Genomic DNA, 71,676 nt, shown 5'->3' on the forward strand with positions numbered 1-71,676 from the left:
AGCGACGTCACTGGCAAGGCCGTTCCAATATTAAGCTGCGAGGGAAAACCACAACGTAGGAATGGTAAAGGTGCGCCCACGTTGTCGAGCGACTTGAAGCGAATGACTCGTGCGAGGAGATATGCCTGTTGCAGGAATGATGTATTGTGTGGTATGCAAGGGGCTATAAAATTTTGTAGAATGAGAAGAAGCCGCGATAAAGTGCCGAAGTGCTAAATGCGATAAACAAGATTCTGCTTTCAAACACGACAACTGACATTGTATGAGTACGAAGATTTAATGAATCTAGCTGGCTGGTTTTGAAGGGATTCTATGGCATTTCTGAGGTAGGATACGCGAGGGTCTCAAATAGGTGATGTATATTCTACTTTTGGTTGAACTACTGGGGACTTAAAGTTTGGCCATTTTACGTGTGTTGGAGCGAGGAAGCAAAGAAACGTGAAACGAGAGCAATGGCGATTGAGCCACTCACGACAGATAATAAGCAGGCGTTCATGGGAATGACACTAGCTTGTGTTCAGTTGTGCCATTAGAAGGGGCTCGCGTGAGACGGAGCTTCATGTAGTTCCTGGTACCATTAAAATGACCCGCCTGTGAGTGGCGACACAGTCGTTTATACATCCATTATTATGCGAGTAGCATTCTCCTGCCACTTCCCCCGCTACGTTCCGGTCAAGTCTCTTGCGCCAAGACACCTGAGTGTGAAGCCTCCTCCCCCCCCCCCTCCCCCCTCCTCTTCATCTTTTGGGGAAGATGGAGTGGGAGGGTGGTAAGAAAGAGTGGGGTAAAAGCGGGAAGCAGGAGAAGGTGGACAGAGCGGTGACGAAGGTGGAGACAGTGCAGAGTTTTGTAAAGTTTCTCGAAACGAGAAAGACACGTCAAAGCGTACGCGTCTCGGTCATTCCTCCTCGTGTCGTCGTGCGCATGCGCTCTATACCGTAGAAGAGCCACGACTTCAATGTCTAAGCTGCTGTAATTGATCACTCACTCGATATGGCCCGGCTGCGGATAGTTCGCACGGGCGAGGAAGAGGCTGCGCTTCGATAGGGTCGGCGTGCAAAGCATCCGCTAGAGAGGAAAAGCCGCGCTTGCAGAGTGGCATACGAAAACGTCGACCAAAACGACAAGCTCACTCTGGCCTTACTCCACATAAGGTCATTGAAATGCCATGCCGCCGACGTCAACCCCGACACCACAACGATACTAAAACTCAACTTTGTGTCCATCAAGATCACCTACAGCAGCTTCGCCTTTCAAGTCTGTCGCGTGAGTGTAAGCTTCCCTGAATTTTTGTATGCTTTATTTCAATAAATGAACCGCTTATTTCACTTTGATTTAAAATAATTCACCTTCATTCCTCTTAGTTCACATACATACGTCTATATTTTCTTTGTCTTCTTTAGTACTTCACTCCGAACAATCTTAATTAACTTTGGTTCCTACTGACCTACGTTCATCCATCTTAATTCTCCTATTAGTGCACTTCGGTCAACCAATTAATTTAAATTCGCATTGATGATTCTTAATTTGCTTTGTCTTTTTACCCAGTTCACTTGGATTCGCTTGGTTCACTTTTATTCCTGTGAATTCACTTATACCTGACTTAGTTCACTCAGTGAAGCTATGCAATTTAATGTGATTTTTCTTAATTCAAACTTATTCCTCTTAATTTGCATTGCTCTCCTTCCCAATTAACTTGTAGTCTTATTAGTTCACTTTGTGTCCTGTTGAATGTTTGCTTCATTTTATTTGACTTTGATATACCCTAATTCAGTGAGTGATCCGCTTTAAATCAATTAATTCACTTTCAATTCGCTGAATTCGCGTTGATTTCTGACTATTTGCTTTTTCTTATTTCGCAATTTATTGTTTATTGTTTATTGACAAAACAATGTTCAATAGCGGTCTGTCTTGGTGCCAAGGCGAGAGGCGGCACTGAAAGCCACCTGACTGGGCCTTTGACACCAGACAGCACACGCAGCAGACAACATGAGCGCAACATACTTCAAACCACATTGCAAAATTTCGAACGCTCAGAACACACTATACCAAGCATTATATTCGCAAACATTTTATTCGCATTACCGCTAACGTTTGCTTCCCCTCTATAATACTGCTTCTGCTGTGGTGCACCCTTTACAGGCACGTCGGTTGCGGGGAGTCGGAAAGCTTTCCCAGCTAGCGAGACAACCAGGCGATTGAAACGAGGTCAATGCTTCACGTTAAAAAGGTTGACGCCTACACCGCGTCCCTGGTCTCGGCAAATGCATGACGCAGTATCTATCGTGTGAAATACTGAATTAATGTCTTAAGTGGGGCCAGTTGGTTCATTCTGAACATGCAAACAACGAAAAAACGAGGAGTAGGAGAGAAGGAAAGCACAGACAGGCGCTGTCTGTTCTTACAGGCACGGACCTTTTTTAAGTGCTAAGCACTTTATGACCACGAAATATCCGTGCCGTTGTCTGGGGTTGTACGTGCGCGCAGCATTGTAAGCCATCTATCGAGAGCGGCGCACACTGTAGTGCCATCCGCGCGCCATCTGGGGAGAGCGCCGCAAACTGCAGTGGCAAATAGCGCGAATTTTAATCTATCGAGAGTGGCGCACACTGTAGTACCATCCGCGACCATCTGGGGAGAGAGCCGCAAACTGCAGTAGCAAACAGCGCGAATTTCAAGGGCTACAAAAAGCAACTTGCGTCCCTGTGCTTTGCACCTTCGGCATCGTTCACGGCGTGGAGATGTGTGATTTTTTTAGAGCGTGCGTTTTAAAGACAGTAATCTACCTAAACGTAAAAACTTGGTCTGTCTGTCTGTCTGTCTGTCTGTCTGTCTGTCTGTCTGTCTGTCTGTCTGTCTGTCTGTCTGTCTGTCTGTCTGTCTGTCTGTCTGTCTGTCTGTCTGTCTGTCTGTCTGTCACTCGATTCAGCCGCCCAGACAAGGTAAAATAATACCTGACAAAGAATTATATATAGGCAAGACCATTCTAAACTGCTAAGACTGCTGGCATGGCTCGTAGATGTTTACACGATTCAGCACAAAGGAAAGCGCAGGCATGTTTGGTAGTTCTTTTAACTAGAAATATAGGTGAATTCGTTTTCATGATAGAAACTGAAAAGAAAAACCCGTTAAAAACGGCGTCGAAGAGAGGCGATATTAAAATAAACACTAAAACTAAAGATTGCCGGCTCGAAATGTTCCAAAACCAACAGAAACAACAAAATCTCCCTACAGATGGCGCGCGAGCAGCGTGAGCGCGGTAAGATTGAATTGAGCAAACCTCTATTGCATTCACCATACGAGAAGTGAGAGGGGAAAAGGAGAACACCGTGGGTGGGGCAGAGAGGAGGGGACGTTACGTGGCAGGGACGGCCGAAGGCAATCGTCTTTCGACGACATCTGCTGGGAAGCGAACAGATACGTGACCAATTTTTATAGAGGTTGCTTTAGGCAATGGAGTATCTAACACAAGCCATGGTTTGTTATCGATTATAACCCAAAATTTTTTGGGAATGCACTTTCCAGGCATTCCCAAAAATTTGGGCTTTTATCTGAATGCTATTTTCAGTATATACGCGGCAGTTTCTTGTAATGGGCTTTTACTGCGGAGCTGTGAGATATTTGTATTTTTCCCCGACAAATTCCTGAAAAAAATCGTATCTCAACAGCAGTGTCTAGAGGAGCATTCCAGGTGAATGACAACCTAAGTGTGACAAAAATGTCGGCTTTTTAAACGCCAGAGCTGCATCACGACGTGAGGACCATGAAGCACCTTATACTTCTGATGTAAAAAGGTGGTGAGAATCTGACTGAGAACCCTACGCTTTCATTTCCGGAATGCACCCCCTCCTCCCCCCCTCCCTCTCCCATTCCCAATTCTCGATGGCTTTCTGACAGCTCTGGGTGGCACCTCCGCTGGCCGGGAACATCGAGAGGCACATAAATGACAGTATGAACACATGCGCAGGAACCAGGCAGCCCTGCATGACCACTATGCAAACTGGGCGGAGTGAGGATCACCAGCAGAGTCTGCAGATAGTTCCTTTGTATACAGTAAATCTTACCTGAGGCCCTTACGCCATTTTGCGCGCTCCAGCGCTTCTGTGGTGCCGCGGAAAGAACCACGATGCAACAGCGCAGGAGTCGCTCGTTATCATTGGCGTCGGCTTTTTCAGCAGTTTCCTGCGGAACGGCTATTCGGTGTCTCCGCACAATGCGCACTGATTATGGGGTGAACAGGTCACCGCGCATTTTGTGGGCACGGCTACGCAGTACACGTCAATTTACATTTCCAGTGAACACTGGACGCAGCGTGGGGCAGATGGCCGCGTGTTACAGTTATGTTTAAGTCTCCGTACTTACCGGTTGCCTGGATTTTCCAACCTTGCAATTATAATGATTTAGCCCTTTCCTGCATGCATTTCTTTAACACTTGCAGTGAACCAATATTACGTCGGTGACTGCAGTCAGCACTTTCATGGGGAGCTGTCGGCGTGCGTACTTAAAAACAAACATTTATTTATTTGTTTATATTTTTTATTTCATTGCGATCTTAGGTACAAGATCTTAGCAGAGTGGGAAAGGAGCTTCCAGACGTTACTCTAGGAGGTGAACACGCACACATACACAGAGAAAAGCAGAGAAATTACGCGGGATTCCTAGAACTTTCTAAGAACGAAAGGCGGAAGCCTCTAGGTGGACCTTCTGTTAATCCACTATTGAATTGTCTGTTTAACGTTGCAGCCGCGTACGTCACCACTTGACTAGTACCATAAGCAGCAGCCTCCCAAGCTCACTCCGTTCGCTTGCCATCGACAGGAGCCCCCTGTTTGCACCGTTGGTACGTTCACTTCTCAGGGCGGCTCGTATTTAACCTGCGGAAAGGGCCTACCCTTCTGCGGCGCTGGTGTTTCCCCTTTTCAGAACCCTCTTCCGAACCTCCTCCGACGCTGGTGTTTCTCTCCCGGCGCGTGCTCCCCGGCACACGCTCGTGGCTTAAGGTGAAAGATTTAGATCTTTACGTCTTATAGAACGCTTTGTGAGGTACGGAAAGCGCACAGAAAATCCGTGCCACATAACATCGGAGCGTGAGCCGGGAAACTGCGCCGGGAAGGAGAAACAGCAGCGCCGGAGGAGCGCTCTGAGAAAGGGCGACGGATCGTAAAACATCCTAGACGTACCTTGTATAAGTCCCCGCGTGGGTTAAGAGCTTCCTTCTACATCCGTATGGGTGACGACGCACCAGGCCCTTGTCGAAAGCGGGAAAAACCGAGAAAATTTGCCTCGGCGGAAGAGGATACAGCAGCTCGAAGTGCCGCTCGTCGTAACCGCCGTCGGTAAAAAGCGGATATGGAGGAAGCTGCGGCAGCGACCCGGCGAGAGAAACATGAATGTTCAACAGAAAGGTCATCAGCAGATCAACAGAAGGCGTTACTGATAGCGCGTATCGGCGTCTTGTGTTGTAACCAGTCGAGGGATGATCATCATCCATGCCGTCGTCGTCTTGGTTGACTCTGGGTGAATTGATAATGCCCTCGTGCTGTAGCGCCATTTTTGAGTGGTACTTCATGCGAGCACTCGGTATTAGCGTTAGAGGATGCTCCGGTGGAAGGTGATGATCTCGCAGGGGATTCGTCAAGAAGCTAGATGAGCACGGCCAAAGAACCGCTGCCGAAACTCTTTAACTAAAGCAACTGAGTTTCTGAAACGTTCTGAAGCACGTCTTAATAAAAAAACAGCTCTGCAAAAAGCGCATCTTCCAGCGGAGTACCAGCAGCTGTAAATCACAGTATGATTTTATTGACGGTCCCAAAATGTCCAAGGCATCTTGGACTAAGGATGTCTCTCACTGGGTGGAGGCCCTAAGAACATCCTCCTGCTCACCAGCATATTAAATGTGTGTCTATCTCTTTCGGGGGGCAGGTGGTAGTTGGCGTCGTCAGACAGCTTGATATATAAAAATACGGAGTAGTACTAGCTAGTAGCTAGTATTACTAAAAAAGAGACGGTCTTTACAGAAAGATAGGCCATGCCAGTGTGTACTATACCAGGTGTGAGTGTTGATTATTCAACAAAGGCAGCACGGCTCGCACGAACACGGGGCACGAACCCAGCTTGCTTCTACGGCTCGAGAATTTGTTCTTACGACACCGCTGTGATCTGGCGACCGGTTCGCACCTCCCCCTTCCCTTTTTTTTCCCTTTACTTCCCAAACAAAATTGTGCTGTAATAACTCGGGAGGTTTTCACGACGCATACCTTAGTTATGTCTCCTTCGTCATCCAGCACTGTCAGAGCACCGGGTTCTTTAGCCCAAGGCTACGTGTGTGCTAAGCGATGCAAACATGTATGAACCAGGGTACCAGTGGTAGTAGTTTAAAACATTTCGTCCGAGATATATGTTGCGTAATCACGCGCATAAATGGCGATAGCGGTTTAGTACCACGAGAAGCACAGATGAAAATTTGGTCCTAACACCCCAAAACACAGGTACCTAGCTGAAGAGGGCTACGCATTAAAGCGGTACGCCCACATTTTCTTACGGAAGGCAGTTAAAGACCTGTAATTGGGTGGTGGTACCCATGCAAAAACGGCGTCGACCAGTCCTAGGCCTCTATGCCAAATACATACACAGAATGAGACAGGGTGTAGGCAGACCTGCTTCGGGTTGGCAAGCAAAGCCAGCTAACAGCAAACACTCGCCGGTAGAGTGCCGACAGTTGGGAAGACACCGCAATTTAAATGGTCATCTGCAACCGCATGAAACGCATTCTCACTTTTGTCTTCAAGTTGCCTTCATTTTGCAGTGCGTTATTTTTATTGCTCCACATGCGTCTCATTTCTATGTCCCTTTTTTTCGCATTAACTGCACTTGTTGCCGACGCAGCACCCCAGCATCATTCTGGCGTCCCGCTGTGAAGTTGCTCTACGGTAAACAAGCGAGCCTCCTGACGTTCCCCTCGCCTCCCATATTACAAGCTTGGGTTTTTAAACAAAAATCATTCCTACTGACCTTCGGGTTCATTATAAGTGATCTCGACGGTGTCCCGCAATGCTGCATTATTAGCCACTTACGTAACACCGCTCCTCTTCGTAAAACCACTCCTATTTGTAAGACCACTCCTATTTGTAAAAGGGTAAAGGCATAAATTCCACGTACTAACCACCGGGACAAAAAAACAATAATCAGACATCATTGATATTTGGCCTAGTATGTAATGCACCCACCTTAACAAACTCTCGCGTCCTTTTGATAAGACCCTGAGTAGTTCTTAACGCCACATGATTCCCGGGTGTCAAGGTGCAGCCACAGTTGGTAAGAGGGATGTCGATGCTGGCAAAAGGCTATGCTTAGCAGAGGCAGAGGAGGGGGACGGGCTTTGTCTCGTCCTGCTCCCTCGCCATCTACTAGCCGGCTGAGTGCTTTTTTGTTTTGAGGCGGCAAATCCTGCGTAAAAGGAACGGAAGAGGAAGGAGTTCCTTTGTTCCTTGACCCCGCATTCGACCTGCACGTCCGCAACTTTCGTTCGTTGATAAAATCTTCCTTGGGAAAAGGTGGTATAGGTAAAGAAAGAGGAGGCAGGTTGGCGGTCGTCCAAGGAGGCAAAGGAACTTTTGCTTCTACTGCTAGAACGTTTAAGCAATCCGTGCGGGACATTTTCTTTCCTTTTTCACTTCCAAAAGGCAGAAGCTCAGGCTTTTAGATTGCCAACACGAACGTCGCAATAACTTGGAGTCAGTGCCTCGTACTGCTGCAGCAAGCACCTTGTGGTGGTTGTCGCAGCCAACTAAAATTACTGTCATCTCAGTGGTTCCACTACAATATTTTTTGCTGGTCTACGCAGTTTCTTTCTTATCAAGGTTACTGAGACGTGCATTTTTTTTGTTATTTTAGTAAAGTGCCCAAATGAAGCTGTCCTTAATGTTTCATGTTTCAACACATCAATAATCTTAGAAGTTTAATTCATTTAGCAACGAATAAATAAATACACGTGAGTCTAATTTCACACAATGGTGAAAAACTGAAAAATTGTTCGCATTGATTTGCTTATGATAAACATTTTAGTTGTTCAGTGCAGATTTGTTATTTCAGTGAATTCATTCCCACCACCTTAATTAGTGCTTTTCGGCTTATAGCACGCAACTACACATTCTACAATGATGAAACGACATAATTATATCAATCAATTACATCAATTGAAAAAGTGAGATTTCCGGCATTTTAATTCCGGAACTACAGCATAGCTTATTCGCACGAACTGGAAATAGTCGAGAGTACATGCATTGCGCCTCAAAAGTACTTTAGTTTTCTGGAAACATATTTTGCGCTAATGGCTTGAACTTAAGATTCCATGTTCAATAGCGTTACGTGTGCTGAGCGCATCATTTGTTTTTCGAAGTCCAGATTGCAGTGGTCAGTGTATAACTTAACTTTCTTCGGGGAGGCATGCGGTCGAATTTTCGCCGTATACTTCTAGATATTGCGTTGGCCACCTGTGAGGGCGGGAAATGAGGATAACGAACCGGTATCAATAAAAACAAAATACTCTCAAGGAGTGCATGCTTGTGGGCTAGTTGGTACATCGCAACTGTGAAAACACGGCGCTGCTTAGGTTTACGAAGACATAGGAGACAGACGACACACACAGACAGAAGCGCAACTAACAATTGACTTTATTTTCCGAGTTTTTCGAAAAACGGCGAAAGAAGAACACAAAAACGTTGTGTAAAACTTCGTAAACCTAAGCAGCGCAGTGTCTTCACAGTTAAACATATTTTTACACAGGCTTCAACAGATGACGACAATAAGCAGGATAGATCTGCCTAATTTTGGCCGCTTCGTGTGGACATGAAAGCATTCGATACAGACGGTCCCATTATTTTTTTCAGCTTAAGGGAGTGCGTGACCGTTATGGAGCGCATGCCTCTATGCTAAAAAGACATGTAAACCCATTTAGTATGAGGCTAACAATCACGAGCACTAAATACCAAGGTCAACGTTATGCCGTTCACTGGTGAATATCCTTTTAGTGTTTTAGTGTGGATTTATTATTTAGCTTTGCTTTTTTATAACTATGGGATATACACTACGAGTATACAAAGACTGCAATAATCCCTTAGTTTGCCATATTAATATAAAAAACGTTTCCCCACTAAGAAACACCTTTAACTTAGAAAGACAAAACGAACACTGCAGGGGATTGGTACGGAATCAGAATTGAGCTACTCTAAGCGACTCTACGGAATAATTTCGGTGTCCCGCTTACGTCAGTCCTACCACACCACGCGTGGATCTCAGCTAGCTCTTACGTGACGTCTGCATAACGCTACCCGCAAGCCTGGCTTTGAGCTTCATTGTTTAACAAAACTAAATTTCGATACCCGGCGCTGAAACGAATATCTAGCTGGCAACAAGGGTAAAGAACACGGCCGGGGAAGGAGGCCATGGTACGTGTCCTAGAACACCTGTGTGCGACTTGCGCGTGTCAAGTTGCCACACCATCTAAGCCGATGTCACCACCGAAGATACCAGCGCCGCCGGTGGGCAGTACGGGAATGTACACTGGGTACGGTATGCCCACGATGAAGGGCAGAAAGGGCCTCTGGTAGCCGAGGAGCAGCTGGGGCACAAGGATAGACGAGGACGGACCCCGGAGGGGCAGGAAGCCGCCCAAAGTGCTCCCGAATCCTGTTCCGAAGCCAGCTCCGATGCCTGCTCCGATTCCGGCTCCGATGCCGGCTCCGATGCCTGAACCGAAAGGGCCGCCGAACAGGCCGCCGAAGGGGCCCCCTGCGAAGCCTGCTCCCGCCGTCAGGCCGCCGAAAGGGCCGCCCAATCGGACGCCGAAGGGGAGGAAGCCGACGCGTCGGTTGTACACCGGGATCTGCCTCGCCACTCTCGCCGCACCATCCGGGGCTTCTTCGCGAACCCACGTTGAAACGTTCAGCTCTAGGAAAAGGGTAGATGCGTTGTTTCCTGCCGCAGTGGGCAGCCAAAAGGCTTTCGTCACAATTACGACAAGAAAAGTTCGTGCGTCATTTCATCACAAAAGTCAAATAAAAAATTAACATACAGATCAAATTATTCAGGATCAGGATCAGGACCAGGATCAGGATAGATCAGGAGGTCCCCCTGACAGTGTTTACTTCGGGACCTCCTTCTGTACTAACATCAATTGCGCATGTGTACAGCAAACATTTATTGAATAAACCTTGAAACCTTGAAATAAAATTTCAGCTTTAACTATAAGTCCCTGTCCTGCTTTGAGAAGGTTCTTTGTTCAGCGCACTGGCTTCAGGCTTGCCTGCATGTATTCGCAACTCAGGCGTAGTTCAGAAAGGCACGCACTGTGATTTTTAACAGCTACCTTTATGCATTCATTCCTTGAGCATTCTAAAGCTGTCGCTACCAGGCTCTTTTTGTTAAAGAATTGAAAAAAGAACCAATAACAACAAACAAAACACAATAACAAGAAAATAAGATCACGGTTGTTTTTAGACTCAATTTAGCAAGTGCATGTGGCGCCTTCGTTAGAAACTGTTCACCGAATACGGCGCTTGCGCCGTTGGCCACTGCATTACACACACTGGTATGATGAGCAGTGTCCTTTTCGAAACACAGAATAATTAATTAAACAAAAAGATTTCGTGGACATTCTTACTTTCGTGAGGTCGGGTTTGTTCCACAGTAGAGTCGCCCAACTGAAATTTTAACTGAAATGCGGTGTTCTAGAAGGCCGGGCGTCCCGCCAGGTGGACAAGGGTCAGGAGCCCCTCGCACGGGTAAAGGCAGTTTTCCAGACGTGAATTCCCTTTTCAACGGTACGCACTCAACCAGGGACCACTATACCCAATAAAGAAACCGGTGGGTGCCCGGCGGTACACGGATTCCAACCCGGTACCTCCCGCATACGAGGCGAGTGCCGTACCTTTGAGCCATCGCTGCGGCTAAAATAAATCATTGTTGTATTTAAAAAAACTATATTTGATAACTCGCTCAACTCCATTCTCGCCTTCAACAACTTGTTTTTCCCCAAGAGTATCCTAACATAGATACACTTTCAAATTTTAGTCCATGCAACGGTGAGGAGTGAAGTAATTACGGGGGTACCAAAAATAGAGTAATCAATGTGGTAACCCTATGCAAGTATTAGTGCGGAGTGATGAAATGAAATCAGAGGCCTTGTGCAACGGCGTGATCTTGTTTAATGACTGTAGCTTTTGTCGGCGGCCTCCAGTAACCCAAACTGGTCCCTGTGACGTCAGTGAGAGAGTATACGAGAAGGCGGCTGGCCAGTAGCCACTCTTTCATAGCTTTTACTCGTTATCTAGCGAATGTTTTTGAAGCCTACGTTAAAACCAGTGTTGTACACGTTCCTCTAAAATAGGAACGAAAGCTCGTTCCTCGTTCCTTCCCAATTTTGAAACGAGTTCCCGTTACACGTTCCTTTATTGCGAAAGGAACGCGTTCCAGTTCCACTTCGAAAATTGGAACGTGTCGTTACATTAACGTTACAATTAGGTTTTTAAATTAAAATATAGTTGGGGATAATCCTGGCGCAACATTAAGTGAGAAATTTAAAACTCACATCGAACTACGTATATTATACGAATATTAACACCGCCGGCAGCAGATTATCTGGAGATAAAAATGATCAAAAGAAACGCTCCTAGGCGGATTTTTTCAAGGAGAAGCGGACAAACTCCAGGCGGGTCTAGGACATTTCGGTGCAGGATATATCGGTGCGGAAATGTCGGTATACGGACATTTCGGTGTACGGACACGTCGATGTACGGGCGTTTCGGTGCACGGACATTTCTGTGTACGTACATGTCGGTGCGCACACTTTTCGGCGACCAAATTATCCGGTGCTTGCCAGTTTGCGACAGCCGTTATATTTTTATTTCCGCTTAACGTGGGTCATGGACAACAATCTGGAGCAGTGAATTTATTTTTTTATTGATGCCATGTTTGATCTTTGCAAGGTATTTTTAGAAATTCTGCATTTATATATTTTTGTTTAATACCTCTTCCTGGGGACACCTGTTATGCAGCTGATTTAATTCTTCAGCACACGTATTTTTTTTTACGACAGGTTGTTAATTTATGTTCCCTCTTTTTTAGCTAAGACAATAAACCGGTGTTTACGATGGTCTAACGCCTTTTTTGTATTTTTTTAAAATTACACACCCTCAAATTACATGAATTACATGCACACTCTCAATATTCAAAAAGTAAGAAACATTAGCTAGCCCACCAGAATGCAGAAAATCTTGTGAAGAGTATTACGTAGGCTGGGCTGCCTTGCTAAAATTAATTTGCGAACACTGGTCTAGGATATTGTTGTGGAGGAAGAACGGGCCTTTTTGAAAACAGACGCAGCTTCTATATCTCCTAAATGTTGATGAAGCGCGTGCGGGTTGTACATACTAATACCACCCATTCTGTTCGGGAAAACTACCCTCCATTTTATGTTTACATGCTTACATTCACCGCATTTTAATTCTTTGTCCTAGCACCCTCCCCTCAACCCCCCCCCCAACGCACACACACACACACACACTCCCGCCTTTACGCTTGAATATGGACCATATTAATTTTTCAGTCATATTCTTTTCAGTTTCCCCTGAAAATCTTACAGGCCTGGCGGAGTTCACGGTCTCCGAAGCATCACCTCAGGGATACAGGAAACAGCTTTACATTCACCATGAGCTCACAAAACCTCTATAATGTGCAACAAAAAGCCACCCAAAAAGCCGCTGAGGACACAATGGCCACTTTCGTTGGGCCCTGTCTCCCCCCTCGAGGAACAAACTTGCTGGCGACACCCTTCCGCGCTTCCCGGTCATACCGACGGCGCCATCTCTCCAGGAATCGCTCTTTCTTCGCCTTCAGTCGCCCCATTGGAAATTAACTCTTCCAGTCGCGCATATCATGGACAACCCAGGCATACATCGCTTTCTTCCATTATTAGGAGAAAAAACATGAATAGGCTGGTGTGACGAGGGCAGTAACACTCGTCTTCAAGCTTTCGAAGTGACACCCCTCTCTCTCTACCAAGGGGGCTGGTAGCCGGCGGGGCTCAGCCTTCCCCTCCCCAAACTAACGCCACCGTAAGTGCGATCGTTGGTTGGTTAGTTTTAAGTAGAGCCGACACCGAATGCAACGGAGACGAGATTAATTGAGAAAATAATTAAAACGGAATGCACATGCGCCTAATCGACCTCGTTTTTCTGTTTTTTTTTTTTTTTGCGGAAGTTTTGCTTTGGGGGGGGGGGGGGAGGAATGGACTAAAAGCAGCAGCGTCTTGCATCGTTGGGGGAAGTGAAAGCAAAGCTCTTTGGTAACACTTAAAATATTAGAGCTGTTCACTTGAATGTTAAATTAAAGAAAAAGGTTGAACGGACGCAAATTAACCAGGTTGATTTTTACCATCTACTACAGAAATTGGGTTTTACGTGGCAATGCTCCGCCAGGGTTTAGCGTTCGTTTCCACGCACGGCGGCGCAAGCACAAGTCTCGAACGTAAAATTATATCAAGTCACGAAATTACATTATTAAAGCTAAAATGTTCCAAGAACGCCTGAGACATCCCGTGACTCAAAATGTCCGCACCGAAACGTCCTGCACCGAAATGTCGAACACCGAAATGTCCGGATCCCGTCTTAGACAATCTTTCCCCGCGAGGGAACAATTCTATCGGCCACACGCGCATCCTGGCCTCCCCATACAAACGATGGGTGAAAAGAATTCTCGTGGCTACGCTATTCACCCGTCGAACGCCACGTAAGCTCAACCAGCATGAAAGCAAGCACAAGCTGCGGTTTGCTGCGTGGTTATTCTTCTGCCTTTGACCTTCGAGGAAGCACGTACGGCTGAAGAGATACGCAGTAGCGACTTGTAGATTTTTGTACTCTAGCCTTGGCATCAAAAACAGCCAAATCCTAACGATGTAACGGCAGGAACGCCATTCCTGCCGTTCCTTCAAAAACCTAACGAGTTACCGTTACAGTTCCACCGACCATTAATGGAATGGTGGCGTTCCTCCGTTCCTCCAAAAAGGAACTAGCTCCAGGAACGCCGTTCCTTGTAACGCCGTTCCGTACAACACTGGTTAAAACTGACGTAATTTTATACTTGCATGACAATGTTTCAGATGAACCAAACTTTGTTTCGTCTTCACAGCCCCTTAAATGCCTCAAACTAGGTTTTATCACGAAAATACTCACGGAAGTCGTATTAAATCCTGTAATTTCCTTCTTTCGGCCTTCTGTGTCTGGGCTAAATCAATTTTAAAACTCCTGAATTAGCTCCAGCATAAGCTATGTCCGTGTGCCCATCCTCTACAAGTCGTTTTCAGTAACTGCGGTGGAGTTACAGCCCAGTGCCGAAAAAACCCGCTGCCTGTCATTGATTTTTATACTATATCATAATAATACACAAGACAGAAGCTGCAATTTTTTGGGGGCGTAGATGATGTAGTATGCCTGGCTCCATCTAATATATACAGGTACGTAACGAAATCCCTCCTTCACGTCTTGAACCTGCCCCTACAGATCGCCGCTTTGGCAAACGGCGTTGTACTGCTAGGCACAAGGTCGAGGGTTCGATTCCCGGTAGCGGGTGTTCTTTTTCTGGTCTAACGAACGTGTGAGTCATAGTTCGTGCACTGCAAAGTAACCTAAATAGTCTCAATCAATCCGCAGCTACCTTCTATGGCGTGCCTTGGAGGGCAGATGTATCCTCTACGCGTAACCCCCCAGATGCTGCAGGTATCACATCAGGATAAGGCCACTGTAGTAACCGTAGAGGAAGCGGATTCTTCCAACGTCCACACTGCATCACAAATTTCTCTCCTAGCTTGAGGCCAAATGACTAGGAGGGAGACTGCAGAGTAGTGAAGACGCCGGATGCCTCCTCAGTGAGATCAGAAAGAGCGGGAATGAGATGTTTTGGCACGATGGTAAAAAACCTGCCCCTTTGTAAACTCGAACATTGTATTATTAGATATTGGGTCATGGAGAAGCGCAGTTAGCATGCACCAAATGTAGTAGCAAAAGGAGTGCTCTGCCCTAATTAGACCAAGTGAATGTGGTTGTCAAGCCCCACGGGTGACGGGTTGTGTGTGTGCGTGTGTGTGTGTGCGTGTGTGCGTGTGTGTGTGTGTGTGTGGGTGTGTGGGTGTGTGCGTGTGTGTGTGTGTGTGTGTGCGCGCGTGTGTGTGCGTGCGTGTGTGTGTGTGTGTGTGTGTGTGTGTGTGTGTGTGTGTGTGTGTGTGTGTGTGTGTGTGTGTGTGTGTGTGTGTGTGTGTGTGTGTGTGTGTGTGTGTGTGTGTGTGTGTACCGGAATGCGTGCATGCGCGCGTGTGTTTCTTGGCAGCGGCTTTGGCAATCGGCCGCCAAATAGACAAACAAATCTCGCCAACGTCGTAAGGACCTGTCGAGTCACCACTGGGGAGTCACTACTGGTGAGTCACTACTGGTGAGTCACCACTGCTTCATCTGCTTTCCTTAAAATGTAGTTCAGTTGTTGGAAGTTCGCGTTAAAATCACCATCATTGTCATGACTAAAGCAGTGTCTTGAATGAACCAAACCTGTATTCTATCTTCGCGTAACCTCTAACAAGACAATGATGCAATGATGCAATGATGCATGCAAGCTGGTGGTGCATTCGTAATACACCGGGAAGATCAGTCATAACGGTGTTAAAAAGAAAAGAACTTAGCTACCACGCTTCCCCGCGGACCTCCCTGCTACACTTTAAGTTTCGCGTTTTCCCCTTCATACGGTCGAAACAAATATCTGCCCTGCAAAAATGCTGCCGCCTACTGCAGAGCTTTCTTTACCCGTTCCCCCAATTCGAAGCTAGCCGAGTAACATGTGAGGACGAATTACAATGTCGTATGCTCTTTTAATATGAAGCAAGATCCCAAGAATTCCCTGTTGCAAATTCATTCGTGTTCCGCTTGAATCACAATGTCGAGTATCGCGTCCATAGTTGAACTGCGCTTGCAAAACCCTCCGATACTATCAGTTCAAGATAGCGCGTTTTTGTCCCACCATTAATGCCTCGAGGCGCTTATGTTTTCCATGACCTAACATAAGCAAATTGTGAGGTGTACGGAACGAAAAGAGTTCATAGACAAGGGTTCCTGCCGGGATTTTGCAAAGAGACCTGCTTGGCAGCCTTCCAAGCTGAAGCAAGTAATTATGAATCCGTCTAAGTACTTTCGTGCCAGAAGGCCGATTATTTTTGCAGAAACATATGCCACCTCTTCTTGTCCTGGCACTGTCTCATTATGGCAAAAGGCTAAATGACATGTTGATTCATGTAGATTATATCGTTCATCAAGTAGTGGTTGCTGTTGAACCAATTTAAAGGAAAATAGAAATTGAAGAACGGAAATATATATTCTGATCCTAGACTTGTTAATTGACTTTACCTGCGTGGGTGATTAGATCTCAGAACATGTGCAGCTTTCCCGCTCATGGCAATCCTTTAAACAGTGATTACTCTGCAATTTTTTCGCGAAATGAAAAGTTCTTTTGCACAGCTAATATTTAGGGTGAATACTTGCTTTGTGCACAGTTTCAAGTCGCGCAAGTTGCGCGACTGGGTTCCTGAGCCATGGGAACTATCCCATAGAAATGCATGAGGAGTTAGATTTGACAGCGAATTACACAAAAAAATATTCAGAAACCTGAAATGTATTTTTAGAGTTTTAATCTTCACGTTGACTTCTACCTTTATGCCAAATATCATTTTCCTAAAGTGGTGTTTCTAGGTTCCCGAAAGGTTGTAATTTTGAGCGAGAAAGCTGGGTCTGATTTAGCAGCAATCGACATCTCCCAGCATTTCCGTGCTGAATCATGTGCACTTAATGCCTTCTTCCGTGTAACCGGAAACTGCAAAAGCGAAAAACGTTCCACAGACTTTACTGCGGCGTAAACAAAGCAAATTTAGTTCATTTATATTAATTTTCTTTAATTTATTGAATACCTGTTCAAATTGTTGTAGGTTCTCTGATTTTTTAGTTCTATAAGTATTAAGCGTTCTGGTCTGCAACTACTGAAACACTGCCCGGATTGGCTATCACACACATTAGGAATTCTGCGTGAAATTGTCCCCAATTCGCCATATTTGTACATTTCGGATTTGATAGAGTGGTGGCTACTATAAAACCCAGTCACAGACGCCTTTGTTAGTGGCGGAGAATTCTCAGAGAATTCTCAGAGAGAAGGAATGCTTATCTGTGAAAATATTACTGCAGCTTCTGGGCGTGCCAGAGTTACTTGAAATTGCAGACACAATTAAAAGAACGAACAGTGAGCTCAGTGTGAAAGTATTAAAAGACAACACGCGGTCTGTTCACATAAGGTACCAATTAAAAATAACATGTGGCTGTGACCTATTTTGAGAATTTTTCTATTGATAAGTTAGAATGCCCCTTCTTATGCGAATGGCGCGACCGAGAAATGTTCTTGGTGATCCAAGCTTTTCAGATACTGCAACGTGGTCAAGGAAGCCGCAGCAATGAAGTGGGAGACATTCGCTGCGATGCAAGGAGTAAAGTTACAGGTGAGATAGAATCCAAGATTTTTTAGATATTGCTTAAACATGGTGATGTGCAAGAAAACAGAGACTATCGTGGGTAATTAGTAAGCGAATGATTGACTTAATACTTACCGGATGTCAAGGCTGGATTGGCTTTCAGCATTGGAACGTTGGTGGCAAAGCTGATTCCAGCAATGAACAGGAGCCTGTACCGATCAGTCAGGGTAAACATTGCGGCGCATCCAAGTTTGCAGGCCTCAAGTTGTTCGGTGTCATTCGGCTTCGACTCTCGAGGTTTAGATCGGTCAGATGCAGGTGAGCCGCGTGAAAGCGGAGCACGAGCTTTGACTCCCGAGAACAGCTTGACACGGGCAGGTGGTGCCGCGAACTCAATTCTAAGCGACTGTGTGTCGCCTGTGTCAAGAATACACGCCTGGCCGACCTCCTTCCATTCGTGTCGGCGTCAGCAAGCATGGCTTGGGTTTTCCACTGATTCTAAAGCGACGTTGTGTCCTTTCTCGTATTGTATTACTCAAGTGGCACGAAAAATATTGACGAGTAACATTTCGACTTCCATCTTCCATTCCACCACACCCCCTTTATTTACTGAAAAAAGAAACAGTGCATCATGCATCACCGTTATGGTGATTTATCTTAATGTCTGATCACCTTGGTCTCGTTTGGCGCGTAGGACTCTCACAGCAACTCAAATAATCAAATGAATTGTTACAAATGTAGACGTTTCTACGCAACAATAAGAATTAGAATACAAAAGCAAACAAAACCTATCCATGGCGCCAACCTAAAGTAAATTGGCTGCGCATTGCTAGAAACATTTGCATAGGGAAGTTCGAGGAAAATATATAGAGCGGGTTCTGCGCAACATATCTTAGTGCACGGTCTGGGTCCTCGTTTTTCGTGCGGTGAAGATCCCGGTACATGAACAGTGGGAACACTAAATGAGCCCAGGATGTGCCAGAGGACTTCGTAATGCTATAGAGGCTAAAGAACGGGGCAGAGATGGTCACTGAAAGGGTACCTACGTAAGCCGCATATGGTGGGGCTAGTGTTGCTCCAGCAACTTCGGACATGGGAGAGTTGGGGACCAAGTGAGGGAGGGCACAGGCCCCGCGCAATACGCGCATGCCCCGAAACAGGATGGAAGGGAATGAATAGTCAACGCTATGTCGCGATTCCTTAGAGTGGGTCTTTTAATACTGGTGTTCTATATTTAAATAAAGTGGCTGGCGATTACGATACTCCCTAAGGCGATATTTGGGCGCAGCACCAGTGCGCTGAGGCAGCACTCACTCGCGGGTTCTCCCGATGGCAGCGATGATGAGCCTCTATGTCGGCGGCGTGAAGTGCGTCTCAGGAAGGGACCGCGAACTGCGTCTTAAGCGAACACTTAAGCGAACGCCAAGCGTCGCGCTGTCGAGCGCCTCGTGTGGACACAGCATACTGCCCCCCTCGTGGGTGCATTCCTGTATTGTTAAGCGGCGTAAAATTATCACGCAACACTATCACTCTCTGTAACGTATCGCGGACACTCAATAAAGCTCAATACTTAGAGTTACACCTCTAATAGGGTGAGGAGGGCTGAACTTTGCTCTTTTGGAAATTCTTGATTATCTCGTATAGGCCCGTTCATATATCAAACTGGTTTTTGCTGATACGTCAAACATTTCCCAATGTCTACAAATCAGTTTTAGAGTTTATTCTATACACCAACTGATGGGTGGATCTCGATATGGGGCCCAATTACCCGTTTTTACGGTTTCCTAAATATGGGTTAGAACCGTTGATATTAACACCCTTGGACATAGCCAGGAGTTACCGCTAGCCCATCGTAGCTAAAAGATATTAAGAACAGGTTCAACAAATTATGGCCTAGCCTAGGCATCTATGCTTTTGAACCTAAGTTTCGCTTGTTGTGAACACTGAGACGGACACGGGAAAAAAACGTAGACTTTCACGAGAAGACGGCGCCGTCTTCTCTTGAAAGTCTACTTTTTTTCCCGTGTCCGCCTCAGTGTTCACAACAAGCGCAACTTACGTTCAAAAGCATGTTACACCAACTAGCCCGACATCAAGCTTTTCTGAACTAAGCATCTACTTCGTTCTTCACCCGTCTTACACTAATGCAAAGCGAAAATTTGACGCCCACGAGAAATACAGCCGCATGGCTGTAAAGAAAAGCTATAAAGCTTTCTCAGAAATTTCGCTATTGAAAAATTCGTCCTTGTCTGAGTTGTTGATTAATTCGCTCTCACGCTACAAACGGCCGGCCTCCTCAAAAGCTCAGATGGCAGAGAGACTGGGCTAGATAAGCGGTGGGTCCCGGGTTAGAATCCTGGACCAGGACGAACTTTTCTTCAACTATGAAGTTTCTGAGAAAGCTGTACAGCCTCCCGTGCAGCCGTACGGTTGCATTTCGTGTGAATGTTAAAGTTTTCCTTCGCGGAAACTTATCCCGCCTTGGCAACTTTCCCTAATAATTAGTCAAAAAAAGACAAATGAAAAGCCCCACTGTAACCTGTCAGAATAAGTGGCTGGCGGATACTTCGTGTGACAGCGTTATAATATTAAAAACACAATTTTACGAACGTGTGTACAGTGTAACCGCAAAAAGTGAAAACAGGCAAGAAGAGAATAATTCAACATCTCCCTGTATGCTTCAACCATGCCACGGCAATTTCGCTCTTATGAAAGGTTGTAAACAATATGAAAAGCAATTTCGCGGTTGAAGGCACGGAGATGGTGGAAGGAGGGGAGAGGGAAATGGATTTTCAGTCAAGACAGCATTTCCGAAATGTACCATGTATGTCTGCATTCCAGGCTTCCGCAATAACGGACATTGCTTTCTTCTTCTGCCAGCGTGCTGCGTTTTCGTCAAGTCAAAAATGCTTCTTCCTGGCGATGCTTGTCGGGGGCCCTAACCCTGTTCGCTGCGGGATGAGGGCCTTGTGGGCGGTGTCAGCGCATAGGTCCTGCCGAGACCCAGCTCGGTGGCTCTCTGCACGACGCGCTCCTTGCCGATGCGTAGGCGCCGCGTTGGCTGGCCCTTAGGCCTAACGCGCACGGCTGTCTTAGCGTCACTGTGTAAGTAGAACGCGGCCTCGTTGTTCCCGACGCCTCCAAAATCCAGCTCACCTCCGTCACCACCGATGTCGATAATGCCCGGGCCGTCGATGTCGTAGCCTCCACCGTCGTCCACCACCACCACTGTACCGTCGTCCACTGGCACGTATACTGGCACGTATACGTACTGGATGCCGCCGAATCCACCCCCATACATGCCGTCCAGAATTCTGCTGTAGAGGGTTGTGGTCAAGGCGTTCAGGCCTCCTCCGAAGCCTCCCCCACCGAAGCCTCCACCCCCGTAGCCCCCACCCCCGTAGCCCCCACCCCCGTAGCCCCTGTAACCGCCGCCGAATCCTCGATAGGCACCAGAGGATCCCATTCGCCGGTAGCCTCCTCCGAATCCTCCCCTGTAGCCACCGCGGTAGCCACCCCGCATCATGCCGTAAGTTCGCTTGGATATGTGGTGCGAGTCAGCGGACGAAACTGCAAACGCCACAGAGCAGCACGTGTCGAGGTTACTGCACATGGTTTATAAAGTACCAACAGTGGCTGAGAATCAAAAACTATTAAGCGAAAAATTACTTGCGCCCTTACCAGTGTGGAAGACCCCGCAAGTCAAGAGCATAATTTTTAGCCAAGCCATCTTTGCGTGAACGTGGTGAGTACCGCTCGGGAAAGGTATAAACTTGTCTTTCAAAATGGCGTGACAAAAGTGGCTTGCATTCAAGCCAGCTGTACACGTACGAAGATGTTGCGTGCCTCTGTAGGATGCATGAGGCTCGCAACGTTTCGTGTTTTTTTTTTCTCGCCAGTTCCACTCTGGAGGTGAGCGCTTTTTTTAGCGCAGAAAGGTGCGGACAGGCTTGCTGTAACGGAAATGACGGCATCTTGAGCTGCTAACTCTAGTGCAGAAAACAGTGCGAAATGGCGACATACGGGGTCTTGAAACAGTGTGACTGGGCCCATAGCCACGACAAGCCGCTTGAGCACTTTTTTGGGCGATGAGAAAGCATAGTGGCTAGTGAATACTCTTCAGGGCAATACATCGGTTGGCACCAAATATGGAACGAAGTTCTCCAGTTTGTGTTGAGTGAGTGAGTGAGTGAGTGAGTGAGTGAGTGAGTGAGTGAGTGAGTGAGTGAGTGAGTGAGTGAGTGAGTGAGTGAGTGAGTGAGTGAGTGAGTGAGTGAGTGAGTGAGTGAGTAAAACGTTTAAACTGAAAATAACTTATGAATGACTGTTTAGGCAGAAAACTTTTCGGTTGTTATGGAGGTCGAGTGCGGCATTAGATACAAACGCTGTTTCTCTTTCATGGTGTTGAGGCGAGCTGTCCAGCTAAAACATTGTTACTATCCCCGCGTCTCTTGTACTGTTTCAACGTGTAGGTGATTATGTTAACGAACCATTGAACCCTGTTTACACATAAACACCGTTCGCAGACAAATATATACAAGTTTCGAAGGCCTACAACTTCAATATACTTTTAATAATTTCAATATTTTAATATTTTTCAATATATTTGCGCCGCACCGCGTTTCGGTTCGGCGCAAACCGGCCCAGTTTCTATGCAGGCCAAACGAAACACAGATGCTCAAGACGGGGGTCTCAATACTGATACTGCTTCTTCCTGCTTTTTGCAGCTAGGCCCTCCTTTTTTTCTGGGTTTAATTCATTTTTAATCTAGAGCACTGTTTTGATAAGTTTTGTCTGCGTGCTCACGAATCAGGACCCGGTTCTTGAGCAAAGCGTGAATGTCGAAAATTTGTTGAATCTTTCTTGCACCCAGGTTGTACTCCGCACTATCACATCGCAAGCTTATATGCGTGTATCAACCCTTTAAATAAACCAGCTGCAAGTTCGCGACATTGGTATGGCTTGTTTCTTTACTCGTCCCCGTCGATCGTTTAAAGGGACACTGAAGTGATATGTAAACATTGCGGGATAACTAGCGCAAATTGTAGTCCGGAGTCCCCAGGCCATGTTTCGACCACTCTAGGCGCGTTTACGCGATTTTATTTAGTAGAAAAACTAATTCGAAAACGCTGTCCTCCTCTCTTTACGCTCGCCCATTTTCTGTGGCGTTTTCGTGTGACGTCAGGAGGGGATGAGCTGGCAATTGGCTGCGCCACGGCTGCGCTACTGCACGGCTCCCCGGCCGACAGAGCCAGTCGGCCCAGCGTTTCGTCCGCCGGCCGCCGGCGGGTCGTCGCAATCAAGGAGGTTAAAAAAAAATGCTTGGTCGCAATTCGTTCGCTTAGTTGAAACGAAGCCAGGACACGTTTGTGAATGGAAGAATGTGCCTTTCTTTACTTGGTTTGTTTGTACACTGTATCTAGCTCCAAGTCAAGGTCGCTTCACACAAGCGCTGCACATGCGACGCTTCGCTGACTGGTACGCCAGCAGGAAAATATAAGGCCTCTTGAAGGCGGGAGAAGAGTCAGCGAAGTCAATATAGGTACTAAGCAAATAAAATCAACTGATATTTTTACCGTACAGCGTAAAACTAGGGCGCGGGAAGCACGTTTTTGCGCTGGGCGAACAAGCACAGCGGTCAGCAGCACGACTACGCATCTGCGAACGCTTTTCCGTCTACGAAATGCAATTGCTAGACGTAAGCTACTGTGGAAACTCGGGCGACGCTTACTGCACGATCGCAGTACAACAAATAGTCACCTAAGCGGCTTGAAATGCCAAAACTAAATAAAAGTGTAAACCGGTTGTACAATATATACCCTATATTAGCAAGACATTGGCGTCCCGCTCCGTGGCCTAGCGGTCTGAGGCTCTAGGAATTCACGGCAAATGTTTTGCGAGTCACGAGTTCGAATCCCCGCGGGTACGTGCTTTTTTTTTTTTTTTTGTAAGTTAACTTTTTTGTTTTCCGCCGATGTTTTCTATATTGAGTTCACTTTTTTTGGGGCCGCAACGTTCATGGCTACACGAACTAGTTCACAAAACGCGCGCAGGCTGGCACTGGCGCGCTAGCGAGTTCTCGTTGGCGTGCTGTTGCCATAAGCACCGACTGCTTGCAGGCAGTGGGCACAGGCCAGAATCAACAGACCCTTGGCCTGGTGCGAACACGCTTTTTACGATACAGGCATGAGGGAGGCAAGCTCCAAATATGGGGGAAAAGCGCATGACATTTGGGCGTCTGCTGGTACGGAGGGCGTTCATGCACTGCGTAGGTCTCGGCTAGTGAATGCTACGACTACAAGCCGTCCTGGGAGGCTTATCTTGTGCATTTTACAGCCGACAACATGGCAGAAGCGCGGTACGATGATTACTGAGATATTGAGAATGCCCATCCAACAAAGCCATTGGTTATGTTTTACAGAACCGAAACCGAAACCGAAACTTGTGTGATTGCTAACCTTGGGCATCGTCCAATCACGGCGCCCCTCCTCTCAACGTCACAGCCTTAGTTGGTGCGGCCGCCGCAAACCGCGCATGGTAGTTTTTCTTCTTTCGCGCTTTGTAAAATAATTACCCATTTGTCAACCGGATAAACGATGAAAAGTGTGCTAATTTGAGCCAGTCTACGCAGTGCAAGCAAAAACGGGAGCTTGACAAATTCACTTCAGTGTCCCTTTAAGTATGCAGCGTACGCTAAATTTAAATGCACCGTATGCTCGTCCTTGGTCGCTACGAGCCACTGCTGCCAGTTTGAAGACGCCGAAGGCTATGCCCCGCCCCGATCTGCTCATGCTGCAGGAACGTATATGACTGCTGCCGCACATTAAAAAGAAAACACGTTTGCCATTTTCACTCACCTTGCAGTGAAAGGTAGCAAAATAGAATGCAAGACATGCAGGGCTGCGCGGGTGGTAAATTTCCTGCGGTTTATGGAGACACTTCCGTCGAGGATTAGACCTGAACTCAGGCCACGCTTCGCACCTTTCATTAAGTTCATATTAACGCTGTGGCTTGTAGAGCTACGGAGGCAGTTTGTGGGCAAGTTACCGTGGTTGTAGGTTTAGATGAAAACAAAAAAAAGAGGGAAGGGGGGAGGGAGGGCTAAGCTGTAGCCCCGATCACGATCATGAAGCAATTTCCATTTATGGAAACGTCTTCCCCACTCAGGGATCTTTCTCAACCACAACGAAACTAAAGGGCTAATAAGTGCTTTCAAAGGGGCAAAGTAGGCCACTCGCTTGGCCGAGCATACAATGTGGCTCCAGTAATGGGGTTTGTGACTGTAATATTGCGCAATAAGAGCATGTATTACGTTTTGCATTATGGTGTCACACTGCGGATTGAAGTTACATGTGCCTGGAGTGAAGTTCCAATGTCTGGCAGCGCTATTCATTAAATTTTCCTTCTGAACACAGCGACGGGATACGCAAGAATTTTTTCTTTGATCGCGTAGCAGCAATAAACTCCGGACGGCTGGATCACCGCAGGACTTGACGGGTTTATTTGGTTGGAGTAATATGATGAACTTTCACGCGCCAGTCATACGTTTTGTCTTTAAAAGTTGCCGCAAACCTTTATAACTAAGCGCACGTGGCGCCATATTTTCTGTTTATATCTTCTCCATCATGCACGAGAGCCCATTGCGCCGTGAACAGAGACAAGCGAGCTTTGCGCTCCCGAAAATTGGTGACGTCGAAGTTGGAAGTGCGTGCAAAAGGGTCTCACACGTAGTTCAGTAATTTCACCAGTTTGATGTATTTTACAAGCCGATTTTTATTTTATCCTTGTTTCCTCTAATCGCAGATTTACCCGACAAGTACTGTCATTTAGTTGCCGCAGGGGGCGCAGGGGTAGCGCCTGCCGGTTGAACCGGGTTCACGTAAACGGGATTGATGACGAATCTGTACGGATAATAGCCGTACGCGTAAGTGTAGTACGGGTAATAGTAGTAGAAAGGCGAGTACAATCCGTAGTAGCCGTAGAGGCCAGAGTACGCGGCGTAGGGCCACGCGAGCCAGCTAAGAGCCAACAAAGGCCAAATGAAACGCTTTTTTCGTTTTAACACCGCGTTCCCGGCCTCTCTTCTGGAGCGATTCCTTCCCACCTCGGAAGAGGCTCCCCCATAATCTTCCGACTGGCTATTTGGTGGTGCCTTCAAGTATTTTTCAGGAGGAAAATCCATCGCTTTTACGTAACTGACGAAAAAACGGTAGGATAGCTCTTTTTCTAAGTAGGCTGTTTCGGTAAGTTTTGACCTCCTTATCAAGGGATGCATCTCAGAGCCGCGGACAGTTATTGGGACTATCTTGCGGAGTTCTGGTGGGTTCGCGTCAGCTTGAAACCTCCCATTCTTTGAAGCTGTAGGTGTCCTCACCAAACCACCGCCTTGCTGCAGGTCTGAAAGGGGAGAAAAAAGCAACAGAAACAAAAACTTCCTCGGAGTTATATACTACACATGCGTTGAATTCAGCTGTGCGCGAGTTCAGGGAACATATAAGGCTGAATTCCGTATTTTTAGTGAGTGCGAAGCTGGGAGATACGTAAGTGCTCGTCGTACTGTATAATTATGGGGTCCCGGCTAACGCGCCTGTTTTGCGTTAAACGTCCACTTGCACTAAACGGGAGCTGCGTGAAACCACTAGAATGTGAGAAAGGAAAGAAAAATGAGGAGAAGAAGGGAATCCCAAGAGGGCCCATGATCATACCTAAGCTCTATCGTCATCTTCTCTTTTCTTTCTCCCGTATGATCAAACTTTTTTTTGTGTCGTGCAAGCTAATAAGCGTATTAATACAGCTCTAGACCCTAAGAAATCGCCGCTGGTAGGCTTAACCACCATGCTCTAGAACGGGCAATCAGCGGGCCCAAATATGCGAAATTGGCGAATGACAAGGCCAATCATGTATTTAGAGTGAAAAAATACAATCTTCGCTGGGACAACGCGCTGTTGTCACAGCGAAGATTGTATTTTTTCATGCTTATCGAATAATTGCCCTTGTCATTCGCGCTCTTCGCATATTTTGGGCCGGCTGATTGGCCGCTTGGGGTGTTGTGGGGAAGCCCACCCATGGTGATTTTTTAGGGAGTACCATACAGCGTGAAAATGCATAAAAAGAAAGCATTTTATATTCTTGCGATTTCGTAAAAACAAACTGGAGGGGTTGCTCACCAAACAAGAATAAATAAATCACCTGGCTTTGATTTGAAGCCTAACGAATGGCTTCATATTGATTTCATTCCTTGCCACTCAAAGATACCAACGAAATGCTAAGAACCTGCAATCGAGTTTAGTGTTTTTGTATTTAGTTTCCCTTTCCCAATAGAGCACACCATTGCGAAAACTTGAAGGGGAAAAATTCGAAGCTCACTTCACACTCATAATTAATAGCATTCTCAGAAGAGACGTCCTGCAGAGTTGCAGAATCGACATGCATAGGACGATAAATAGAACGTTTCCAATAAAAGCCCAAGGAATTATGTTTATATGAGCGGGCGTATTCACTGAGTAGTAACAAATCAGAGCTAGCCAGTAAGGGTATTGCATTTCGACAGAAAGGTCTAAGGTTTAAAATGCCACAAAAAAAGTAGTGATGTTCGCTTCTGGGAATAAAAATTCCCATTTCTAGCTTCAGAAATCCCCTATGTTGTAGCATTTCCCCAGAAGGTTTTTCAAAAATTCCCGGCAAATTTTCCTGCGTTCTCATTTTGTATCGGATAGATGTTTACGTGGATTCCTGTTTGGTTGTGGGCGCAGGTCAGGGCCACCTATGTCTACTTTACGTGGCCTTCCGGGCGCAGATGCCGCTCAGAGAACCACAGTTTCAGCGTTAACTAAATTTTCCACTATATCTGCCTCTCAGCAGCATTTTAATATGCATTTCACGTTTTGTACCAAGCAGCATGCTTACTTTGCATGCTAAAGCTCTAAGTTAAAGCTGCCCGTATGAAAAAAACCACGACATTGTTGGGTAATTGAGGTAATTTTAGTTCAGCGCGAGGAACGCGGGCGCCAACTCTTGCTGACAGCACGTGGACTAAGGCACACCCGATATACTCTTCTGTGTATTGCTCAGGAGTATATGCGAACAAGTCTTTGCCCTTTACCCGCCGCAGCTTCACGCTTTACTAGATCATTCGCATGGAGTATTCTTCCCTCTCTTCTCCTTCCTGTTTTACGAACCGGATTGGAAGTGGTCTGGGATGCTTGTAGCTTGCGCGAGCACGACTGTGGATATTTGAACACACATCCGACGAAGTGTAAGGGACTTTTTAAAAGCAAACGAAGTAATAAATGATGCCAGGTCCAGTTTAACGACATTATTTTTCCTGTTAACTCCAAGACTCATTAAATTCCCTGCATTTGTTAAATATTACCTTTTTCCCTTTCGGCCAAAATTACAGCGGAAAATTCCCCGATAGAGGCAAAGTTCCCCGCACGAAACGTCATTGATTAAAAGTGATTTCACAAAGCTTTTGCCAAATGTGCGCTATTCTCGAGGATTCTAATCCTATCTTAAACCAGCGCCTAGAATGATAATTTCCAACCAATACCACTTTCACTGGTAACGTACCTGTGTTTGTTGCATTGCTAGTACTTGTCAGTATTCCGAAGACAAGATGAAAAGTCCGGACTTGGTGAAAAGTCCCCATCATGAAGGAAATAGAAGCAGCACAGCGTCACGGGAGAGTGACTTAGCTCTTGCCGCTGCTGTGTAGTCCAGTCACTGACTTCATTTGAAGGCTCCCCGAATCTAATGAGGGCCCTATATACAGGACAGGAAGCCGTTAGTCTACTTTACGAGTCTCCAAGTGATCTGAAAGTATAATTCTACTCCGCTAGAACAATGATCACAGGTCGAGAAACGCGGATGTATACAGCAGGAAATTGTGCTCTTATGGTTTTATTATGCAGTTACTGTAGCCCAAAATGACCCGAAGTTCTGAGCCGCAGTTTTCCTACTTAAACAACAGTATTGTAGCCAAATGTTAATCGACAACAGACACGGAATTCTACCCAGGCATTGACAAGAGCTCTAAATGCCACCAAATGGCCATCGCAGTTATTTGTATCAGAAGGATATATTTCTATTTTATTTGTATTCTGTTGCTTTTCCTCGATACGGACGCAAGAACGTGCCTAAATTCAGTGCTCAAGTCTGCTGCCAGCCAGCATCTTAAACCAATGGGTCATGAGTTTTGATGTCCCAGTGCACCGTTTATGTGAGGCGAACAGGTGCTCTGGGAGTGTATAGCATTGATTTTTCTTTCCTTTTCATGCTGATTTCTCTGAGAAGTCATATTTTACCTTCAAAAAGCCAGTGCGCTAATTGCAGCCCCTTTTTCATGCAATACTCTTCAGTCTTGTTTTTATCATGTCGAGCTTCCATGTTTTTTCCACAGCTATAAGCCAATCAATGACTACGACGTTTCCATCCTGTCGACGCGAATAAAAAGATGTATCGATAGAAGAGACGTGCAGTTCCTGATCTGTTTTCTATTTACTTTGGAAGCGCGCTAATTTTCACGATGATCGAATGCGACTCCTAACCAGTGGCTACCCACCCGCATCAGAGGCAGCCCACCTGCCGGGAGTACGAATGGACCCTTCCTTTTTTGGTGTAATGGCGCAATGACCTCTTTGCCTCATGATTGACGCAGCTCCTGCGTAAAAGGCCATGTGAAACCTGCCAGTGAGGAATGAACTTGAGCATTAAGAACGTTTTTTTAATATGAACTTGTGAATTTTTGAGACGTTTTACCTTCCCCTACACCCTTCGTCCCCCCCTCCTCAAGGAAGCTGGCGACCTCTTTCGATTAATAAAGTAATTACTAGATCTATCTTCGGGACTTTCTTAGCAACATACATTATTAACAACAACGCTAATACCACTGCTTTTCATGTTGGGGGTCGTGATATATACAACGTAATAAAAGTGAATATAAATTTTTCTTCAGGCGTCTTTTATTACACCCGGAGATATAACAGTAAAATTGCTCACATCTGCCACCGCTCTCCCGTTTTCGACATCACTCGGACTCAGGGCGCTGGGTGGGCGGACTTCGTTGAGCGACGGGTCAGCGGAAGGCGCCCCGGCCTCCGTACTCGAGACTTCTGTGGCGGCTGTTGAAGAAGTCGGAGGTGGCGTTTCCGCCTCAACTCCTGATGCATCGGACGAGCTTTCAGTTGTGGACAACACTTCTGTTGTCACAGACGGTTCTGTTGTTGCAGCCGTAGGTGGCGTCAGGTCCGTGTTAGTAGGTCCAGTCTCAGTCCCGTCAGTGCTCTCAGAAAAAGGGCCAGTGGTGTCAGCTGATCCGATCGTCGACTCTACAGTTGATGTGGGACGTGTGCTAAGCATGGTTGCTGTCGATTCCGTTGGAGGCGCCTCTCTTCTTCCGTAAAGCTGGGTGGTATGCTGTTTTCTGTGGCTTCACCTTCATCTGGCTTTGTGGAGGAAGGGGCGACCGTAGCTTCAGGGCGTGATGCTGTCGAGGGTGTTCTAGCGTCTTCCGTAAGGCTGGTTGAGATTCCGTTTTCTGTACCTTCAACTTCTGGTTTCGTTGTGGAGGAAGGAGGCACCACAGTTTCTGGGCGTGGTGGTGTCTCGCTTGGGACTTCGGTGGGCGCTGGCGAATCGGTTGTAGGCTCCCCAGGTCCTTGCGGAGGTGCTGCACTGGGCCTTATAGTCGTGCCACGTGGCTTTTTTGTAGAGGGCGGCTTTGCCGGCTTATTCCTTCGGGAGGCCAAACGAAGCTCCAGCACCAGTGCCTACCTGTCATGTTTCGCGACCCTCCGGGGAGTACGACGTATACACCATGCCAGAAGGGTGACCTAGTATCACTCTCTGAGCGTTTGGGGACCCATGGCATAGGAATTTTGTCCAGAATCTGCAAGTTGAATGAACCCGGCATGTAGGCGTCACTAAACAGAGATGGAACAGCTGGAAAGCTCTGAAATTTCGGTGGCTTCGGGTAGTTGAAACTTCCTCGCTTTCTCGGCGGGGAACCTTTCTGGGGCTTCGGGTTAGGGGCGACAATGCCACCACCGTGGCCAAGACTAGTTTTGGGAACCCGGTCCGTCAAGCGCAAGTTCGAATTCATGGTTGTCTCCTGGTCCGAAGTACGGAAAAGATCCTTCTCATTTAGTCCTAGGGGAGCAGCACCTATACAAACAGAAAAGAAAACAAATAAAAGCGGGGGCAAAAATTAAAAGTAAGGAGTATAAAGTACAGTAGCAAAGAGTAGGGCATGACTCCTATGAGCCTTAAGAAAAGTCAAAGGTAACAGTAAAAACATTAATAAGATATATGTATACTTCTGTCACTCTTCAAGTATTGAACTTACGCTAACCCGATGAAACGCTCATGGCCGTATGGTCAAAAGGAGAAGAGCGAGTTCTACGCTGCCACGAACACCCGTGATCATATTTTATCACAATTCGGGTAAACTAAAAATCATTTTGATCAGAGGGGCGAATACTAATAATGACGATCTGTATACACTGTGTGTGTGCGTGCGCGCACGCATTCACAATTGCACGCACGCACACGCACACACGGACACGCACGCACACGCACGCACGGACACGCACGCACGCACGCACGCACGCACGCACGCACACACACACACACACACACACACACACACACACACACACACACACACACACACACACACACACGAACCGTACTAATAGACGACTTTTCATTATTCAGAATTCAACAAAATTAACTTTTTACCACAATGGTTATTGCAGAAATTGTGTGCGTAAAAATTGCTCAACCGCGCAGAGCCCATGCACAAGGCTACTAGAGTGCAGAAGTTTTCGGGTGAGTGCAACATAGAGGAAGTACCAAAACGGCATAATTGAAGTGTCTTATACCAAGAAAGCTGGCAGCAAGTACGTACGCACCACTTTCTCTGCATTATAATCTTTAAATTGGTTCTGTTACCACTTGTACATGCACTTCCCGTCTCTTTTTACAGCGGAGCTGTTAGCCTTTAGTTGGTCGGAAAATTTCGTGTCGCAAACAAAAAACCCAGGCAGGACCCAGCAGTTCGCGCCTAAGACGCCGAGCGCATGCGTCAGGCTAATCAGGTGTGCAGCATAGAGCTCAATATTCGTGTAAACAAAAAAAAAACACACACACAACAAGCATCGAAAGTGCATGGTGGATGACAAGGCGCCGGTGAACAAGGGCAAGTGTCTGAACTGAACAGATAAAGTGAGCTGTTGAAAATATCCATATCTGCAGAATATAAGTTACAAGTGCTCTACAGCCAGAACAAGGGACAGTGCACGTTACAGGAGTTGAAAGTACAAAAAAGTGGTACTTCGTTGCGGTTTTAAGAGGGACGGCAGGCTGCAGCTGAGTGAGAAGTTCAACACAGCTAAATTATCCGTGGATTAGTTTAAGAAGTATTATACGTCCAGATTGAGCTCGCCTAGCCTTTAGACAGTGCAGCACTCGCGAGTTCAGCTGTCCTTAATCACGAGAACGAGGCTCGCGAGGGAAGTGCTGTGTAAGGATGAACAAACACTTCTTTTGCCTTTTATCGATGGCCGCGCTGTTACATTTAAACGTGCCATTCCAGACAACCATGTTTTTCTTTTCAGAACAATACAGATATACAGATATACAATGGAGGAAGGACGAAGAGCTATTGGGGACTCTCTGGACATCCTGCAAACTGCGCCCAGGGCCGAAAAGTTTAGTGTTTGATTGTTCTAACATACGGCGTAACGGTAGGCTCGTCATGGAAGAGCCCACAAATATTAGTGGCCGTAAAAATTTGAGACAAAGTAAAATCATCATGTGAGTACTGAAAAAACAGGCAGTCAGTTTTGCGTGCTCATTACAATACTTCTATAAAAGTGTCCAATAATTGTGTAAAGACACTGCATAAAAAAATCTCGTAAAAACAATCAATTAAACAAATTTCAAAAATCTCGACATATCTCTATGCGTTTAACGTAACCGTTCAGTGTAAAAAGGCTGCACTATTTGAACAGCAACTCAGTTATCGTGATGGATGCTGCGTCTGTGAGAAGACTTTTCCAGCGACGAACGACGAGCAGAAACGATGCGTGGAGAAGTAGTCTAGTGCGGCCATTAAACGGCACTCTTAACGTATACTCAAATCAAGAAAAATGCATCTGGTTGGTGTGGCATCTAAGGTAGCCAACGGAGGAAGGGCATGATAGAGCACACACGAGCCCTATAACGGCCTCTACTACTGAAGCAGTGCTACATCGAGCAATGCTTTGATTTCAGTTTTATCGTCAATGGGCATGTGTGTTTTGTTGCAATAAATCGGGCATCTTCATTCTGAAGTAGCGCTAGTGTACCAATGAAGCAGGAAACAAGAGATTTCAAATTAGGAACAAGTACTCGATTTTCATCGTACATTCATGATGAGTATTCCACACAAGTTGTTCTTATCGCATTGCAAATTGCATTTTATAAAACTATGCTCTTTAAGTTTCTCGTTGAATATTGCTCATACCTAAAAATGTAACGTTAGATAAATAATTACCCATCTTAATAACTCTTGCGTGATACAACTTCAATAACTAACGTGCGGTGATTGATTGATGTATTATATGTGTTATAAATCTAACATTGTCAGACTTTCAGACATTGCTCGTTGCCTTAAAAGCGCACTTACTCGTCTGCAAAACCAGGCAGGTCAGCAGGAACGCTAAAGCTGACTCGTAAAAAGGTATGCGAAAGCTTTTCATAGCTGCACGTTCGATGGAGCTAATAGGGCAGAAATGGGCCAAAAGCTCCGGGAGGGATGCCCAACTGATTCTATGAAAAAAAAAAGATGGAGACCCAAGTATCGCCTCACTGAGAACTGCTCCAGGCATCAGATATGAAGCATCATTGCTCTTTTCGAGGGTACTGGATGTCGCCTTGTGCAAGGCAAACAGCCGGGAAAAAAATGGCACAGTTGTGCGGTGCTCTACACTCATGCAGGTGTCTGAATAAACAAGGCGAGCTTTCCTTTCCAGTCAATCCTGCCGGGAGGGAGGGTGAGTCAACAGGGAACCAGCGTCCGACCGCCCGTCGTGTTGAATCAGCGGCGTTCGAAATGAGGGCAACGGAGAAAGAGAAAAACTCGTGTCCGACGTTGAGCGCAAAAAAGGAAAAGTTCTGGGTAGCGTGAAGCAAAACACTTTCACCTCGAGATACACTGCATTGACCCCATTTTATTGACAATCGCGTAAACTGAGGCGAGTGTTTTGTCTACACAGTTAAAACGCCGCCTTAGAAGCAGAGATAATATACGAGAAAGAGACATATGAGAAAGAGAAAAAAAAATTACTGGCCCCAGAAAAGGCCAAGAATACATTTACTCGGAATGCAACCTGTGTTTTCGGGCTCTGCTGACCCTTCCCCCCCCCCCCTCCCTCCCTCCCTCCCTCCCTCTCTCTCTCTCTCTCTCTCTCTCTCTCTCTCTCTCTCTCTCTCTCTCTCTCTCTCTCTCTCTCTCTCTCTCTCTCTCTCTCTCTCTCTCTCTCTCTCTCTCTCTCTCTGCCTCCTTCTCCCCCCCCCCTCGTATCTTTTTGGCTGTGGTGCACTGTTTGGTCAACTCAGCAATTCCAGTCTTCTTCTAAACTTCAACGTATATGCATCCCACCTGGAAGGAGTGCGCAAGAAAACATGAGACGTATACGGCAAAACCACAACTGTATAGGCTGAGTAAATTGGTACACTCCTGCACACTAAAAAATTCCATTGCATCTCCCTCCCTTCACCAGAATGCACCACAATGACTAACGGTTGCGTTCAAACAAGGAAATCTGCCGGGTAACAAAGCGTATCATGCGATTTGACTCAAAAATTGTGCAGGCACTGTCACATCACACAATGCAAGGAGTCATGCTTGCATTAGTGCGCGCTATTCATTACGCAGTGTAAAACGTTCATGAGCGGATTTCAATTTCCGCGTGAAATCGTACAAATTGGCCCCATCATCTGCCTACTTGGCGCTTCTTGTGGGAATGATCGGCCATTTAAGTGTCCTTTGCAAAGGTAGAGAGCATGCCAACATTGCGAAAAGATGCGACCTGTCATCGTAGCGTATGTTGGGGGGCCCGGGGTGTCTAGTATAATTGTCGGTTTTTTAGGATAGGTAAGAGGAGAAATTTGCGTTTTTTGACAACACCAAGTAATCGTGATGTAGCATAAAAAACGATTAGCGCATAAAGCCCCTTTTGCTTTTTTTGTAAAGGACTAAAGACCTTTACCCCGGCCTTCAAGGCACTGCGTATTTCCTCTTTCAAGGAAAGGGAGCAGTGACGTGGATAAAATACGCAGAAAGGGAGACGAAATTGGCGCTGTCCTGTTCGTACTGTCCGCAGTTTCTGCTGCAGTGTCTACTTTAGCGCTACTTTGTCTTCAGAGGTACGAAGTTGCCCATTAACCAAACTCGCAATACTGCTGCTACCATCGTTACGTAGTGGTTGGACTGCTTTTGGCAAATTCAATACCACTTAAAATAATAAGCGATCTGGTTCCTGCCTCCACGGTAAAGTTCGTCATCAATTTATGTGAGCGCCCCCCCCCCCCCCCCTTCTTTATCGGAGAGAAGGCCGCTCTCGCCAACTCTGTGCAACCTTGACCCTCACTGGCCGCTGTACGAAGAGATCTTACGTCACTGCCTGTCGCCGTCATCACAGCCTAATGCGAAGAAGGCACTCATACGCTTCTTTGGAACGAACATTGAAAGGACATTCATTGCGTGTCCCACGTTACGAATAGCAAAACAGACGAACAGAATGTTTTCGCATGAAAACAGCCTTGCGAAGCGGGCTGTGAGCCGACGCTGCACGCTTACTCTGCGCCAGCTGACAAGGCGTGCAAAATGCAGGGCCTGCCATGGCCCCGCACCATTCCCGTACCCCGTACCCCCCCCCCCCCCCCCCCCCTCTTTCTCACTTCTCAAGCTGCTTCTCCGCAACAGAATTTGCAGGTTTCGAATCATAGCCGAAAGTAATGTCCAGTAAATACCTGATGCATTTCGTCTATCCGACTGTAATTAATAACGTAGTGCCGAGGCTTTCGGCTTATCTACCAGGCAGTGGATAGAGTCCACCGTGGCATGCTGACAAAGCGGAAGAAATTAAACGATTCTGCATGCGCAAAAGAATGAGCGGACTTGCCTAAATATGCCTTTATAAGAAGAAAGAGCGCTTCAAAGTCATACCTCTGAGCAGATTCTGCTGATGCGAGTGGCTAACTTTAGAAAACTCCAAAAAGCAACACCCTATGGATGCCAAAACGGAGTGTGGGTAGCCAATCGTATTCCTGGGATATGGCGGCGGCGGGCACAGGCTTTATTTTAACACGAAAGTGTTGTATTCCGGGATACACAAACATTTGAGTGTCGTCATTACTGTCACGGAAATGACGCGCGCACACCTTTGCCGAAGCGACCCTCCAGCAGGACGTCACTCACCAAGCACACCCACAAGACAGCCGCCGACCCGGAAATCATGCTCAGCTGCACATTTCGCTGCACATTTCACTTTCGTGTTCGACGAGTCAACAACAATTTTTCTCCAGTTGTTGACGCTCCGCAAAGCCCCCCCCCCCCCCCCCCCCCTACCCCACAGAATATACAGCTTTGTCGCTTTGTCCTACACCCCCCCCCCGTTTTCGCGACTATTCCCCTGGTCTTAGAGCGAAAAAACCGAGAGGTAGAGCGCGGAAATATGAGCGTTATCTGCGCCTTAAAGATGCGCACTGGATAGACATACTACAATCCCCTACATCTGCCTGAAGCTTTCGGTTAGTGTTTTCCAAGAAAAGCAACAGTTTTTACAGCGAAGCTGCACAGGGCTAGGATACAGGAGATATTCTCCGGAGACAGACCCAATGTAGACCAACAATTTTCAGCTCACCGAAAAACTTCATAGAGAATAACAAAATGTCCTAGGGCCTCCCTATTTTGATACAAGACGCCTTACATTAACCCTGAAAATGTCTTCCCAGCAATGCACTTCCTTTTAGAGGTGAAACCGACTTTAAGGGTATCGGTGTAAGGTTGGTCTTTGAAAGCTGGCTTTTTCACATGGTCTCTTGCACAGTGAAGCATGGCCATCTACTTAGGACACTACGGTTGCAGCACCACCTCGTACTCCTCTCCACCGCCGCCGCCTCTTTCTCGCGTCGTGTGTACTCCTCGCCACGAGCGCCGTCTCTCCCCACTGACATTGCTCAATGTCGCACGCTCTTCGGCGGCCACCTGTGCGGCACCCTTGAACCTGCGCCCTGATTGGCATAGCCGCACTATAATAATAAAAACGTCGATGTCTCTACCCACCAATCGTGTGTGCCGTTAATCTGTGCCGTGGGACCACGCTACTCTCTTTATTATTCAACATTGCAAATCCCCAATACATAGCTTGCATGTGACGTCACCACAGCCCTTTCCCGAGTACTGCATTCAGCTTTCACGGCGCTTCTCGTGATAACAGCGGCAGATAAGTTCAATGCCTTCAACCATGCAAGCAGTGTTCTATGATGTCCGCTACAGTGGCGTCAGTGCAAGCTATGTGTACTTAGGGTTGTTCGTTTTCGGGTAAAAACCCATTTTACCCAAATTTTACACTCCGAACATGTTTCAGGAGAATCGGGTTTAACCCGATTTCTCCCCGAATTAGACCTTTTTAAAGCAGCGATCTCCGCAATCGTGCGCTGATGGTCCACCGATCACAACAAATATTTGCTGGAAGCGAACCCTACAAAAAAAAAAAAAAAAAAAGTCTTCCGAATTCATTGAGTATTGCCATGGCTCTACCGCTAGCTATTCCAGGCTGGCAAATGCGGCACTGACATTGTTGGGCCTAGCTAATGGAAGCCGCGATGTCAAAAGAACTTTCTCCCCCGCTGAGATATGTTCAACGATTGGACAAGTCTTGAATGGAGACCGAATTGTTGCGCATGCAGATGGTAGCATATGTAAACAAAGATGTGTAAAAGAATCGATGACGAGCTTTTCGTGAATAAAATGTTTCATTTCTTGGAAGCTATCAATCCTCTTTACTGTCATCATTACTGACCCATTTCCAAACAAACGTCAAATTTCGGAGAGTATTTGCTAGAAAACCCTGATAGCTTGAAACAAACACTGATTTCAACGTGTTAGAGTTGGGAAGCTCGTCATACCTCCTGACAAAATAAGCTGAGTATTACTTAGTATATCTGTATATTTAACCCGAGAAGAACCCGAATTTCGGAATCGCTTTTTAAAAAAAAACCTGATTTCTCTCTGATTATCATAAAAAAATAGCACCCGATTTTTACCCCCCCATTTTAGAAAACCACATAAGACCCGAAAACGAACAAGCCTATGTATACCATATAGCTAGCGTCAGCATACTGGATCCTACCAGAGCTCCAGGTTCGCTGGACTTCCCCCTTTACAGGGTGGAAGAGCTCTGATTTTACACTTTCTTACCTGAGGATTTCCAGCGAACGTCGAGTGGCGGTATGGGATTCTTCGTCGTGAAAGAAATGGCTCGTGACACGACTTCGTAGCGTTGAGATAAACCAAAAGCATTTATTATTCGTATAAATTAAGTTTGAACGCACAAAAACACGAGGAAAGAGACTGTAATACCTAATGAAAGATGATACCAGGGAAATATAATGTCTATACATAACGTTCCCGGTGAGAGAACCTGTAAAATCAACGCCGACACCGCCGCTGTACTTTACAAGGCCCGTAGTTCCGTTCCGGTAGTTCACATGAGGATGGTACAGCTAGAATTGCAACGGCGTTCACAAGTTCGTCGTGGCGTTCCGGTGGACAGGGCTCGCTGCTCCCGCAAAAGGCGCCTTGAGCGGGGCTGCTCCGACTGCGGGCCAGAAGCCAACGCCCCCTTGGCTTCCTGGCTGGTATTCGGCCGGGATGCTTCCAGCGCCGACGTTAATGAACACGGGCACGGTCACATGGGAGGGTGGCTGAAGGCCGGTATGCGTTGGATACGGGTACGCAAAGCCCCCTGCAGTGATCGGTGCGATCGCGGCCCCCCTGTAGACGTGGTGGTAGTGGGGCCGGTAGTACGGGCTGCCGTACATGAAACGAGGGTAGAGGGGCATGCTTACAGCTCCGACCGCCCTCACGGGACCTACGCCCAAGCTTCCGTTCCTGTCGCCGCCAGACCTAGGGGGAGGGACAGTCAATGCCAACGGAACCGTTGGCCTCGTAAGTGGTCTTCTATAGACGACGGGGTACGGTCTCTGGTAAGGGCGCATCAAGTAGTTGAGGGACGACTGGCGGACGGTAAGCAGCTGCGGCGGCCGGGCGTCGTGGGGAGGAACCCGCTCCTTTAATGAGTGTGTTGGATCCTCGGCGGGTTCCTCTTCCGTTTCCGGAAATGTGAAGTTCAAATCAGAACAGCATTGCCTCGCACGGTCACCGGCTTTTTCCTCACGTGCCGCATCATCTGCAAAAACAAGCCAAATGTCTTTAATCATGATGACTAGGTAATGATGAAGACAACCGACTCTCAGAGCCTAACAAGACTTCACTTATTGTCATCAACCCAAAAAGTTTGCTGGTTCTACTCACAGAAAGTGAAATAAGTTTGAAGAGCTTCGAACTTAGCTCAAAGGGTAAAAGGTGTGAGAGATGGAGTATTCACAACACCAGAAAATAACCAGAAATACGCCAGATGGCTATGAGGGGAGCTGCCCAAGCAATTTATGATTGGCCCCCCTATTGAGTTTGCTTGAGTTTGCTTATTTCTTATGGGCTATATTGAGCATTTTCGTTTTTATATGAGGATGAGGATTGTCACGAGTGACGTCATGCCACGTTTTGTCATTTAAGGAGAGACTGGAATAAGGAGTTACCGTAATTTGTTTCCCGGCCCACGCTTCTCGCGTGAAACCCTTGGGTGTACTCGTGGCATGTTCTTTTTCATGGCTGCTTCTTCGAACGTATTTCAATTATCAATCGGGATTGGTGCTTCGTAAAAGAATGCAAACACCTGGCTCCTAGATCATTACTGGAAGCCTGCATTGATTGTACCCACCTCTTAAGTAACAGAAGTGATAAGCTAGTGTGTCTTACATGGGACTGAAGGTTTCTGAAGTACATTCCACGTTCTTTTAGAGCGCAGCTTCTGAGTGCCAGCTCCTGCGGTTTCGCGTCATTCCTCGCCGTCAGCCTCTTTGTAACAGTGAAGAGGACACCCAAGATAAAGCGAAGGAGGAGAGTATGGCGAAAGGTGAAGGGAAGGGCGGTATGCCGACGGGGCCTTAAGAGATGGCGGAGACGCGCTACGAGATAATGCCAGAGTATCGCACGTTCGCTGATGACACGATGACTTCCTGAGACGTAGAAGGTATGCGCCGTCGCCGAGAAGGCTGCAGTTCGCGCTGCGCTAAAATTTTGCATTAAACAGTATCGTAATCATCAGCCAACCTTTTTACATCTCAATATTAAGCGAAGCTCATATGACTAGGGTTAGATGTGTATTTTTTTATGGTCGAGAACAAAAACTCGCGAGGCTTCATTTGTCTTCCGAACGAACGTCCCGATGTATGAGCTATTTAACACGTGGTCACGCCGTTCAAAACGTGATTCGGACTTCACGCTTAGCCGTCTCATCGCTTGGACATGTATCTTGGGTCGATTAGTCATTAATAGGCACAAACTGCAAGATTAAAACGTCACTTAGACCAATGGGCGTCGCCAGGATTTTGTCTTGAGGGGGCAAATCCGTAGCACCTCGTAGGAGGGGGGAAGGTAAAAATATTGTAAGAAACATTCCACATCATTAAGGGATATAACGAAGAAGGCTGGTTACTGTTCTTAAGTTTTTTAAAGAATTAAAACTTTCAAGGGTTAAGTTTTAAAATATTTATTAAAAGTGATAGGTCACAATACGAAACCACTATGGCAACATTTTATTAAACAGAACCATCGAAGGCACACGTTTTTAAACAATCGTTTCGCACCGACCAAAAAACCATGCACGCACGCGCCATGTGTCCAGAGATCTTATCAGAGCTATTCACTTTCCCCATACCACAGACCGGTTGGTCTATGGGGAAACGCATTAGTTTTTTTTTTTACAGAACTCCATCGGTACCACTAAGAAAGCTTTCACTTTAAAAATGGTACTCTACAGGTGCTCGAATTCTTAATTCTACAGGTGCTCGCATCACAAAATGGTTATCTCTGTGAATGCTCTTTGCCTCTCCAATTATTTTCACGGTGCAGCTGAAGCATGGCAATTCAAGAGCGATGGTTGTCGGACACGGCAGAACGAAGCCACGTTTTCACACGCCGAATCACGCCAAATGAACACACGATCGGTACAACCTGTCGTCGTGGGGAATATGATGGCCGTTTGCAGGGCGCGACTTATGTTGTGGTGTATCCCCTCAGCGAATGCCAGGAAATCCACAGGGTATTTATTGCAGTCCGTGTTCTTTCGCGACCGACGCTAAAGTTCAGCTCGTAGTCGCAGTTGTCTAAATGGTAGTATTTCTTAACGGGCTAGCAGAGCTTCGTTTCGAAATCTTTCTCGTTCCCTCTACGCGTTGTTGGGAAATGACGATCCCACCGCTGCCACCACTGTTGGGACTGGGCCCTCTCACCGCAGCCTCCAAGGTTGGGAAAGACTATCCCACCGCTCGCACCACTGTTGGGAAAGACTATCCCAGGGCGGTCGCCAAGGTTGTGACTCGCCTTCCTGCTCGTCACCGAGGTTGGGAATCAGCCATCCCGACGCTGTCTCCGCTGTTGCGACTGGCCACCCGAGCGCAGTCACCGGTGTAGCGATGTTGCCTTGCTCCGTCCGCTATCGACGCGGCGCAGAGCCGAGCGAAGAAGTTCTCGAGCCGACGAAAACTTAAAGTAACATTTATATACAGTATGTACAAGGTAAGCAAACGTTACATAACTCGCACAAAGGCGACAGCACCCTTTCACTCGGTGCTTCCGAAGAGACTGGTGCCGGAGAGAAGCCGCCGAGGAAAAGCCGACGATGAGAGCCTCCGGGCTTCTTTTATAGCCCGGGAGTTCGTTGTGGCCCCAAGAAGTTCGAAATGCTCCAATCAGGGCTCTCGCTGCCTGAAGTTTGAATTCCGACGAATGGTAGCGAAGCGGTGAGTCAGCTGCGCCGCCAATGGGGAAAGGGAGAGCGATGCCGCCGCCGTCTCCGTGACCTCGCCTCCGGGCGTAGCGACATGCCCTTGTTTGGGTCGTTCTCCGCTGAGGGATTCAGCCGCGCCGCAGCGTTTCGAGATGCAGGAGTCGGCCGCGCCGCAGCGACAAAGGGAGATGCGTGACTCAGCCTCGCTGTCGGCGCGTCGCCTCGTGCAACGCCTTTGGGCCAGGCGCTCTGGCACAACAGCACCCCCGCCGCCAGACAATGCGCCGTGAAGACGAGCTGCCTCCACGTGGCTCGGATGCTGGGCGCGCTCGTTCGCCAGGCTCATCCAGGTACACCTCCAGTGCCCCAGGAAAAGGGTGGCTCCACCAAGTTCCTCTCCTTGAACAGGTACCACCTGCCAGGTCCGGATCACAGGTACCTCGCCGTGCTGCCCAGGTGTCTCGACCAGCTTCGTCCGGCTCTTCCGGTCTGTCCTCAGCACCGGTTGCTCATCGTTCTGGAGCTTGCAAAGAACCGACCGACAACAGGCACCACCCAGCGCAAGCAAGCACCCTCTGTCCTCCGTCAGAACACCAGACTCCAAAGCGTGACAAACTCTCCTAACTAAGTGTCTATCCCCAATTTGGATCCTCTACACCAAGAGGCCCATGCGGGACGTAAAACTCTTAAAGGAAGAACTCACACTAAGTGTCGAACGTAACACACGAACTTAAATGATAACTAAGGTTGATTACTTGAAATCACGCGGTGCGGAAATAATCAACTGAGGCAGTAAATGAGGGCGATAATTTTGCTCCCATCTACCTGCTACGCTAAAATCTGCTCATGAAGAAACGAAACGAAAGACACGGGGAGGACGAATGTAGCACTAAGAGCGCCCGCCTTAGGGCGTCTGCATTAGCGTTACCGGCTACATAGCACGCATACTTCTGCACTGCCCACACGATGCAGCCACATTCCTTTCCAGAATTACTGTAAGCCTCTTCCCGGCAAGTGAACTTGCGACTTAAGTACAAACTGGCGGTTCCCGGCCGTTCGCATCCTCTTGGCATAGTACAGCTTCCATGCCACAATCGCTCGATAGCACTGAATAACGAACCTTTTGAAAAACCGGGGACCGTTAGAACTGGCTCCTCGCTCAAGGCTCGTTTCAGCGCTTAAAACGCGTCCTCCTACTTTGTGTCCTTTCCACCTTAACTGGCTGACTCGTTCTAAGAGCATCACTAACGGACTAGCCAGTGTGGAGTAATCTTTAACTTAAGTCTAGCCCTATCCAGTCAAACTCTAGAAGTCCTTACCTCTGACTTAGTCGTTGGTCAGCGATAGCTTACGACTGCGGCCACTTAACGACTGACGGTCTTCGTCGGCCGCGCTACCACAACCACCTGCCTTAGTTACGTCACTTCGGCGCAACCTATGTGACACTTTTGACTGTTTGACTGATAGGCCTGCTTTGAGCCTGCTCAGCACGACTCGCAAGTGCTCTACTTGCTCGACACTTTTGACTGTTTGACTGATAGGCCTGCTTTGAGCCTGCTCAGCACGACTCGCAAGTGCTCTACTTGCTCCTACCCAGCGCGTACTCTGACAGGCCACGAAACACCGATCCGTTAGTTTGGAGAAGCAATACGGCGCGCTTTTGAGACCGAAGCTCAACATGACGGGACGGGCTGTCCGAACGGGGAAACGAAGAACGCAGCGTTACAACTAGCTCTTCCCCACAGGCTAGTTTCGTTACTTGAAACGCGTTCTCTTTCCCCGGTCATATACAAGCCTCGCAAAGCTGACGCCCGTAATATCGCGCGGAGCTGACTTCAAGGTCAACCTAGCGGCAGGCACGCATGCCTCGCAATTGCGTTTCCGCTCAAAGCAGAAAGCTCCGAACGTTCGCTTTCGCCCTGTGCGTCTTCGCTCCACTGGCCTGAAATGCGGGTGAAAGTGTCCCACCTTGCTTTCAAGCAAGTCATCGCGAACTGGGGACAACATCGAGTTCGCCTCGCAACGCTCGGCCACCTGGGTTTCCCTGCCGATGGGGATGACGCAACCCGCTTCGGCCGTCGGCGGCTCCACTAAGCTACTGCCAGAGCTTTCGGTCCGCTCGCCGCTCGGCCTTCGTTGCTCGCTCGTCTCTCGTGTCCCGCTCGCAGGCTTAGCCACAACATCGCCAGAGTTAGAGCTCGCACCCGAAGGAACACCTTCTGTTTCCGGGGGCTCTAGCGGCTTCGTCTGGCTAGCCTCGCCGTCCAAACTTTCACGAGAAACCTCGCTAGCTCGCGCACTGGGCGCGATCCTGTTGGAAGCCGTCTCTGAGGCATCCGCTGATTCTGAGCGTTCTGCCGAGATCGTTGAACCCGAGACCGACACCTGAACTCGATCAGCGGACTCGTACGGCCCTCTATCGGACGTCTCAGCAAGTGCGTTATCTACTTTAGGTACGCCATTGCTCTCCGAGACGGCGGTACTGTCTCTGTCAACGCCACTCGCTACGAGTTGACTGGATTTCTCTGTCGGCCTTGTCGGCAGCGCTTCGACCTTGAGCTCGTCTTCGCGTAACGGCTGATCGGAAAATGGTGACAACGCACTCTCCGTGTCGCCCGGCTGCGTTTCTCCACTGAAGGATTTCGCGCAATCCCGTTCTGTTGCTGGCGGTTCCACTAGCCTACCGCGATAGTTTACGGTCGGCTCGTAGTTCGGGCTAAGCTGCTCGGCGTCCTTTCGCGTCTCGCTCGCTGGGGAAGAGTCAAGTCTCTGCGAGAGCTTCCCCGCTTGCGAACTCGTAAGTGCCATGCACTGGCCACTGCTCGCGGACTGTGCGCGCGTTTCGAAATCTTTATTTCGAAGCGGCTTCTCTGCCTCCGCGCCGTTCTCGCTTTCCTGGCTCGCTTCTCTGTCCAAGAATACGAGTGCGGTCGCTTCGCCTTTGGCCTTGGACGCTCCGTCTTCCGGCCCTAACCTCTCCACAACGAACTGCGGCCGTTGGTCCCGACTTCTCGGACCGCTCGCAGGAAACGTTGGACAAGTCATGTTAGGCGCCGGCGAACCCTGCGGGAGCTCCGACTCTAGCCTCATCAACTCGAGCCACTCGAGCTGCCTTTTGGCTTCCCGTTCCTGCCTTTCAGCTTCCTCCCTCCGTTCCTGCCTTTCGGCTTGCTCTCTCCGTTTCTGCCTTTCGGCATCCTCGCGATCACGGCGCTCTTTCTTTTCTGCTTCCTCGCGCTCCCGGCGCTCTTCCTTTTCGGCCTCCTCGCGCTCACGGCGCTCTTTCTTTTCGCACTCCTCGCGCTCACGGCGTTCTTTCTTTTCGGCCTCCTCGCGCTCACGGCGCTCTTTCTTTTCGGCCTCCTCGCGCTCACGGCGCTCTTTGATATCATCCCTGGCCTCATTGACTTCCTCAGCCGTTACGTTCTCCTTCCGCATGATCTCAAGGATCGCATGCTTCCGTTTCGCACGGCCTAAGTCAAGGCCCAGCTCCTCGCAAATTTCGATGAGTTCCTTCACTTTAAAGTCCTCCATCGTTTGCACTGGCCTCTTGCTGCTTACCCGCTTTAGAATTCCCTTGCCGTTCCTATACTATCGAACTACTAGTAGGGCACGCGCAAGTAATTCTCTACGCTCCTTCGTTTATACTCTCGGCACTAGCTTTGGTTTCACCGCACTTTCTCTAGGCTTGAAACACTCAAAGCTATACACAGTGCTTCACCCAGCCCTTCTCTAAACTACCATAACCTGTGCTAGAGAAGTCTGGTGAACTGAGAGAAAACGTCGAGCGCTTACCACACCAGGTAGTAGCCGTTGCCGGTCGATCCCGCAGCTGCCATCCACTGTTGGGAAATGACGATCCCACCGCTGCCACCACTGTTGGGACTGGGCCCTCTCACCGCAGCCTCCAAGGTTGGGAAAGACTATCCCACCGCTCGCACCACTGTTGGGAAAGACTATCCCAGGGCGGTCGCCAAGGTTGTGACTCGCCTTCCTGCTCGTCACCGAGGTTGGGAATCAGCCATCCCGACGCTGTCTCCGCTGTTGCGACTGGCCACCCGAGCGCAGTCACCGGTGTAGCGATGTTGCCTTGCTCCGTCCGCTATCGACGCGGCGCAGAGCCGAGCGAAGAAGTTCTCGAGCCGACGAAAACTTAAAGTAACATTTATATACAGTATGTACAAGGTAAGCAAACGTTACATAACTCGCACAAAGGCGACAGCACCCTTTCACTCGGTGCTTCCGAAGAGACTGGTGCCGGAGAGAAGCCGCCGAGGAAAAGCCGACGATGAGAGCCTCCGGGCTTCTTTTATAGCCCGGGAGTTCGTTGTGGCCCCAAGAAGTTCGAAATGCTCCAATCAGGGCTCTCGCTGCCTGAAGTTTGAATTCCGACGAATGGTAGCGAAGCGGTGAGTCAGCTGCGCCGCCAATGGGGAAAGGGAGAGCGATGCCGCCGCCGTCTCCGTGACCTCGCCTCCGGGCGTAGCGACATGCCCTTGTTTGGGTCGTTCTCCGCTGAGGGATTCAGCCGCGCCGCAGCGTTTCGAGATGCAGGAGTCGGCCGCGCCGCAGCGACAAAGGGAGATGCGTGACTCAGCCTCGCTGTCGGCGCGTCGCCTCGTGCAACGCCTTTGGGCCAGGCGCTCTGGCACAACAGCGTTTAGGTGAGGCAATGAAAGTAAAGCAGGTGCGGGGATGTCTTTAGATATTTCTTTTCGTTTTGTTAAGAGAGAGTCCAATAAGGAATGATGATACTACGAGTATTCTTCCGGAGCTACGGAGTCTTTGGCCGACCTGTATTTGGCGTGCAATGATTCGCAGCACATTGAGTTCCGTACCAAGCTGCCCTGCTGCCTCCTCGGTCTCTGAATGTAGGTTCGTAAAGAATTCTTCCACTTTTATCCCTTTGCCGCTAACTGGTTCGGCCCGGAGACAGCATTTGCTCCTGTACTTCTAAAGAAAGTCCGCGGAACAGAATAAACTAAGCTTGTGCATACTACATTTTTCTACGGATACATTCTTCGTGTGAAGAACATATTGTTTTAGCTGTGTGAAAAAACATGCCTCTTTAGCTGGGCCACCAGGGCCAAACTCATTAATACGGTCTCTCTCTCTCTCTCTCTCTCTCTCTCTCTCTCTCTCTCTCTCTCTCTCTCTCTCTCTCTCTCTCTCTCTCTCTCTCTCTCTCTCGGTGTGAACCCGACAGGCGCCCCCCTATTATGCAAGATTAAAACTAAAAATACTGCTTTCGATGAAACTAACCTGAATATGCTTTACCGTGTATAGGGTCAGAACAAATTTACCCAGTAAGCTGTATATCGCAAGGTAGCGGGTCACATTCATGGGCCATGTTAGAGCCAGGGTTACGGAGAACAAGGACACATGTAATAAAAAAATTTAAATCCCTCAATCCCCCAAGAAATGGAATAATGAATCAGCTTTGATTAGTCTTTTGCGCCGAAAGTAGGTGTACCCAAACGTTTTCAGCGAGAAAGACTGGAGCCGGACTAATGTGTGCGGTGGAGTTTACCTGCGAGGGATGATATGAGGGCGAAGCGATGAATAGACGGCCCTGCGATGGTGAAGGCTGCTCAGATGCGGTAATGGTGGTGCAAATAACTTCGGATTCAGGATCGTGGACCAGCTCAAAAAGTTTTCCCTTCTTTATCAAACAAGGCGCGCTATTACAATCAACATTGGTTTTAACTTTAAACAAGCATCTAAAGTCCATTTTAGGTTTGCAAAAAGCTCAAATGGACGAGCTTCGCGCTGGTCTAAAACAGCTCCGAGATGCTCACGTACGTGAGCTCACTTTGGCGCATGGAGGCAGCAAGGTGCCCTAGCCCCGTGCCCTAGCCAGACTTCTCTCAGTTCTGCCCACCACTCTACGAGGTACACGTTCTGGCCACGACTGCCTATGTGTAAAGGGTTGATCTTTCAACGGTACGCCAGCTGCACGGCTGAACGCTGGCGCTGACGATTACCCCTGTCGCTGCCACCTAGCGGCAGAGCAAAGAAGGGGGAAGCATGAATTTTTCGCCTTTTGAACAGGAGCTGCAAGTACGACTACTGTCCCTAGTATACTATAGGTACCGTAAGGCGACGCAGTGAACTCGCCAGTACACTTACGGAGGAAAAGTGGTCAGTGAGAGGTGGCAAGCGAGGCCGAAAGAATTCATCACCATGGCAGTCACCAAATGCTTTTGAGCCCACACCCAGAGGGGCTTGCCCGAGTTGCAAAACAAAGTGCGTGCATTTCAGCATCCTGAAATTGACGTGCATTTCAGCATCGTAAAAATGCTGAGGCCTTTTCGGTTAAACAGCGCTGGGGCCAGAGGGGCCAGCACAAAGCGACCTTTTTTGAGTGGAAGCCTGTTCCGTACCTCTCGGAAGCCTGGTATTTTTTACTGCCGTGGTGCAGGCGGGAGAGCGCACAGACGCATTACTAAAGCGCTCTCGTCTGCTTTTACTCGTCTGCTTACTCGTCTACTCGCTCTCACGCTCGTCTGCTTTTACTCGTGTTTCCTTTAGAGTTCCGATCCAAATCCAATACTTTAAATTCGAGTGAAAATAGCAACTAGTATTAGCATTCTTATCGTCACCATCATTATCATCATCGTCATATTTAGGTCCTCTGCAGGACGAAGGCCTCTCCAATCGACCTCCCACTGCTTCTGTACCGCGCTGCCCGAGCCCATTCTTTGCCTCCGAATTTCCTTATTGCGTCCCTCCATCGAGTTAACGACGTTCCCCTTCTTCTGGACCCCACTCTGAGTATCCACTCGTTACCCTGGTGGTCCACCGGTTGTCATTTCGTCTCACTGCTTGTCCAGCCCAAGTGCATTTTTTTCCTAATTTGAACTATGATATCTTCTACTCAAGTTTGTTTCCTCATCCAAGAGGCTCGTTTTCTGTCCCTAAGCGTTCACCCTATCATCCTTCGCTCCATGGCCCGTTGAGCCGACCTAAGTTTTCTTTCCACTTGTTAAAGCGAAGCTTTAGTGTCCTCACTGATTCCGTTGTACGCCAATACGCCCTGCAGGAAAGCCAGATTTGTCTGACGATGATGATTAAGGGTCCTGGGCAAAGTGCAAAAAAAAAACGCTTCCCGTAACCGGAATCGGACTTGGGTCCCTCACGTTATGAAGCCCACGCCTATCCGATTGCTCTATTTCGACATGGTCGAAGCGAACGCCAAGCAACAATTTTCATGGACTTGTAAAACTCGTCGTGCATGATGCTTTTTAAGCACGTGGGTCATGAAGAAGGAAGCCCCATAGCAATGGGATTGGTGAGTCCCCGATAAAACTCCCAGGTAGCCAAACTTAAAATGGAGCCCCCCACTACAACGCGCCTGATAGCCCAGGTGTAGCTTCGGCGCGTGAACCCCGTAATCAATCAATCTATGGATGCAAATCAAACCTATTTCTAGTCATCATCATCACCAGCCTATCTACGCCCACTGCAGGGCAAAGGCCTCTCCCATTAATCTCCAATTACCCCGGTCCTGTGCTAACTACGACCAGTTTATCCCCGCAAACTTCTTGATCTCATCTGCCCATCTAACATTCTGCCGCCCCCTGCCACGCTTGCCTTCTCTAGGGGTCCACTCTGTTATCTTTAATGACCAGCGGTTATCTTGCCTTTGCATTACATGCCCTGCCCACGTCCATTTCTTCTTCTTAATTCCGGTTGTGACACATTTGTGTTGTCTAACTGAATGCACTTCGCCAACCGGATCCCCCCCCTACCTACACTTCATCCCGCTCGCACTACTCATGCACTCCACTCCCTCTTCTCTTCATCGCTCTCACTATTGCTAGTACGTACGAGCAATAGCTCCCACGCTTCCGCGACAGGCATTAACCTTCTCGAGATAAATAAAATGTTCTACAAAATCGGTAACCTCACTAACCCTTACTCTTGTACCTAAAAATAAAAGCAAGCCTACAACTGCCTAATAGACATCTCGATTGTTTCCGTGGGATTAATCGCCACGCTTTACTGCCTCCATCAGAAAGACGACGTGCTTCCTCGGCAGTTATGATGAACGGTGTTTCTGTAGCTGATGTAATCTTGATTTGAGGCAATGAGCCAGGTGCAGTTGTTACCCAATAGATAAACATGAGGCAGCACCCATGGGGATGACTATTAGTTATAATGATCAGCATTAGTGCGAACACCCAGTGGTGATTTATGAGGAATAAGCTTTATAACTCACAAACGCCCATGTGTACGAGATTTCGGCGCATGTTAAAGATCCCCAGGTGCTCAACACTAATCCGGAGCTTTCTACTACGGCGCGCCTCATCGCCTGCGTTGCGTCGGCGCGTTAAACCCTACAAGCAATCAATCAAATCAACTATAGAACTGAGAAAACACCCCGAAAGAAAACATAGGTGAATCCAACGAGCTTAGGAAAGGAGGTAAGAGTAATGCTTAGAGATAGAAGCCAACGTCTTGGATCACGTAACACACTCGGTTAGAAAACATACTGCTTTAAATCAAGAGAAATACTTTGAAATGAGGTCGACATGTTATGCGGACAAGTGACAACCGCTAGACTATCCGGGCAATGGTATGGCTACAAAGAGATGAGACTAGGAACAGGGGAATACAAATAACTCGACCGGAGGATCAGACAATAAAACTCGGAGGCAAAAATAAATGGTTCGGACTGCACAACGTAGGGGTGGTTGAAACTCTTTGGGAGAGAGGGGAGAGATAGAGATAGGGAGCGATAAAAGTTTATAATGAATACTGAAAGTATATGGGAGAGGACTTGGGACTACAGTGGACATAAGTGGGTTGATGATGATGGTGTTAATGATTATGGGGGGGGGGGGGGGGTATGAAGTGGGTTACGGTACTTCTACTTGACCACTGGAGGTTGCCATCGCTCTCCCTCCAGTAATCAAGTAGGGGTAACGAAAAGCTGCTAGCAGAAGTCAATTATTGCGCGTGCGGATGCTCGATGATCTGAGAGCGATAATTACGATTCATGCAATGCCTTAAGCGCTAACAGTGCCGTTCCGGTTGTATGACAGGCATCTGTTGACAAAGTTAGTTATAGTTTCACCAACCCTCTTCCTCTCCCTTCCTCCTCCTCGACTCTCTTCCCTCCCAAACCCTCCCAACCCCAATACATTCCTTTCTCCTAGCCACTCCCCTCACCACTTTGTCGTGTCCAATTAGGCCGGCGCTCAGGTGGCTCGGCGTGCAGGCTAGATAGGCACAGACAAACCGCAAAGTTGGCGAATTAGCCCGAAAGTGCAAATAGATCGGTAAGAATGTTTAAATAGACAGGCTGCGTTCTAATTCGCGGACGGCATGGTAGAAAGCTTAGGAAGCAGTGTGAACGGACGTCTAAGGCGACAGCCCCAAGTTCAATTGGAATAGCTAATCGGCCACCACTGTGAATGAAAACCTGGTAGCTGACAACTAAACATATGCAAGCGGCAGTTTTGTGAGAGGCAAATGTATCATTATCATATAGGCAAACAGAAATGTAAGAGAAAGCAGCCATTCAATTAATAAATTACACGAGGCATTTCAATCAAATAAGTCTGCTTATTAATTATTTGCATAGAGGGGGCGCGGGCATCGCTTTTTAGTTTGGACAGCAGAGTAGCCGGCATCGTTGACCTCGATGCTGACTCCGCAAATCTGTCTTCGCCACCATCTTCGTTGGGATTGGATGGGGAAAACTGAAACGCGTGAAGCCATGCATTACGCAACCGCTTCGCCCCTTCATCTGCCACTTCATGATACATACAGAACCACCTCGCGCGACTTCAGCGGCATGATGGCCTTCGACACAAGGAGCTGGCATTCCTTTGATCACCTAGCGAATCACCTGCCGTGAACGCATAAGACATGGGTTCGATTCGCACCGATAACTCTGCCGAAAGTGTTTGTGTGTGCGCGTGATCTACGGGTGTCAGTCTGTTAATCTATCCAAAAGGACCAACCTATCTTCCAGCCTTAAAAGTTCGAGCCCCTTCTAAATTCTCGCAGAGTTGAACATTTTTTTGGCCGCATGGCGCAAAACGTCGTTTTTAATTCTATAGAAGTGTTATTCCAAGGGAAGTGTTGAAAGGGTTTCTAACATTTCCTTGTCGTCTTTGAAAGGTACAGAGAACTTTGCACGATGCCGGGGTGCATGTTTGTGCCAATGCAAAAATGACACGAAGAAACCGTTGTCTATGTCAAGATGCCCAATAAACCGATTTCGCTTTCGCCGAAGAAGAAGCGAAGGGCAAAGGATGCATATTTGTTAAATATCTGCGAGGATACTACCGGCAATATCTGCGTCTCTCCTTCTCCTCAAGATATCTTTGTTGTTGCTTTTTTGGACTGGTGGTACGTGAGTTTAACGTCGGCAACCCGATAGCGGGGAAGGTAAAGGTTCGCTTGTGAAACGCCAGGGCAAAAGTAGGGGAACGGAACGTTAGAGCATGTTTTAAATGACGCACGTCTTGCGCCATGGTGGTTATAAGGGTGCCAAGAGAACGCCTTGTACACAGCCTGGGTCGATTCTTTAGAGCTTTGCAGATTACCACCACTTGGCGTGAACGCGCTGAACGTTTCAATGAACAGACGATATTTTGCCGTAAAACGCTCGTAGTTCTCGTTCCGATATGAAGCGAGGTGTTGGAATGTCATGTAGGCGATAAAGTATAATACAGGAATAAACATTTCTTCTATTTTCGCTATATGACATTATATATTACTTAGACTCAATTCAAGGTGCGTGAGGCAACTTTTAAATTAGAAGAAGGCAATACAGGAAAGCTGTTATTCTTCTCTTTGCGAAATTCGTTCTCGAATTCCCCATTTTCCATTGCTGTGCCTTGTAGTACGCAGGAGGCAATATGTTATTTACATTTAAGTTGAGGGGGGGGGGGGGGGGGGTGTTATGGCATACATAGTCTATCTTGAGCAATTTTAGCCAGAGCGTCATAGGAGGAGCGGTACTTACCGGCCATTATCGCGATGGCTGCAGTAGCTAGCAGCAGCAGAATGCAGCGGGACATGGCGTGGATAGAGCGGGGTGCCGGGGCGGCTCGCGAGTTGTTGCCGCGTAAAGAGGAGCGATCGAAATGAATCGCCTGTGCTGTGCCCGCGTGGTATAGGATACGCGCTTTTTGACAGATCGCAGTGGAGCCAAACGGGGTCATCGTGGCCGGGCCTAGGGAATTGTTCGGGGACGCACCGTCACGCCCAGGCCAATAACCCGGGGCAAGGGGCGCCGCCTGTGCAGCCAGATAGTTGACGCCTCGCTGCTCCCTTTGTGTTATCCATCCCCGCGGGGGCAAACGTTTCTTCCGCTTTCGAATAAAATGCATCGCCCCGACTTTGTAGTCGAACTTTTTTTCTTTGACTAAACATTTATAGCAATCAGTCCATATTTTACGAAGGTTAAACAACTGGGAATGCAGATGTTGAGCTAACATTGCATGCAGTTTCTTAATCTTCTTAGCGGTGCTGTCAGCGAATATCGCTTCGTCTGTAAAGTGGGTACTTCATTAAAGAGAAGCCTTCTTTGACTCACTGTTGGTGACCGTGCGCGTATGGGACCCATTGTATGGGACCCTTTCTATGCCGAAGCTATTGGGCGGGTTGAAATGATACAACGATTGGTGGCAACATTCATAATGTATTGACTACCGATCCTCGTCATCTGTAACAAACATGTTGGAGCAGCTGGAATTGAAACCACTCCACCTACGTCGACAGGTAGCAAGGCTAAAATGTTTTTCCTTCTGTATAACAGTAAAATTGGTTCATGTAGAGATATGTATATACGTCCCGCACCGCTCAGATCAACCAGGTTAAATCACACAGAAAACAAGCGCTGTAAAAAACAGAGGACCAGGCGCTTTACAGCACTTGTTTTCTGTGTGACTATGAACCAACGCGCCCAAACCTTTTCCCTACTGAACACATTAAATCACTCTAAAGTTGTACGCCCCTACGTTAGCCGAAGTAAGCGTTTTCAAATGTCATATTTCTCCCGCACAACTGAAGAATGGAACGCGCTACCTGAATGCATTGTTGAGTGTTCTCATGCTAACTGTTTTGAAAAATTGCTACTAACACAACTACAATAACCCCTCTCCTTCTAGGGCAGCAGTGCTGTCTACAGTATTTGTAAATAAAAAATAAATAAATGCACTGCAGAAAAGCCAACTTTACACAATTGGAGGGCACATGATGACATGGGTTTCCACAAAGGCACATCAAGCGCCCGAAAAGAAACACTCCCCGTGGTCGGAATCGAACCTGGGTCCCTCGCGTTATGCAACCGACGTCTATTCGATTGCGCCGTTCTAACACGGTCGAAGCAGTTTAGATTTTGGACTTTGACTTTCACTCAGTTTGCACGAGAGAAAAGTTCGCGTTTTAACCATTTTTCTCTTAAGAAAGGTGCTTTAACTTTTTTGTCTTTGATGCAACATCGGCTTGTTTCAATGTCCCTGCTGCGATGCAAAGTTGCCACAGTTTATGACAATTCTTTTCACAGATATACGTGGTGGGGGATTCACTGCTATTCAAAAGAGTCGAAAGGTAATATCATCCGTGAACGGGGTTCCAGGCTACATACTAACAGAGTTAGTATGGAACCTTAAACCCTATCCATTTCAAAGCTAGAGTAAGTAGGAAAAAAATCGATGGGAATTGGCTTGAATGATTACTACCTCAGTGCGCCAATTGAACACATGAATAAAGCAACGATCGTTTCGGCCCCACATGGTATAGAAAATAGGGTATGGGGTATAGGGTGAACGTTAAGGGTGAAAACCAAAACGCACGCGGGAGGTCTCTCCCAACGTATAGTTACGGTAAGTGTTGGTCTTACCTGTACGTTTCTCAGTGTGCGCATAAATAGGAACGTTTCGGTGGGAGGGCACGTGACCACAAAAGGCGGAATTTCGTCTTCAACATGGCACAGTACACTGAATGTGTAGAAACATATAATTTTAATATCCTCGGCAAGTGCACTTATGCATTGCGGGTGTTGCGGGTCGAACGATTCCGGCACTGTGGACATGTTCAGGCCCAGCTGGAGATGAGCAAAGCAGATAACTGTTTGCTCGTAGACCGATACCTGTTCTAGAAATCGACGCTGAGAGAAAGATAGCTGCTTGCAATGGCCAGAAAGTATCATCAGCTATTTTTTTTAATCGCTCACGGCGAGTTTCCGAGCCCTTTGAGCATGCAAGCGAGTTCGTTTTGGTTAGGACGATTCACTTATCTTCACAACAGCCCCGCTGAAGCCTAAAGAGTAAATCCAGAAAAACTGAGTCGAAAACATTCTCATGCCTTCGCCTCCTTCTTTATTTTCCGAAATGGACGTATGACTTGTACAAACTTGATCCCCAGCAGCAGCTGGATCTGCACAGTGTAAAATTTTATGAGCACCACGGTTGAAAACACCGTCACACAAGTATCATGTGTAACTCCCGTGCGAGTCGTAACAGTGGCATAAACAGCGTTCTTTTTACTCGAAAGTTGTGTGAGCCAAGAACATGTGCAGGACGGAGGAAGAAAAACCAACGATGTGGCAGCGTCTACGCCTCAAAGGGATGACTGTAAAACACTCTGTTTTGCTGATATCGCCGCAAGCGAAGATCATTATCAACGAAAGTTACTTTTCGTGAATAATAACACGCCATAGGAGCGAAATATGGTTTGAATAAAACGACCTAAATGCCCGTCTGCAAGCCCAACGTCTCAGAACGCAGATGGTGTTAGTCGCTCCTAACAATGCGGGGGCCAGCGTGGCCGCGACAGCTAGCGTACTAAGTGGCATCATAAATAACAGCGAACTGCCACAGCAAACATGTCTGATGTTACGTGGAGGGAGAGCACGGATTAACGACTCACTGTGACGGAACTAGTTCTTCCGGTAACTTAATGTACCTGCTGCATCAAGAATCAGGGAGTGAAAAATCACGAGCCGGAAGCCCTTGGATTGGGCGTCCATGCATCATTGTTATGTCCTTTTTTTCCCACGACTTCAATGGCAGCAGTGCGCCAGTAATGCAATGACATATGAGCGCAAGAAAGCCACGGCTCTAACTTTCTCCGCTCACAAATACCTTCTTTGTCACTGGCAAACACACAGTAGGAAATGCGAGCACTAGACTGTGCACACGGCTAAAAATAACGAGCATGCAGGACTAGCGCTTGTCCTGTGTGCTTCTCCCATCCCATTCTCTTGTGCGATAAAAAAAATATTGCTCGCAATCGTAACGACCGACTAGCCAAGACTGATGCTCTGGCAAGCACTAAGCTTCGCCTAAACTTCTTTGTCAATGTGTTCGTGGCTCGGAGCCGGTTGAGTGACGTTCAGCGGCCGTTTGTGGGCAGCGACAATGGAATTTTGTAGCTCCCCGTCAGGAGGCCATGAGAGCCGGGCACGCAGAATAACTGGGCCCGGCACGGACTGGGTGAAATGGTGGGGACCACGGCTAACCCTCGGAGCACGAGGATGACGACCGGCGGGGGCGGCATCGTCGTCGGTGGCGGCGGAGGCGGCATCGTTGTCGGTGGCGGCGGCGGCGGTGGAGGCGGCTCGGTCGGAGGGGGAGGCACGCACAGGTGCCTCACGATGACCGGCCTCAGCTTTCCGAACACGCCGACCTGGTAGCCGACGCCTGCGCCGCACGGGAACAGGCCCGGGGCCAACGCCGGCGTCAGGTGCGGAAAGAGCAGGCGACCAGAGGCGACCGCGCGCTCCACGCGGTTGGCGTCCCATTCGCGAGAAGGGGACGGAGAGGGCAGCACGGAGGCGGACGCAGCATCCCGCTCCTGTCGCCCACCTGGTCCCGCGACCGCCGAACGAGAAGTCAAGCCGCTTTCGCCCTTCCAGCCCTGGCCGCCCGGCTTCTCCGCGGCGCTGGGCAGCTCCGAGTGCGCAGCGGCCCGTGCACCTACGCGATTTCACAAAAGCGTTATTAGTCAACAGCATCGGGGAATCTGGGGGAAGCAAGACGATACGCTCGGCCGAAAAAACGCAGTCATCGCTTCAAGCCAGACGATTATTTTTTAGTTGCTACAGCAGTTTGCTCATCGTTCCATATTCTCGCAATTGCATTCTTCACTTGTATTCTTTTGTTGTATCCTTTGCTTACCTTACATTGCATTACTTGCATTCTTGCTTCGCAACGTACGCATGACATGTCTTTTCCCCGTCCGTCGTGCTTTCACGATTGTTGTTCTCAAACCCCTTGCACAAACCACAATTAGCAGCGCGCTTCCCGTGGAGTTACTGCAAAAATATTCTTTTCTAACACATCGTTTTCTGACTTCGTCACCCTCAAAAAGCTTTCCGTTCACATCCCGCCAGCAGATAGCACCTGCTATCGCGCGATGTTCAAATTCGGAGCACTGGTAACCGCATGGTTCCTCTCCATCTGAACACACGCACATACAGGCGACTTTTTTTGTTGTTTAAGGGGAAGGGTGTGGGGGGGGGGGGGGAACTGCACTCAGTACACGCTGTGGTGCTAATATTAAGGTAGCAATACCAACGTATAACCTTTTTATAGTAATCAATCATGAATATTGTTTTCTATATACTCGTTTATCAACTACCACTCGGAAATGCTCTGGTGCACGCGAGAAAATTATTGCCAGAAACGTTACATTTACCTCGCACAAATTACCCCGGCCGCTACAAAGATCCACCATTGTAGGACGGCGTATGTTATCAACTTAAAAGCAAAATCATATTTCACTAAGAACTGCGGCGAGCCGTCACGTATTGCATATGGAAGGCAGCTGACGTAACAAAAGTGTAAGAATAATAACACATGCTGAACGTTAAGCAGTCTCGGGCAATTATTCATACAATATGGGTACACTTCAAATGCAGTTTAGAGCTTTGCTCTCCTCGTGGTATGCAAGCTTACGATAAAGGACAGCTTGACATCACAACATGCAAGAAAGCCGTCATATCAGGCATTCCGTAATATTAATGACTTTAGTTACTGCACCAGTCTTTTACTAATCAGTAGACCCCAAACAAGCGCTGAATGTACCAGCGCACATCCAACGCCCTCTGAGGTGTCGCTATACTAACCTATTTATTGTATATAGCGTAAGAGCTCACAAAATATTCCACTCACCAGTAATCCACAAGGCAGAAAAAATGATTCCAAAAAGACACGGAGCAGCAACTTCAGCCATCGTCCACACAGTAAGGGGCTGTAGGCATTTAAAACTGGAGGTGTAGCGGAACAGGCACCCTAGATAGACATTTCCGTCATAGCAACTGCCTTTCAAGATCAAGGGCTGTAAGTAAGGTATCCGCTACAAGGAAATCCCGCAGTTCTCGAGGGAGAGCGCAGATAGAGTGACATTGAAAACGGCTTTCAAACTTTTCGGCCATGTTCACTGCAGAAGTGCGGAATGAAAAAAAAAAAAAAGATAAGCAACTCCCCTATTGTTCCTTCTGTGCGGGAAAATTCCGGATTTCTTTTTCTTATTTGTGTGCTATAAAGGTGGGTACAGTTGGGGTAACGGCAGGTGGACCCTAGCCACAATCACATTTAGTCGATTTTGAACAAAGCGGCTTCGGCCATTGAGGTGCGCTAAACAAAGATGGCGCTGAAGGCGTCGACGCAACTGAAAGGGCAGCCTTTGAAGTCGTTTACGCGCCGCTCTAGCCCCGTGAAAGCTGTGCAAATTGGCGACAAAGAAGTGCCGTTATAACTGCGGCTGACACGGAAAGTGTAAGAGAGCGGCCCTGTCCCAGCAGTGGACCACAAAGGGAAGGCCGAAAACTCAAACGAAACGCGGACGCGGTGTTCACACTGAGCTGCTCTCGCTGAAGCGGCAGAGAAAGTGAGAAAGAACCGAGTCGCCCTACTTACGCCTTGGGATAAACGCCTTGGGATGCAAAGACCACCATCCCTAGAAGAAAGCCAACGCCCCAACACAGTGAAGAGTGTCGAGACAACACGGTTCTCCTGTTGGCCCCTCATGAGCTTTTCATTGAGCCTAGCTCAAAGCCCTTTGAACCTTGTTGAGAAACTGTCCCAAATACTGAGGAAACGCACGTGCAATGTGTAGCAAACGAAACCTGCATTGCAAGCGCACAATGAATGGACCGAGACTAATTCTCAGGTCACATAAGTCTGCGTACATGCTTTTAATGCGAAAGCAGTATGCGTGGCTCGCCCTGAGAATCTTTCTTTACTGCCACATCGTGTGTACGTCTCTCTCTTCGTTTCCACTGGTGGCCAGACCGCGCAGACCATACCGAGCACGCACTGAGCAGCTACGAATCTGTACTGTGGTAGCTTCACGGAGGCAACACGAGGCACACAGCAGCCAGGGGAAGCCGTGATGCCCCGAAGAATTTCAATTCTTCTCTTGGCGCCATTTCCTTCGTATTTAAAGCATGACGTCGGCGTAAGGTAGTGGAGGCCGACTTGCTACCTAGTAGACATGCGAAAAATGAACTCACCTGGTTGTACCGAAGCTTCGGCTTTACAAAGTTTATCGACCATCAAACCAGAGGGACTACTAATTCTTATACATTGATTGATTAGTTTCTTTCTCTTGAATTCTGTGATTTCACATTTTAAGGCCGCAGTTATCACCTCTGATTTGAGTGGTCATCTGCCCATATATATATCTGCTAAACAGTATTAAACATTCCGGAAATCTGCACCTTTCATAAGAAACATTTCTGCCATAAATAGGAATATATCTCTAAAGCAATTGACTGATTTGATTGATTGTGGGGTTTAACGCGCCGACGCAACGCAGGCGATGAGGCGCGCGGTAGTGGAGGGCTCCGGATTAATTTTGACCACCTGGGGATCTTTATCGTGCGCCGAAATCTCGTACACACGGGCGCTTTTGCTTTTCGCCTCCATCATAAAAGCGGCCGCCGCGGCCGGGAATCGAACCCGCGACCTTGTGCTCAGCAGCGCAACGCCTTAGCCACTGAGCCACCGCGGCGGGTTAAAGCAATTGACTACAACGAAATGGGAAGACGTTCTCTGGACAGAAGACGCATCTTTGGCGTTTTAATCTTTTTAAAGAAAATTTAAAATATTTATTTACGAAGAAAAACTTTCTCTACAAGCTGTGCATGACGCCTCGTAAAATTCGCGAACCTTGGATGGCACGCGACCTCCTAAGAAAAATTAAAGAAAAATGACCTATGAACAACCAATTTGTTACCCTTCGAGAACCTGAGATTCTAAAAGAATTCAAGAAACACAACAACAACATTACTAAAGAATTAATAAAGGCTAAAAATATTTATCACAGTAACCTAGTTGAGAAATCAAGCACTGATTGTGCTGCAACTTGGAAAAACCTCGATTCAAATTTTTGCGCTTCGTCACTCACGGAAGTCGCAATAGATGGCATGCCCCTTAAAAGAAGTGTGCTTGCGAGTGTTTTTAATGACCATATAATTGACATATTTTCATTGTTGACATACACATTGTTGACATACACACATACTTTCACAACAGTTACAGGCGACAGTTCCAAATACTATCCTTATCCTTATACTATCCTACAGTATATGTTAATCCTATGAACGTTTTACGTGTCGCACTCACGGTCCCACACACACGCTACCTCCTTTTTTTTTCACTTCTTTTATTTCCTTCTTTCTTTTCTCCCTTCTGCCTTTCTCCCTATTGTGACTTTATTCCCTCCTCCTCATCCCCGCAGAGTAGCACGTAGGCGACAACATCTCGGCAGACCTCTCTACTTTCCTCTAAGAAAGATATCTCTCTCTCTCTCTCTCTCTCTCTCTCTCTCTCTCTCTCTCTCTCTCTCTCTCTCTCTCTCTCTCTCTCTCTCTCTCTCTCTCTCTCTCTCTCTCTCTCTTTCTTTCTCTCTCTCTCTGTAATGAGCAAGAAGTCTTCTCAACTATGGAATTAAAAAAATAACAACTGTTCGGACCCACTTAGTGTGTAACTAGGCCCCATAAAATTTGTTGCGGACATTATTACAACTTTCCTGAAGCCCATATTTAACTTTTCTTCGAACTTTCCCTTCATTGCTCCAGATAGCAAATATTGTGGCTGTATATAAAAAAGTGACAACAAATCACTTTGGATATTACACGTCTATTTTTATTGATTTATTGATTGAGAACTTTTATTTCCCCGGGTTTGTCGCTTAGCCGTAGGTCAGGAGTCTTTGGTCCCTGGCGGCGGTCGTGGCCATCTGGACGAGCCGGATCTGGACACCCGGGTCGGAGCTGAGTAGCGCGGTCTCACTCTGCTCCTTCGGACTTACGTTTAGTGCAGGCTGTCCTGCCCTTACTGTTTTGCGGGTCATTTCTCCGGAGAGGGCACGACCATACCAGTTGATATAGGTCAGCCCTGTCACCGCACGCCTTGAATTTATCTGAATAGAGCCCTGGGTAACAGTGGCTGTAAGCCACTGGATTGGCGAAGCAATCGGTCTGCAGCCGTCGCCACGCCACTGACTGCCATTTGCTCAGTGCCCTGTCTGGGGCTGGGTATTTTGCCCTTTCTAGCTTATAGTGGTCAATTATATCTCGATAGTACACCAACCTGCCCGTGCCCGACCGTCGTTACGAGTGAACGTCTGAGTCAAGAGTTACGACATCGGCTCGGTCAACGAAATTCCGAGCCGCGTCGTGCGCACACTCATTTCCGGCCAGGCCTGAGTGGGCCGGTGCCCGTATCACTTGCATTCAGCCATCTCGCTCCATAGTCAAGCCGGATTTTAGAATTCGAAACGCTTCGGGTGAGATGCATCCCCTCGCGTAGTGTAGTATGGCCGGCTTGGAGTCGTGTACTATAACTTTGGTCCCGGAAAAAAAAAAAAAAAACATTTGCATTCTAGAGTTACTTCTTTTAAGGATAGGCAACATTCAGTTTTAAAAAATTAGTATGGATGTCGCAAAGATAATTCTATTGAACTCACGCTTTTCGATCAAACAGAATTCATTCTTGACGCCATTGAAGACAAAAAATAATTCCTGAAACTTTTGTAGTTTTAAAAAGCTTTTTGACTTCCTTAACAGAAATGTATTGCTACATAAATTGTAATAGTAAGGTATGCGTGGCACTGCACACAGTATCATCGACTTTTATCTGAGTAATCGTACCCAACGTGTTTCGTTGAAAAATCATAATTCCTCAATTAAGAAAACATACTTTATTTGGCTAAGCCCAGGGAAGTATACTGGCTACTTTCTTATTAACCATCTATATAAATGATATCGTTCATATTGATTGTTCAGTGTAATTCGTATTTTATGCAGACAATACGAGCCTATTTATTTCGAATGTTAGCTGTAAAGCTTCATTAGAAGGGGTAAATTATATTTTGCTTAAACTAGATGGATGGGCGTTGTATAATGCACTAGCTATAAACACTGATAAAACAAGGGCTGTTCTATTCGGAGCTAAAGGTAAATAGCTGGGCCAAAATGAAGCCCTTTTCTTAAACGGCTGTCGCATTCAAACAGCAATAAGTTCCAATACGTCATGAGAAACCTTTTTGTAAAATACGATCTGGGATATACATACGGATCAAGTCGTTACTAAACTATCGCGTGTTACGGTAAGCTTTACTGCCACCGAGAGTTAATTCCACAAAAAGCAGGCTGTTAATCTTTTAATCACTGTTCTCACCTTACATTTAATACTGTTTTCGTTTATCTTTTTCGGGGTACAATTGCATCTGCAAATACACAAAAACTTACTTTACTTCAGAACACAATAATAAGAATTACCGCAGATGTCTTCCGTGACCACCCTGTCAGTTCTTTGCTTGAAAATTTTCACCTGATTGGCATCCTACATTTCTACGACTACCGTCTCTGCAAGAACTTGATTACCGAAAGAAATAAGGGTACCTTATAATAACTTAGTTACTTCGTCTAAATTAAGGAGAAATTTGCATGCACGCGTTACGCGAGATGCTGAACTGTGGTCAGTCCCTCTAAACAGAAGCAAAAACCACGACAACATGCCACGAAGAAGAATACCAATATTACTGAACAACCTACACAACTTGGAGACGGACATAAATACACTGCCAGTAAAAATGCTTTCGCGCTGTCCTTTAGTAACTGACTTATCGCGCACCTTTTGTTATTTCCTTGTGTTGTACATGCTCCGGACATGATCCAATAAATTTGTAGAAATCATTACGTATGTTAGGTGGTATATATAAGAATATTTACACGTGTATAGAGGGCGTACGGCCACTCACTGGACCTCTGACGTCATCTTCAAACTGACGCGGCGAGAGATAGGAGGGGAGGAGGGGGACAGCGCAACCCAGCACGCGCACACACACGCACACGCACACGCACACACAGGGCCCGTGCTGAAATCCCTCGTACTCTTCTTCACTCCCCTGTTCTGCGCTACCCCCGGATCGAGCCATCGAGATCTGGCGAGCACTCCTTTTGATCCTTCACGACCCGGCGGCGCCACCGGTTGGGGGTCGGCTCCGCGACAGCCACAAGATTCAAGCGGCCCCCACTTAGCTGCCTCCTACCCTTTCGCTCTGCTATAACACCGTCTTCCTTTCCACCGCAGTGCCTTCGGCACATTATAATGTGGAATGAACGTGGTTTCGTTCATTCATCCACCAAGACGTGAAGCACGTATGACGCAGATTTTTAGGGTTTTATCCTTTTATGCTTACGTATAGAAGAAACGTAAACGAACACATGTCGTGCAGTCGCACTACTTTATTTCCCCTGCAGTTTTGCATGCGCGCAGACAGTGTTAGGCCCGTACAGGGCCCCTGCAGTTGCTGGGCTTCGCCGCGCCACAGCCGTATGTGGGGACGAAGCCGGCTTCGTTACCGCTGTCAGGCCCACCCTCACCCCCACCGGCCCCTCCTCCCGCCGAGCCGTCGTCCGGAGCAAAGCCTCCCACTCCCACGGCAACGAACGTGGGCACCTGGACTGGGATGACGTGGGGTTGAACGTGCACCACGACGGGTACGTTGACCACAGTGGGCGTGGGCGCTGCCGGTGGACTCCGCGAGCTCGGTTGGACGTAGTACACCCACGGGTACGGGACGGCATAGACCCGGCGAAGATTCACTGCTACGGGGTAATAATGGGGAACTCCTGAAATGGCCACTATATTTTGGGACTTCAACGCCGGGGGAGAAGATCCCCTTGCGGTGCCCCGTCCGCGATGCCACACCGAAGAATTCGAAGCAGATGGAAATGACGGCCTCTCTGCAAGTGTGTCACGTTTTGTGTTCCCAGGTGTCGCTGCGAAGTCTGCACTCGAGGATGCAGGAATAAATTTCTGTCTGTTTCGCGCAGCTTCTTCGCCGGCAGACGGAGACGAACTCCGGGATAACGCGTCCAGCACAGGGCTTCGATATAAAGACGCGTGCTGAATGCCAGCTCTGTCGGCCATATGAACATTTGAAGCTGTTTTGGTGGCCAGGGGCGACAGATTGGATCCTGAAAAATAATTGAAACGCAGTTGCTGAATTCAATAACGTCAATGGTGGTGCTTGCTAAGCTTACAAAGGTCGACTGTTAAAGTTTAATGTATTTGCAACTGATGTAATTCGAAGTCTTGCTCAATAAGCGAAAATTGGCATAGTTGCTAGTGGTTTTGGAACATCACGAAACACAGCTCAATGCCGACACAGACACGAGAAGAAATGTGGTGTGTCCCAGTTTATTCTCATGTCAGTACTGCACTGTATTTCAAAATATCCGACTCTTATAATTTCATCTTAGATTTTCATTCGCAGCTGAATAACGTAGGCTGATGAAAAAAAATAAACAAACTTTCACAGTGCGGCCCGAAAAACCGCTGAAAAGAGTTCATTGTAAAATCGCAAGCGGTTTACAAATACGTATTTTAAGCCATTTGGTGCATTGCTTGGTAGTAATTTTTGCAATAATAAAATACGTGTAGCCCTCTGTTACTATAAATTGATCAATTCGAAATCCCCAAAATTATTCACAATCACCTGTATTCCGTGCTAATAAATGACAACATATTAGCAACATTAAAATTCGTCTATACAGCCAATTCGAAACTTTTGTTTAGGTATTTCAGATATTGGACGGTAGGTGAAGCAAGGTGTCAGCGTCCGTGAAGCAAGCTATGAGCTTAAAAAAAGGCGTGGAGCCTCTGTGGCCTTTTTTTTTTTTTTTTTTTGCGATCCACGCAATTTTCTCCCATCCCAGCCCGTTGGCGCTGATCACAAAGCTGCCTGTTTCAGGACCTTTAGTAGATTGGCTAGGGGGACATTCGTACGGACGGGGCTGAAGGTGCCGTGGCGAGCAAATAGAGCAAGGTTTGGGCAGCTGGATCTTTGCATTCCCTTCTCCGGAGTTACCCACGTATAATATATGCACATGGCACTGAACAATTATACGCCGCCACCAGCTTTACCAAGGCTGACGATAAAAACTTTGATATGCTCCCCGTGGTTGACCTTTTAAAGAATAACAATTCGATGCAAGTTTAGACGTAATTCAAGCTTCAAGCTCATGACTTCTTACACACACATACACGCCGAATTAAAATGCCTGCCTACAAAACAAAGCATCGTAGCGATTTTATCTTTTTTATATGTATGCGGATAATTTAAAAATGCCTGTTTATTCTCTAATTTTTTCATGGTTTAGGAAGCAATGTCTGCAATGCAAGAGTAAAACATTTACATTTTTTATGGAAGCATATGGTTACGGACCCTCATATTTATTAAACGATCTTTTTTCCTTTTTATTTTGGAATGAAGTGAAATTTTAATGGGTTGCTCGCACTTTATTCCAAAAATACGCCACATCATTACGATCGCGTCTTGACAAACTACGCCACGGGAAACGCAGGAGAGCGTGGGGAATAACATTACAGCCAGTGCTCCCATTTCTCAGCCCATTGCTTTCATTTTCCGAAATTAGCGTTTAACAAAAAGCACCAGAGAAAGACGCATCTCGCGTGCCGAGGATACCTGTACGCTTCCGTACAAACACCTGGCATCCGACACCATGCAGTCGCCGAACTTAGGAGCGCCCTCCCGTTGATTGAAATGTGAAACGTGAGCATAACATTACTCCGCCGTTTAGAAGACAAAAAATAATAACAATGCCAGTAATTTGGCAAAAAAAAATGGGTTGTCAAGACGCGAATGATGTACCTTGTTGGCCGAAGGCCACTTTTGGTGTGTTCGCTGCAAAGTCGTAGACAACAAAATATTTCGGGCGCCACAGCTTGATGTCCCTCAGCAGAAAACAAGCTAACTACCAAACTTTTTTTCTTCTTTTTCTACGCGCTGTCGTCGTTAAAAAATGTGCAGTGATTATATGGATACCTTTTGAAATAAAATGTCCACTTTATAATAACATGCGGTACGTTAACATCCCACCTGCAACTGAACTTTCGGTGTGATGAGTCACGCTTGAAGAATTTGACTAATTTATTTAACCCTGCTTAAAATCAATAATACAACTCACTGTACTTCATTACTAGATGAATGTGAAATGAAATTCTCTTTTTTTCGCCGAAGCTACACTTACCCATTATGCCTATGAGGCGCGCGTTAGTGGAGGGATACGGTACAATTTAGACGACTTGTAAGCCCACGCTGCCAGCACGCAAGGTTATTTCGTGGTTGTGAAAGGTGATGCCTACGTTAGTAACGTCAAACATGTCGGCAATTGCATAGGTTGAATATTGCCCGTTTTCTACCACACCAAATGCTAATTGTATACGCGAAAAATACATCGATATCCCCACAGCTGAAAGGCTATCCAGTTTTAGTTTAAGTACTTCACACCTCCTGTCTTCCGGGCTGTTCGGGAAGGGGACTGATTACCTGGTAATTGCGTCAAGCTACTCACGACCACAGGGAGGACAAGGTTGCCGATGAGGCGCAAAAATTTCCGACCATGTGTCGTACTCATACTTGTTGACGTTTGCCGCTAATTACAGGTCGATAGGGGGGCGTTAAATTTAACTTGTGCGGGGTGCAGCCTCCTCGCTGCAATAAAACGCGGCGTTAGTAGAGGCGAATGTACAGCGAAAGAGATGCGGCAGTGCGGGATCGGGCACACAGAGGGAAAACGAATGAGGCAGCCGAGGACGCCAAATGCTCCATGCGCAAACATCATGGATGAACGATTAGGCTACCGATGCGCGACCCGAGTAGCGAAAAATAACCTCTCCGGTGCGGATGAGGAACTGAAGCGAAGGAAAATGAAGCTAGGCGTGGCCGCAGCGATGGCCCTCCTACAGCATTGTTCGTTGCCTGATCCATTCGGCTCGCGTTGTGACCCACTTTACCCACTGCTCAGCAGATGAGGCATCGAAAAGTCTAAACACAAGGGCGCGGGTTTTACTTCCATCCACGCAGCTGTAATGAAGTCGAGATTCGTAAACGCCTGCTTAGGTAACGTGCGCTGCGCGTGCACCAACTACAGGCGGTCCAGGTTAAACCGCAGCCAACGGCTGCGACAACATTGATTACAGGGCAGGCATTTATTCATCACGTTACATGTCACAAACACTTGTCATGAGCCGCTGTAAATACAAGTTGTGTACCCTTATTCGGCCGCTGGTTAACACACGGGGAGCGTCATTTTCACCACTGCAAGGCGTTCCCATCTTGCTGGAGCTGCGCCAAATAGAAAAAATGAATGCCAGGTGTCCTCAACAAACAGAAAAAAATTCATGCTATTTTTTCATGGTGTGCAGGCTTCTCGCGTTTGCTCCTCTCTAGATGTTTTTACTCATCTAAGGATATGGGAGGATTTAACGACACTTTTAGGAGCCCTAAATAGGGTTCCGAGGGCTATAAGGCCTAGAGCTTCCGCTCTTTCGAGAAAGCAGACATAAAATCCCTAGTCAATGGCCCGGTAAACTACGAGGCCTCGAAAACAAGTGTTTAAGCGTTCAGATTTGGCTTTTGTGCCGCGTAGATTCACCTGGGCTATGAGGAAAACGGTAGGGATTAATTACGCCACCTTTAGAACTTGAACGAGCACCAAGGTCTCGACACATCGGAGTTTCAGCGTGTCTGTCTAGCTGTCTGCAGCCGCCGCGGCCGGGAAGTGAACCCGCGATTCCGCGCGGTTTCAGTGTCACCGGTTGGTCTAGAAATGTCCTAATCGAATTCTATCAGCAACAAGATTATGTTGCTGCAGACTGATAAAAAAAAACGGTTCAGCGACCCACGAAACAGGGCAAATCCCCAGGGCTGAGTCGCGTAGACTGGAGAAAAAAAAAAAAAAAAAACTTGCAGCCTGCAAGCTCGGGGTACCCGAAATTCGGCATACAGCGAAATAATGTGATATATTCCTGTTCCAAGCAAATAATTGTCTGTACGTACACTTGTACGTGCGTAACCTCCTTGTCGGCGTCCCCATCGTTATATATATGATACACATATTACATCTATGAACCATAACGTTTTTATTGCTATTTCCTTCCGAAAAAGAATTATCCCAGAATTTTACTCGTTATTCTCAGAGTTAAGATTCTAACGAGCAAAGAGCTTGCCCCATAGCATCTGAGATTGGCGCGCTTTGCGCTACGCTGTGAACGATGACCACGGCAGTCACTACACGGCAGGACGCGCACCCCACCTTCCGTCCCCCCCGTAGAAAACCGAGTTCGTTAGCTTCGCTCTCGTACGATAGATGGCAGAACGCGTCCCTTTCGTTGGCGCGCTGGTTTTAATGCGGGCAAGTGCTTTGCTTCCAGCCAGGACGCAGCCTTGAAGTCAACTACTCGCGCTGCCCGCTGTTTTTTAAGTCTTTCTTGGGCTACTTAAACGCAGAAATTTTGGTCTGTCTGTCTGTCTGTCTGTCTGTCTGTCTGTCTGTGACTCGATTCAGACACCCGGCCGAAGTGAAACTCAATCTGCGCAGTAGTCTTACCTGCGGGTATATACCCGCAGCCAAAGGCAAACGTCTAAGTCCGGTGTTAATGTTTATACTTGTCAACATTGTTCAACAAGCACAAGACATTACGCAAATATGAGGCAGAAAATCAATACAGAGCGATATTTGCAGTGTTCCTTTATTAAAAAATTCACGGATGCTTGGTTTTTGCAATAGCAAATAAAATACTACATCAACTACAAAAAACTCGCCTGCTGTTGCCCGTGCTACCTGGCGGCATTTCAGAAAATCAAACGGCAACAGCAACGAAAGGTTCCACGAGATAGGTTCCGCATTCCGCTTGGAACGCACGTGGAGTAGGGCAACGTGGTTCTGTGAGCGTTGTAGTAGGGCGCCTCGATTTACGCGCGTCTCCACCACACGGCAGCGCTGGCATCAAAGCACCTGACTTGTAGCAGTGGAACGCAGTAAATTTAAATTGACTTAAGCAAACCTTTAGCGTGTTATCTTGGAGGAATGATACGGGAGAGGAACACCATGAGAGGTGAGCGGGAAAAAGAAGGGAGGCAGTTACTTGCCAGGGGCGCCAGTCGACTATCGTCTTTTTATACGGACGAAAACAGGCGCGAAAAAAATACAGAAAAGAGCGAATGCCCCCAAGAGAATAGACAAGTTGATGTCACGTTAATATATGGGAATTTTTATTTTCCCAACGGCTCTGTTGAATGTACTACCTGCCAAAGTTCTGTCGCTGTCTCAACTTTTATCGTTGAAACCGTTTGTCGACAGTGGCAGTGCCGTGTACACGTGTTTTCTTTCGTCTGGTTGCTGCAGTGCTGACGTTCTCTGATTGTATCTTTCGTATTTTTTAACTCCGACTTACCACAAAGCAATGTACGCCGGACGCTGTAGGTTGTAACAAATAAATAGATTGGTTGTGCCAAAAAAATGCTCTGCCCAAAGAATTTCTTTCTTCAGCACGCGCCGCGAGCGTCGTCAATACCCAGGAACATAGCTTACAGCAGTGACTGTTTTTACAAACTACATCGAAACAGCTGGAGAGGCTGCCATCGCCCTCGCCGCTGCAACAGGCGAAGAATTTCTCACCATCAATACTGACTGCCAATCCGCCTGCCGAAACTACCCAAATGGGCGCATATCTCAGCCCGCCTTAACAGTCCTAAAACAAGCGGAACCATTCCCAGAACAGCAACTAATCTAGTCTCCAGGCCACGAATCCTTCGAGGGTAACGAGGCGGCACGCGCTCATACACACCGGGCCGTTTCCTGCGAGGGACATGATGCCCTATCTAAAGCAACCCTTAAGCCCCCCCCCCCCCCCCCCCCCCCTTCCCCCCCCCACACACACACACACACTACAAACATACGCTGAAATACTCTCCCACTACAGCATCTAGCGCCTCAAATACATTCCCCCACCCACACCTCTTTTGCGACGATGCCACCACCTTCCGGAGACTGCAATATAATTCCTACCCACATAACACCCTTCTATACATGCCATGTATTCCACCTTATAATCCGCCACATCCAAATTCTGCCCCCAACCACGCACCCTGTGCCATCTCATATGGGAATACCAACAATCCCCAAACCTCACCCTTAACCCCAAAGCTGCCTGTGAGCAGTGGGTGGAGTTGCTGACCAGCTCCGGCCTCTCAGACCGGCGACGACTGGGGGAGAGGGTTCGCAGGGCCAGCACGATCCAAGGCATCCACGACAAAGGACGCCTCCCACCGGGCGGGTGCCGTGATACCAGCTCCTTGACTCCGACCAAAAAAGTTTATTCATCGTAATAATCATCTTCGCTGGCATGAAATTCCTATTCTTGTATTCTGGTGTCATTTCTCTTAGTTCACATGGCGTAATAAATGGGTACCTACTCACAACATCCCTGCTAATTTTCGTTTTCTTTAATACAACATGCGTATTTTAGGGGAAAGTAATTGTACACAGATAATTGATTGATTGTAGGGTTTAACGCGCCCAAACAACGCAGGCGATGAGGCGCATCGTAGTGGGGGGCTCCGGATTAATTTTGACCACCGGGTGACCTTAATGTGCCCCGAAATCTCGTACACACGGACGTTTTTGCTTTTCGCCTCCACCAGAGAAGCGGCCGCCACGGCCGGGAACCGAACCCGCGTCCTCGTGCTCAGCAGCACAATGCCTTAGCTACTGAGCCACCGCGGCGGGTGATTTTGCACACATAAAGAGACGCAAGCATTTTAATGTGAAATATTGCACCATTAATTTAATAACAATAATTTAGATATTATGGGTAGAGGGGAGGATAAGAAATCTAATCAGCAATTTTAGGCGCGCATTCCTAAAAGGCACCCAGCGACTAGGGAGTCTAGTCATTTCTTTTGTGACCGTTCTATTTATCCTATTTGAGAATTTAGGCACAGGCCAACGGTACTGGCAGAAATATTTGTTTCCTACATATTTACGATAACTTTCTAAACATTTGATACTCTCAATATGAGTGCGCGTTAATTTTCAAGAAAGTGCCTACAGACCATTTCATTGAATGTAAGTGGGCAGCAATGGTAGAACTCCGGCTTTGTTCACATAATGAACATCTTGTGTAGGAAAAGCGGGTGCTGTACTATGGCTTCGCACCACGCGACACGAATTAGTTGTGCCAACAAATAAGGTGTGCGTATGCGGTGCGAAGTACAACCCTCTTAAAAACAAGGTGGCCTGAAATAAGGGAATATTTTACATGCTAAGGAAAACGCATTTACTTAACTGTGAACTGCAGCACTCAACTGTTTGCTAGACTTCGTCTGACACGTGAAAAACACATAAGCTTTCTCACTGATCGCCTCGCGCTCTGACGAAAGGCAACGGGTTCAATAATTGCATCAGGAAAACGAATTTTCACTGAGCTCCGGAAAAATAGCAATCGTAATCGCACGGTACGAAAATGGCATTGCTGAAGAGTTGCGTACCATTTTAGGCTCAAGAGAAGAAAGACGTTTTACGTAAACAGTGTTACAGTTGACAGCAAACCAGAAAAGCGGCAGCATGCAGGAACCTCAGAATGCGCTATGCTAGTTTGACGTCTTCTTCGTTGTCCACTGGTACAACTATTGTGAAGTACTTGTTCTCAGCCTCCTCTG

At 47.5% G+C, this 71,676-nt stretch overlaps 2 protein-coding genes and 1 pseudogene across 4 annotated transcripts; all 3 read right to left on the bottom strand.

The window, feature by feature from the left end:
* Positions 1 to 8,727: 8,727 nt before the first annotated feature.
* On the bottom strand, positions 8,728 to 17,820 carry LOC144172675 (uncharacterized). Its single transcript, XM_077701315.1, has 2 exons — positions 17,687 to 17,820; positions 8,728 to 9,948 (listed from the first exon to the last, which is right to left on the bottom strand). The coding sequence occupies exons 1-2, from the start codon at positions 17,784 to 17,786 to the stop codon at positions 9,485 to 9,487; spliced, it is 564 nt and encodes a 187-aa protein (XP_077557441.1). The 5' UTR covers positions 17,787 to 17,820; the 3' UTR covers positions 8,728 to 9,484.
* Positions 17,821 to 29,499: 11,679 nt separating this feature from the next.
* Positions 29,500 to 33,417, bottom strand: LOC144172687 (uncharacterized; annotated as a pseudogene). The gene is made up of 2 exons (XR_013323084.1): positions 33,219 to 33,417; positions 29,500 to 30,712 (listed from the first exon to the last, which is right to left on the bottom strand). The product of XR_013323084.1 is annotated as an uncharacterized LOC144172687 (transcript).
* A 21,578-nt stretch (positions 33,418 to 54,995) lies between these two features.
* LOC144172696 (uncharacterized) lies at positions 54,996 to 58,009 on the bottom strand. 2 transcript variants are annotated; one of them, XM_077701328.1, is made up of 3 exons: positions 57,807 to 58,009; positions 56,153 to 56,609; positions 54,996 to 55,068 (listed from the first exon to the last, which is right to left on the bottom strand). In XM_077701328.1, the coding sequence occupies exons 1-3, from the start codon at positions 57,865 to 57,867 to the stop codon at positions 55,011 to 55,013; spliced, it is 576 nt and encodes a 191-aa protein (XP_077557454.1). In that variant the 5' UTR covers positions 57,868 to 58,009; the 3' UTR covers positions 54,996 to 55,010. The 2 variants fall into 2 exon arrangements, with proteins under 2 accessions (XP_077557454.1, XP_077557453.1); XM_077701327.1 differs by having other exon boundaries at positions 55,012 to 56,609.
* Between the last annotated feature and the right edge of the window lie 13,667 nt (positions 58,010 to 71,676).

This window comes from Haemaphysalis longicornis, unplaced genomic scaffold (assembly GCF_048455015.1).
Source record: "Haemaphysalis longicornis isolate Haplotype H1 unplaced genomic scaffold, Haemaphysalis longicornis Haplotype H1 scaffold_1, whole genome shotgun sequence".
NCBI lineage: Eukaryota > Metazoa > Arthropoda > Arachnida > Ixodida > Ixodidae > Haemaphysalis > Haemaphysalis longicornis.

Bases quoted from the DNA above. Each gene is read 5' to 3' on its own strand.
- LOC144172675 (XM_077701315.1), bottom strand. From the start codon at position 17,786: ATGTTTACCCTGACTGATCGGTACAGGCTCCTGTTCATTGCTGGAATC. The intron at 9,949-17,686 runs GTAAGTATTAAG...CCCTTTTCCTAG, and splicing joins CAATCCAGCCTTGACATCCG to AGCTGAACGTTTCAACGTGG.
- LOC144172696 (XM_077701327.1), bottom strand. From the start codon at position 57,867: ATGGCTGAAGTTGCTGCTCCGTGTCTTTTTGGAATCATTTTTTCTGCC. The intron at 56,610-57,806 runs GTGAGTGGAATA...GAAATCGCGTAG, and splicing joins TTCTGCCTTGTGGATTACTG to GTGCACGGGCCGCTGCGCAC.